Below are 72089 nucleotides of genomic sequence, written 5' to 3' on the forward strand. Positions count from 1 at the left end.
AGGAAAAATGCTTTAGTACCTAATAGAGAATGACACGGTGACAAAATTCATCACCGTCCTCGTCCCCGCGGATAACCGCGGGAAATAATCCCATGTCATTTTCTAGTGTCTATTTCAACCTCGGTCCTTCTACCCCAGCATTCTTCAAAGCAAAGCTTGCGGGTCAGTGGTTGTGGCCATTCATACTCTGATTCTTATGTGAGCCAAGGATAATGAAGACATTGTGACATCACTGATGTGATTGGCTCTTAGGCACTGGTGGAAGGAGGCATTATGACATCACAATATCTGCTCTGGATACCAGAGACTGTCATTCTGTAGTGTCTGTTTCAACCTCAATCCTTCTACACCAGCATTCTTCAAAGCAAAGCTTGTGGGTCAGTGGTTGTGGCCATTCATACTCTGATTCTTATGTGAGCCAAGGATAATGAAGCCATTGTGACATCACTGATGTGATTGGCTCTTAGGCACTGGTGGAATGAGGCATTATGACATCACAATATCTGCTCTAGATACCAGAGACTGTCATTCTGTAGTGTCTGTTTCAACCTCAGTCCTTCTACATCAGCATTCTTCAAAGCAAAGCTTGCGGGTCAGGGGTTGTGGCCATTAATACTCTGATTCTTATGGAGCCAAGTATAGAACAATCAAGCCATTGTGACATTACTGATGAGTTTGGCTCTTAGGCATTGGTGGAATGAGGCATTATGACATCACAATATCTGGATACCAGAGACTGTCATTCTGTAGTGTCTGTTTCAACCTCGGTCCTTCTACACCAGCATTCTTCAAAGCAAAACTTGAGGGTCAGTGGTTGTGGCCATTGATATTCTGATTCTTCCCTCTCTCCTTAAAGAATGACATGAAGATGGTTTCCCGCGGTTATCCGTGGGGACAGGGACGGTGATGAATTTTGTCACCGTGTCATTCTCTAGTACCTAATTTGTAACCCGTTCTAAGCTCATTTGGGAGGATGGGCTTAAAAGTCAAATAAATGAATAATTTATTGGAAGCTTCTATGCCGCTACTGATGACTGTGGGGTCAATTCATGAGCCTCGGTACAGGTGTTTACAATACATTAAAGAGACACTTAATAGTGAATGAGCAGAATAAAATGAGAGGTTTTAACACACTGCTTTCTAATATACCTCCCCTCCCCCAGTTACCATGGCACCATGATGCTGTAACAACCATGGCTAATGCAGGCGATTTAAACTTGAAGAAAAAAAATGTATATGGGGACAGTCCCCCAAATCAAATTCTTTCTTCATAAACAAACTTATACCCCTCTTTTTACTAAACCGTGACAATGGTTATTAGCGCAGGGTGCTGCTCCCGACGCTCATAGGAACTCTACGAGCGTCGGGAGCAGCGCAGAGCATTCAGCGCGGCTCCCTGCGCTAATAACCGCTGTCGCAGTTTAGTAAAAGCGAGGGTTAGAGATTAGCAGAGCTTTACCTGATGCAGCGATTAGCTCCACGCTCATTTTTACAGGAGGTTTACTCGTCAGATAGTCAATTATGATCTATTTTTGTCTCTCCAGAGGGGTTGGGTGGTAGGACATTAACCGCCCTACCCCTCTTTTCTAACGTTTACATCTCAGCCAAGAAGGGAGCATCCGCATATGACTCAGACCTAAGGCTTGTATTTGATTTGAGACTGACAAATGTCTTTATTTGTATTCTGTGTATGCGTAGGGCTGCCACTCCCTGGTCGTGCACCGGTCTCTTCTGCGTTGCTCCTGTGCTCTTGTTTGCCAAGTAGAGCTCATTTCAAATGTCGTGGCATCTTTCTTTTTCTGTCTTTCAGATGGAGTCGGTCATTTGGTAGATCTGAATAGCTTCTTGTTGGTTTGGGATTTTGAACTGGACAGAACAGGTGAACTGATGATAAAGTTGGCGAGAAGCTTGCATGTCCTAATAAGCTGTGCGCTATAGTTCTGCGTTAGCTCTGTGAATAAGCAAGCCATCCAGTGACATTGCAGTTTGTTGATCTTAGTTATACCCGATATATACTCTGTCTTTTAACGTTAGTGTACTTGAATAAACAACTTACCTTTTCGGACAGGCATAGTCCAGTTCCTTATCCTCACTTATCTTGTATCTCCCCGACTCTATATACGGTGCCCAGATTTGGATGTACTGTCAAGATCCGCATGCCACTTAATTGGCTAATGAGCTGTTAACTATGCATAACCAGATGCTAACTATCAATTATTCCAAATCACATCAATAATAGACTCAAAAGATAAATCTCATAAACGCTGGCATAGGAGGTATCTCCTCTTCTCATACACCAACGTTCATCAAAACTCTTTCAACACTGGAGCCATCAGAAGCGACCCTCCAAAGAACTGGTTTAATGGAGGTTTTCTGTCGCTGGGCTTCCTCATCATAAAAAGACACAGGCCACACTGATTGGCTACACCTAATTTTTGACGGAGTGAAAAATCGATTCACTTGTACCCGTTCTACTCCACTTGGGATTTTCTGGGCTTCAATCAATGGTGGTGACTGCCAGGGTGGGCTGCTACATTTTCAGTTGGGACAGGTGACAGAAGTACTCCTGAGTCAGTACGTCAAGCTCCGTCCTGGCAGTGTACAAATCCAGGCTAAAAGCCTAATTTTTCAAGTTTGCTTTTAACTCTTGAACTCCCATTCGCTTGTAAAGCACCCATGCTTGAGAAACTCTATGACCCCCTATTCAGTGGCATAGTAAGTAGGATGCAGACCACCCCAGGCACCAAGTTGGGGGGGGGCACCTTTACTATGTCACTGCCCCTACTTGTCCTGTGTGTCTGTTTGATAATAGATTGTAAGCTCTACTGAGTAGGGACTGACCCTTGAATGTTTTAATGTACAGTACTGCGTAAGTCTAGCAGCCGTAAGCCTGAAGTCATTATGCCATTGTATAGATCCATGGTGAGGTCCCACCTGGAATACTGTGTGCAATTCTGGAGGCCGCATTACCGTAAGGATGTGCTGAGACTGGAGTCGGTCCAGAGAATGGCCACCCGGATGGTCTCGGGACTCAAGGATCTCCCGTACGAGGAACGGCTGGATAAGTTGCAGCTGTACTCACTCGAGGAACGCAGAGAGAGGGGTGACATGATCGAGACATTCAAGTATCTCACGGGCCGCATCGAGGTGGAAGAAGATATCTTCTTTTTCAAAGGTCCCGCAGCAACAAGGGGGCATCCATGGAAAATCAGGGGCGGGAAACTGCACGGGGACACCAGGAAATTCTTTTTCACTGAAAGGGTGGTTGATCGCTGGAATAGTCTTCCACTTCAGGTGATTGAGGCCAGCAGCGTGCCTGATTTTAAGGCCAAATGGGATAGACACGTGGGATCTATTCACAGAGAAAGGTAAGGGAGGGTCATTGGGGTGGGCAGACTAGATGGGCCATGGCCCTTATCTGCCGTCTATTTCTATGTTTCTATGTTTCTATGTATAGAAATGATAAGTAATAGTAATAAGTAGGGACTAGTTGTGAGATTTCAAATGTCTGACTTCCTGGTCCTCAGCTCCCCCAAACCTGCAGCACACTGTCAAATTTTTGGCAACACACCTCCCAGCATCTAATGACACACCAATGTCCTGACAAACTGCTTGAGAACCACTACGCAAAAGTGAGCATTATCACACATCAGCTGGAAAAAAAAAATAACATGTGTGCATTTACCATCTCCTTTTGTAAAGTGTTAAGAGCTCCTGTGTTAAGCAAACGTAAACCAGTTAACATGCGGTAATGACAGAGTCCTAACTGGTTCACACTTCCGTGCCCATTCTCCACCATGACGCCCACCCGACCAAAAAAAAAGTCATAAAAAAGTAATTTATGCACCATTCCCATATACTAATGGAAAAACTAATAATGCAAGATGCTTTCCTGTGTTCTGCGTTAACCCATTTTTGCTGTTTAAACATTCAGTAGCACTTAATGCAGCTTAGTGAAAGGGCCCTTTAATCTTCCTCTGGGGCCAAATACTACCTACTTTCTGTTGAAAAGACATAGGATTCTATACTGAAGCTGTTGTCTCCTTTAGTCGCGACCTTTGCAGAAGGATGTCATTCACATCTTTCAACTCCTCCCCTTCACTACTGGAGAATAGCTCCCTCTTGAGTTTTTCCTACTGCAAGTGAACGGAGAAGGTGTGTTCTGATCTGCTCTGCTCTGCTTTCTTTTTACTATTTTCAGGTAATGGATTCGCATGGCAATTTCTTCTTCATAAGAACATAAGAACATAAGAAGTTGCCTCCACTGGGTCAGACCGAGGTCCATCTCGCCCAGCGGTCCGCTCCCGCGGCGGCCCATCAGGTCTGCGACCTGTGAAGTGGTTTCTGACCACTTCTATAACCTACCTCAAGTTCTATCTGTACCCCTCTATCCCCTTATCCTCCAGGAACCTATCCAATCCCTTCTTGAATCCTTGTACAGAGTTCTGGCCTATCACTTCCTCCGGAAGCGCGTTCCATGTGTCTACCACCCTCTGTGTAAAAAAGAATTTTCTAGCATTTGTTCTAAACCTGTCCCCTTTCAATTTCTCCGAGTGACCCCTAGTGCTTGTGGCTCCTCTCAGTTTGAAGAATCTGTCCTTATTTACTCTCTCTATGCCCCTAAGGATTTTGAAGGTTTCTATCATGTCCCCTCTAAGTCTCCTCTTCTCCAGGGAGAACATCCCCAGCATTTTTAACCTGTCAGCGTATGGAAAATTTTCCATACCTTTTATCAGCTTAGTCGCCCTCCTCTGCACTCCCTCGAGTACTGCCATGTCCTTCTTGAGGTACGGCGACCAGTATTGAACACAGTACTCCAGGTGCGGGCGCACCATTGCGCGATACAGCGGCATGATGACTTCCTTCGTCCGGGTCGTGATACCCTTTTTGATGATGCCCAGCATTCTGTTTGCTTTCTTTGAGGCTGTCGCACATTGCACCGATGGTTTCAGTGATGAGTCGACCATCACCCCCAGGTCCCTTTCCAGGTTACTCACCCCTAGCAGTGTTCCCCCCATTTTGTAGTTGAACATCGGGTTCTTTTTCCCTACATGCATGACCTTGCATTTCTCTATGTTAAAACTCATTTGCCACTTTTTTGCCCAGTCTTCCAGTCTCGTTAGGTCCCTTTGTAGGTCTTCGCAGTCTTCCGTGTTCTAGTTGCACATAGCAGGTTGGTTCCTGGATACTATTAAATTTGAATTCATGTTAATTATTGTTCTTTTGTCATGAGTTACAGAGCAGAACAGAAATGTAGCTTGTTTCTGGGGAAGTTCCCCATGCACCTCCTGTTTTCTTCTGTTTCAGTAGAGCTCAATTGCTTTAGTACTAACTGAAGAGAGAGCTATTCTTCACTGGTGAAGGGGAGGAGTTTAAAGATATGAGTGACTTCCTTCTGCAAAATTCAGGACTAAAGGAGGACAGAAAGATTACCAAGGTAAGACCTAATCTTCCAGTACCTGAATGTATACTGCTGGATAGCTTTTGGCCTTGCAGGTGCTGTATGAGAAAATAAAATAATGTTTATTTAGACTCAGCCATTACATGAACATGTGTATAAATATTTTGTTTTGATTAGGGCACCAGAGTGTTCTTTTATGAAGGGGTCATTTCAAGTATCGGGCTATTTAAATTTTAAGAAACTTCTATTGTGTATCAATTCAGCTATGGTTGCATTGGCGAGCATGTCGTGTCTTGTACAGATTAAAGAAAGGAAGGTGGAGATGATCCTGAAAGCGATACTGTGTGCTCAGCTTTGAGAACTGAATTCCATAGGCTTTAATATATAAACAAAAGCTATGGACCCAGTTCTGCCGCTGGGCACTAACTATTCAGCAATGCCTTGGTGGGCTGCACTTTCTGGGCTTCCAAGGATGACTGAAGTGTCCAGTACCTACAAAAAGTGCCTTCAATGAAGACGGCAGACTGCCATTTTTTATTTCTTCTTTTACTGCTAAGGGCCAGAATCAACCTACATAGATATGGTTTGTTTATTTATAATCCGCCTGTTATAAGGCGAAGTACAACAACGCACACGTAATAGAGCTTCACTAATATCATATTAAGAATTCGATTCTAACCAGGATGTCACCTCTTTGGCACACTTTGTCAACACTTTGGAAAAGTTGACCATTGCACCAATGATTTTATGGTGAGAATACTAAAAGGGAACTTTAAAAACAATCCAAGAATGTAAAACCTTTGAAATCAAAATGATAAGGTATTTTGACACGTTTCAAGTTTTATTAGGATTTTATATACCGCCTATCAAGGTTATCTAAGCGGTTTTTACAATCAGGTACTCAAGCATTTTCCCTCTCTGTCCCGGTGGGCTCACAATCTATCTAACGTACCTGGGGCTATGGAGGATTAAGTGACTTGCCCAGGGTCACAAGGAGCAGTGCGGGGTTTGAACCCACCTACCATTCAGGCCTTAACAGAGCTCTGGGCTTTTTTTTCCCCCCACCATAAAGACATTTAAAACTGCTCTGCTACCTCTCTGTCTCCTGCCCACTCACCCACTCCTCCCTCTTCCTATCCGCCAAATGCTTTCATGTTTTCCTTATATATACAGATATTTGTCAACAGTTGCTTTTTTTTTCTGATCTGAAGAAGAAGGGTTACCTTCGAAAGCTCATCATAAAATGCATCCAGTTAGTCCAATAAAGAAAGGTATCACTTTATTTCCTTTGTTTTATTTCTGTATACTACCTTGGAAAGTGGGCTAACACGGCCACCACACCATTTCATTCTTTTACTGACAAAGTAGTGTGGTTGCCATGTTCGAATAAAGTTATCTTTTGCTCATTCTCTTTGGATCAGTTGAAGTGTGTATTAGCTCTCAACAGCCAGTTAAGAGAAAAGAATGCAAGGTGGGCCCTCACCTGGAATACTGCGTCCAGCACTGGTCGCCGTACATGAAGAAGGACACGGTACTACTCGAAAGGGTCCAGAGAACAGCAACTAATATGGTTAAGGGACTGGAGAAGTTGCCATACAGTGAGAGATTAGAGAAACCAGGCCTCTTCTCCCTTGAAAAGAGGAGACTGAGAGGGGACATGATCGAAACATTCAAGATAATGAAGGGAATAGACTTAGTAGATGAAGACAGGTTGTTCACCCTCTCCAAGGTAGGGAGAACGATAGGGCACTCTCTAAAGTTAAAAGGGGATAGATTCCGTACAAACGTAAGGAAGTTCTTCTTCACCCAGAGAGTGGTAGAAAACTGGAACGCTCTTCCAAAGTCTGTTATAGGGGAAAACACCCTCCAGGGATTCAAGACAAAGTTGGACAAGTTCCTGTGAGGCTGGACTCATTAAGAGCACTGGTCTTTGACCTGGGGACCGCCGCAGGAGCGGACTGCTGGTACGATGGACCACTGGTCTGACCCAGCAGCGGCAAGTCTTATGTTCTTATGGCCCAATGGAGAGGAGAGCACAATGGATGCATGTTGTAGTTCTCCTCTCTCCAGTGGCATCTTACCTCTTTTTTTTTTTTTTTTTTTCTTGCTCCTTAAGGGAAGGAGAATTAGAGTGGTTCTCTTACCCTTCTGGATGAAGCTCTGGCAAAACTGCAGAGCCCCCACAGTAACAGAGCACTCTTAGCAAACTGGGTGGAACCATGTTAGACCTAGAGGTTTTGCAGAGGCTGATTGAGTCTTCCCTGGCTTTTGGAGTCTAAACATGGCAGCAGATCGCACTCTTGTATGTTGTTCTCATGGAGGCAGCCCTGGTGATTTCAGCAGTGTGTCTGTGATAAGAGTCCAGTCCGGATTTTCCTGGACTCGGTGCACACTCAAACACAAACAGCATAACCACTCGTGGAAAGTGTAACGGGAGCAGGGAGGCCTAAAGACAGAGAGGACCGCTTTTGTCTTCTGAGGGGTGATTATCCCCCAATCTGGAGTCCTTTTGCAATATTTTGCTTAAAGGTCTTTAATTTGAAGTACTGGTAGGCCACACACTCCCAATTTTCATATATATTTTTAAAATATTGTTGTATGCATAAATTTGTCATAATGCACACAGAGGAGCATTTCAGTAGTGCATTAAGTCCCGCATTAGACGTTTCCCGCAAGATGTCCATAAGTTGGGGTGGGGAAACATCTGCTAGATATCCAATTTTTTTTTTTTTTTAATGACCCATATGGACATCTTGGCTGTTAAGACATCTAGCTTTTTGGCCAATTTTTTAATACAAAAATGTCCATGTCCAGAACATCCAAGTCAAGTCCATTTGGATGTGGGTGAGACCAGCATCTTAATGGACTGGCCACACAGACATCCCAACAGGGCAGTGAGGCACCTTAGGGGACATAAAGTGTGCCAGGCACATATTTCACCAGAACCCCTTTTTAATGTATGGTGAGCCCTCCAAAACTCCCCCAAAACCTACTATACCCACCTATCTACCACCCCATTAGCTCTTATGGCTGCAGGTGTTACCTATAAGACAGTATAGTAGCTTTTGGTGGGCTCACACTTTCTTCCATAAATGTAGTGGTTAGTGTCTTATGGGCCTGGGGCTTCCTCTCTATGGTGCAATGGTCCATCAGGCTACCTAAGACACCTGTATGCTGCTGTACTTGGCTTTCCCATACCAGGTGCCGCTGTTCTAGAGACACAGGTATGTACTGTTTAATTTACATCTTTGAGGAGTGGGAAGGGGGACATTGACCACGGGGTGGGGGGGGGGGAGTGTGGGAGGGCAATCTGATCAGTATGGGTACCTTTTTCGCTTTTTATTTGCTTTTAAAACAGGTCTAACTCCGAACCTCAAAATGACATCCTGGATGTCTTGAAAAAGGTTTGATTATCCCGACAAGACGTCCAAGTGCTAAGCCCGCCCAAATCATGCCTCTCACGCACCACCTAAACATTTAGGTGCCTTGGAAGGGTGAAATGCCCTGCAAAACATCTAAAAAATGAGTTTCAAAAATTGGCACGTGGACATTTCGGTGATTAAAACGTCCATGGGCCGGTTAACACCATTTTTTGGACAGTACCCAATACAACCTACACTAAAATTTCTAGGAGTCACAATTGACAGAGGCTGCACCATACAACCCCAAATTAACAAAATAATAAAGGCATCGTTCATGACCATGAGAAATCTAAGAAAAATTTGAACATTCTTCGAAAAGAAGCAATTCCTACTATTGGTACAATCTCTTATCCTTGGGATGATAGACTACTGCAACATACTATACCTACCTTGTCCCGCGACCATGATGAAGCAATTGCAGACAATACAGAATACAGCCCTAAGACTTGTCTATTCACTAAAAAAATATGACCATATCACAGAGGCATACCATGACTCGCACTGGCTTCCAATAGAAGCGAGAGTGCACTTCAAATTCTACTGCTTACTTTACAAGGCTCTCAACGGAGAAAGCCCAACCTACTGGAATAACCGACTAAATCAATCCTCCTCAACCAGACACAGAAGATCCCACTCACTATTCACTCACCCATCATCCAAAGATGTCAAACGAAAAAAAACTTTATGACAACCTAATAGCCTCCAAAGCAGCTAAACTGGACAGACAAATCACCACTCTGTTATCTTCGACTACAAACTACAAAACCTTCAAGAGAGATATTAAAACACATAAAACCTATCCAGCACGACCAATCCCAACCCAACATCCAACACTCTATTTACCCTTAGAACTCTCTAATACTCTTTTATCTACCAAACGTTATCTAAAACCCCATAATTCACCTTATTCTTATCTCCTAAAGACCTCCACTTCCCTTTGGTAACTCTTTACCTAATGTTTATTACCTTCAAATTTTGAATGTAATTCTTGTTTTAGTTTGGATGTAATCTGCCTTGAACCGCAAGGTAATGGCGGAATAGAAATCACTAATGTAATGTAATCTATGCCTTTGTCAAGCGTCTAAATGGCTGATAGTTCTTTGCTTTGGACACCAGATATTTTCTTGTTCGCTTCTAAATTTGACCTGTATTGAATGCTCTATTTATGTGATAGAACTACCAGCCAGTTAAAAAAAAAAAAAATGGGAACACATAAGTCCCTGTTATCAAAAACTTTCTTGTCTCTGTTTCAAATCAATCTTTGGTTTGGCCCCTATGTACCTGGTTTCCCACTTTAATTTGGGTTGTGCTATTAGGCCCACACGTAGAATCCACGTTTACCCACCCAACAATAAAGGCCTGCCGTTACAAAAGATTCCTGGACAGGACTCTAGCTTTCCAGGCAGGTAAACTGAACGATTATCATGCACTCCTCATCCTATTTTAGTTTTAGAAAATTAGTAAAAACAAAACTGTTTAACCGATTTGTTCCCTAAGAATTTTTTGTTCATTATCTCTCCTATTCTGTATACTTGTGTTCGTTGATTCTACATTGTAACTATGTCACTGATGCCGAAACGCTGTCAGTGTCGAGTCTTCACGTCCTCGCAGTGCTACTATTAATAAAGTGAACTTTGAACTGCACACCCGTGGCTGAATTATTGACAATTCCTTCTCACGACTCCTTTGTTGTACCTTGATTGTCTCGTCATTGATGCCTCCTTTGGCTCCCTCTTTGGTATATTTGGGACATCTGCATTTTTTTGAAAATGAGTCCCATACTAATTTTTAAGTGCATAAAATTGACTTATGTGCATTAAAACTGAATATGTACATGGAAAAAATGTATGAACATACACAGACTGACAGAAGTGAAGGCACATCCCTAATGCTTGATATTTCTTTAACCAAGAGCATCTCCATTTTAGATGGAACATACATTAGAAATCGGAATTGAGATATTAGGATCAGGTTTCACTAGTATTTTAGAGCAGAATCTGCTCTGGTTGTAGCCAGTCTTACTTGCAAGGTAGTTCGGCCTCTGATGCATGAAAGGTTGTCGGTGGGGGGGGGGGGGGGGTGCTTTTACCAATCATGGTAGCAGCCACTGACATCCCTTTGCTAATGCCTTACAAGGAGCTCTTTATTATTAAAATGAGCATTCCTTGTAATGGACAGAAGGGAACACCCATCTCTTACTGGGTCAGATCTTCCAACAGGTCTGGAGCTGTGCGTCTATTGTGTGAGTGTATGCCCCATGCCTATACGCTTCTCCCTCTGTATTCGCGGTTTCGATTATTCACGGTTTTTAGCTTGCTGGCTCCTCCCCCCAAATTACATCAGCTTGCATAGAGAAATCGCTGATTCCAAACGGTTACAGAGAAAAATTGCTGATTACCAACACTTTCTTCACTCTGTTTTGCCAGACCACCATGTTATTCGCGGTTTCTAATCTAATCTAATCTAAATCTTGGGTTTATATACCGCATCATCTCCGCAGATGGGGCTCGACACGGTTTACATGGTTAGGGAAGGAACGGAACTCCAGTGGAATTATATAAGTATGAGAGAAGAGAGGTTGGTGTGAGAGTGCCAGGAGCGGGACGGGGTTACGTTCTGGAGAAGAGCCAGGTCTTCAGATGCTTACGGAATGGTAGAAGGGGGCTCAAATTGCGGAGAGGGGAAGAGAGACTGTTCCAGAGCTGAGTGATTCTGAAAGGGAGGGAAGAGCCAAGTTTACCAACATATTCACTATATTCACAATGGTTTTTAATAGAAAACAACGAATAACATAAAAAAAGTTATTTGCGGTTTTTCTGTATTTGCGGTTCTGTTAATCCCCTATCACAGTGAATACGGAGGGAGAAGTGTAGTCAGAATGCAGCTGTTAGTCACGGGACACACACTCACATAACAGATGCACAACAGCTGGGTCCATATTGTGTGTTTTAAAACAACAAAAACATTTCAGTAAACTGCTCATGAGCTCCAGCGATCAGGAGCTATACTGGGCCTGTGCAGAAAAGCTGTGCCTACAGCTCAAGAGTTCCTTCCCCTTTCACCGGGAGACTCAGCACAAATAGCGTGCATATACTTTGCACGTTCTTTGTGCTGAGCATAGCCCAGTAAATCAAAATTGCTCTCAACCTGGTGCTTTTAACTGGGTTGCCAGAGCTTTATGCGTCCTGCCTATAGAGCAGGGGTAGGGAACACCAGTCCTCGAGAGCCGTATTCCAGTCGGGTTTTCAGGATTTCCCCAATAAATATGCATTGAAAGCAGTGCATGCAAATAGATCTCATTAATATTCATTGAGGAAATCTTGAAAACCCGACTGGAATACGGCTCTCGAGGACCGGAGTTCCCTACCCCTGCTTTAGAGGCTAGTCTAAAATACTGGAGTGATGAATGTACACATCTCCCTCTGTATTCGCTGTGATAGGGGATTAACAGACCTGCGAATACAGAAAAACCGCAAATAACTTTTTCATATGTTATTCGCTATTTTCTATTAAAAACCATCGTGAATATGGTGAAACTGCAAATAACATGTCAGGAGACCTGGCCTGTTCCTGAAGGAGAGGCAAAACACGGTGAAGAAAGTGCTGGGAATCGGCTATTTTCTCTGTAAACGCTTGGAATCAGCGAATTCTCTAAGCAAGCTGATGTAATTTGGGGGGAGGAGTCAGCATTCTAAAAACCATGAATAATTGAAACCGCGATTGCTGAAACCGTGAATATGGAGGGAGAAGTGCATATGCACCAAGCGTGGGTAGCATAAGCATCCATTTTTTTTAAAAAAAGTAAAATTTTCAGGGGTTGAAAGCCAGACATAAACTTGTTTCTTCAGGCACATGCATATTTATGCTTGACATTTTAGAAATATAAACATGTATTTTCCTGAGGCTGTCACAGAGACCAGTTTCCCTTCTCAAGTTTGGCTTTTGGGAGGAATAAGTTCCAAGTTTATTTACATTTTAATATACCGACCATCAACGTGTATCTGGCCAGTTTACATAGCTAAAAATATTTAAAATAAATTTTAGAAGGAGAGTAGGGAAAGGAAAATACAAGTTTGAGGGTGAAGAGGGAGGGAAAGTTTGTACTTACATCGTCAAAACAAATTTAAAAATTAAGTGAGGGGAAGAGTGGGGGGGGGGTGCGAAGAAAAACCATCAGCGAGGGGGATCGCTTCATAAAAGCGGTTCATTTTATATAAAAGGAAATTATTAAATGCGTCTTGGAATAAGGTTTTTAGTTTAGTCTTGAATTTATCGAGTGAATTTTCTTGGTGGAGTTGAGGGAGAAAGGCTTTCTTAATCTCTCAAGTGCCGTGCAACAGGAGCACTTTGCCACAACTCAAATGTGTCTGGTAGGAAGTGTAACTGATTGTTAATCTTTTAGGACACAGACATTGAGGCCTAGATTCTCTATGCTGCGCTGACCACCTAAAAAGTGGCCGCCAATCGTGTGTCAGTCACGTGACGACACCAGATAGAGAATCGTGCCTCCAGGCAAGAGGCCAGGGTTTCCCAGGCCTTCATTTCCGATGCCTATCTTTGTCGTGAATCTTGCCTGCGTAGGCGTTTTAGGCTGGCTAACGCCTCTTCCAGTGTTAGCCACACCCACAGTGGAGGTTCATGTAGACTTGTGTTGGTCCAGATTTGATAAGCCAGATTGGCATGATTTTTTCCAAATTGTTTCAATGATACGCCCAAACTTATTGCTGACTTGATTCTTGTCCCCCCTGACTTGATGACAGTTGCACCTTTAAATTTTAAACTGAAGATATTTGAATGGATTACTGATTCCTTACATGTAGGAAAATTTCCATCAGAGGATGGCAATATAACTATCACTCCAATAATTAAAAATATGAAAGAATCTTATCTCATCCCCTTTTAATTACAGACCAATAGCGTCGATCCCTCTCTTTGTCAAAATTACTGAAGGTCTGGTCCATATTCAACTGACTAAATACCTTGAGCAATACTCATTACTTCACGATTCACAATCAGGATTTAGATCTCACTTTAGCACTGAAACAGTAATAGCTGCCTTGCTGGATTATTTGACAAGTTTATTAAGTAAGGGCAGTAATAATGCCCTGATACTTCAGTTCGATCTTAGTAGTGCTTTTGATCCTGTGGATCATACTAATTTACTAATCTGCCTGGATGCTCTGGGTCGCCAAGGAAAAGTTCATTCTTGATTTAAAGCAGGGGTGTCCAACTTGCGGCCCGGTGAAGTATTTTGTGTGGCCCTGTTCGAGGACGATGCAGTGTTTTCCTCTGCTGCCCCCGGGTGTTTATTGTCTTGCCGGCACCCTCCTCTGTCTTGCTGCAGCGTTTGCGCAGCCCCAGAAACATTTTTTTTCGACCAATGCGGCCCAGGGAAGCCAAAAGGTTGGACACCCCTGGTGTAAAGAATTTTTAGAAGCCAGACCCTACCAAGTTAGGTTCGGGACTCACCTTTCCCCTACTTGGAAGAACCCCTGTGGTGTCCCCCAGGATTCTCCTCTTTCGCCTACATTATTTAATATTTACCTTTCATCACTAGGTTCGTGCTTAAACAACAAGGACATAGAGATGTTTAGTTACGCCGATGATATTACAATTGCCATAGCCTTCAAGTCAGCTTTGTCTCAGATTACTGCTAAAATTGAAACTGTAAAGCATCAGATGAATGCTTGGGTGCAACAATTTAAGCTCAAACTTAACTCAGATAAAACAAAGTTCTTCGTGGCATTTTCTAGTAAAGTGCCTTTTGAATCTTCCATTAGTATAAATTCAATTTCTTATACAGTCCATCCAACGATTAAAATATTGGGAATCATCTTAGATCAGCATCTTACCATGAAAACCCAGATCGATGCAGTAGTACATAAAAGCTATTTTACTTTATGGAAGCTACGAACTATCAGAGCTTGCTTTGATTTCGCTGCCTTTAGATTATTGGTTCAGTCGTTATTACTAAGTCTACTTGACTATTGTAATATTATTTATTTGACAACTACCAAGAAAGAACTAGCGAGACTTGTATTAATACAAAACACAGCGGTTAGAATGATTTATGGCTTGAAGAAATATGATCATGTCACACCCTTTTATTTAAGGTCTTGTTACTTATATTTAAAAATTTGATATTCAATCAACCTCAGTGCATTTCAAAAATGTTAATTCCCCATAGTTCCACACGCGCACTTAGATCATCTTCCCAAAATCTATTAGTTGTTCCCTCCTTAAAAATAATAGGCACTCGAAGATTAGATATGTTCTCTGTAGTTGGCCCCCAATGGTGGAATTCATTGCCCCAATACATAAAAATTGAAAAAGACATTTCATCCTTCAAGAAATCCCTGAAAACATTTCTTTTTAAACAGGCTTTTAATATCTAAAATTTACTTTATTTTATTAATTTTTGCTTTTAAAATCCCCTTACTCCCCAATGTTTTTTTCCTTAAATGTATTTCTCAATATAATAGATGTAACTTTAACCCCCCTTCCCTCCCAATTGTTGTTGGTCATGTTGGATTTCTATTGTTTATATATACTGTATGTATTTTAACTTAACTTATTTTATTATTATGTACATCGCTTTGTATAAAGATATAGCAATTCATCAAATATTTAATAAACCTTGAACCTTGAAACCTATTGCGAGCTACATTGGCTGCCTATGGAGGCTCAGGTGTCGTTTAAGCTGGGCTGCTTCTGTTATAAGGCTCTCTATGGTACAGCCCCTCTTTACCCGGTTAACAGATTTTCTCTGGCTTCTTACAAACACAGTAGAAAAACTCATCCCTCGCTTAACGTTCCTTCTGTTCAGGGCTGCAAAAGCAAGAAATTTCTAAATCACACATTAGCATCTCAAGCAGCTCTTCATGATAAAGATGTGCTAGCCGAAAAATTACCGCCTGCTTAAAAGGAGGCGGTAGCGGCTAGCGTACGTTAAAACCGCTAGCGCACCTTTGTAAAAGGAGCCCTAAAAATTTCAAACCTTCCTGCTTACACCTTATTCCTATAAACACTTCAGAACCCAATTGAAGACCTATCTTTTTTCCTAAATATTTGACTATTTAATTCATTTTATTCCATGCATTGTGACTCTTATTTAGTAATCTTTGTAAACCGCGTTGAACTCCCGGTTATTCGGTCAATAAGTACAATGTAACGTAATTCTGATTTTTTTTTAGGCACCTCGACGAAATGCAAATGTTTAAACTGCGTCTTTTTTATTACTGCGCTTGGACGCCTGCCAGCATCTAAAAAAAATCGGTGCCAATTAGAGAATCTGGGCCCGAGTCCTTCTAAAATGGGGAACAAACATGTATTAACTTGTCACACTTGTCCACCTAAAACATGGCCCAGACCATGCCCCCTTGCCATTTGCAAGCACTCGAGTCTGAGATGCATACATCACGGCTTTGCAAAATGGGAACGTAGACCTTTCTGCAAGATAAATGTTTAAGTACGGTTTATGCACCTCTAAAATGTGACTAGCCCTTCTAAAATGACTGCCATAATAAACAAGCAGACTCAAGTTGCAAATGTAGTTGCTTTGAAGGGTGGACTAGACGCTGGACTTGGTGCATAACTTCCCAAGGGCAGTACTTCGAAGGTGACTATAGTGATATTCAGCAATGAAGTATGCAGCACTTTTTCTAGGATGAGTTCATGAGTCGAGTCGGTCCAGTGGATGGCCACTAGGATGGTCTCCGGACTCAAGGGTCTCTCATACGAAGAAAGACTGGGAAAACTGCAGCTCTATACTCTAGAGGAGCGCAGGGAAAGGGGTGACATGATTGAGACATTTAAGTACGTCACAGGTCGTGTCGAGGCGGAAAGCGATATATTCTTCCCCAGGGGACCCTCGGTCACAAGGGGGCATCCGCTCAAACTCAGAGGAGGGAAATTTAGTGGTGACACCAGGAAGTATTTCTTCACAGAAAGGGTGGTAAATCACTGGAACAAATTTCCGGTGCAGGTGATCAAGGCCACAAGCGTGCTCGACTTTAAGAATAAATGGGACATCCACGTGGGATCCCTACGTGGGTCGAGCAGCACTCAGACTTAATGGGGTGGGTCAGTAGAGTGGGCAGACTTGATGGGCTGTAGCCCTTTTCTGCCGTCATCTTTCTGTTTCTATGTTTCTATGACCTTGTACATAAGAAGCACCCCCCCCTTTCCCCAACTATTCCTGGGGGAATTTTGTGCAAACGTAAGGAAGTTCTTCACCCAGAATGGTAGAAAACTGGAACGCTCTTCCGGAGGCTGTTATAGGGGAAAACACCCTCCAGGGATTCAAAACAAAGTTCTGCTGAACCAGAACGTACGCAGGTAAGGGCACTGGTCTTTGACCTAAGGGCCACCGCAGGAGCGGACTGCTGGGCACGATGGACCACCGGTCTGACCCAGCAGTGGCAATTCTTATGTTCTTATGTTCCTACAGAGTTGGGATGTAGGCATATGTATTTTATTTTGTCTACACCCAACCATTTTTAATGTGTGTAAGAGGTAATTTCATTACATGGTTCATAAAATATTTAAGAACGGAGGTGTAGCGAGGGTGACCGGCACCTGCGGCGATGGCGCCCCTCTCCCGCCCTTGTCTCTGCCTCCCCTGCCGCACGCTCTCCCGGAAGTGACATCAGAGAAAGCGCTGAAGCTGATGCGGGCAGCATAAGGTCATCGCTGCTCGTGCCGAAGTAAAAAAGGTACAGGGAAGAGGTGCGGGCGCGTCCATGGAGCAGGGGGTGAAGAAGAAGAGGGGTGCCAGCACCATGAGGAAGGCTGCCCCCTCACCCCCCCCCCCCCCGTACTATGCCACTGCATATGAATAGCCATACTGGATCAGACTGATGGTCCATCTAGCCAAGTATCCTGCTTCTAACAGTTGCTGATCCAGGTTAGAGAATGACACGGTGACAAAATTCATCACCGTCCCCGTCCCCGCAGATAACCATGGGAAATAATCCCATGTCATTTTTCAGTGTCTATTTCAGCCCCAGTCCTTCTACACCAGCATTCTTCAAAGCAAAGCTTGTGGGTCAGTGGTTGTGGCCATTCATACTCTGATTCTTATGTGAGCCAAGGATAATGAAGCCATTGTGACATCACTGATGTGATTGGCTCTTAGGCACTGGTGGAATGAGGCATTATGACATCACAATATCTGCTCTGGATACCAGAGACTGTCATTCTGTAGTGTCTATCTCAACCTCAGTCATAAGAACATAAGCAGTGCCTCCGCCGGGTCAGACCATAGGTCCATCCTGCCCAGCAGTCCGCTCCCGCGGCGGCCCAAACAGGTCACGACCTGTCTGAATCACCAGAAGGGGCCCCCTTGCCACCTTGGTTTCCTATTGAGTCCTATCTTCCCATCGAAGTCCTAACCCTCAGGTCTTGCACATGCACGACCTGGTTGGGTTTCTATACTTATTTTCTGGTTAGCTTTTTCAGTATCCCACGATCCCTTTATCCCTCAGGAATCCATCCAGTCTCTGTTTGAATCCCTGTACCGTACTTTGCCTGATCACTTCCTCCGGTAGCGCATTCCAAGTGTCCACGACCCTTTGGGTGAAAAAAAACTTCCTTGCATTTGTTTTGAACCTATCTCCCTTCAGTTTCTCCGAATGCCCCCTCATACCTGTTGTCCCCTTCAGCCTGAAGAATCTGTCCCTATCCACCCTCTCTATGCCCCTCATGATCTTGAAGGTCTCTATCATATCTCCTCTGAGCCTCCTTTTTTCCAGAGAGAAGAGCCCCAGCCTATCTAACCTCTCGGCGTATGGGCAGTATTCCAGCCCTCTTACCAGTTTCGTTGCTCTCCTTTGGACTCTCTCAAGTACCGCCATGTCCTTCTTGAGGTACGGCGACCAATATTGAACGCAATATTCCAGATGTGGACGCACCATCGCTCGATACAATGGCATGATGACTTCCCGCGTCCTGGTTGTTATGCCCCTCTTTATGATGCCCAGCATCCTGTTGGCTTTTTTCGAGGCGGCTGCGCACTGTGCAGATGGCTTCAGTGATGCATCCACCAGCACACCCAAGTCTCTCTCAAGACTGCTGTCTCCCAACAATGCCCCCCCCCCCCAATTTGTAGTTGAACAACGGGTTCTTTTTCCCTATATGCATGACCTTGCATTTTTCCACGTTGAAGCGCATTTGCCATTTGTTTGCCCAGTCTTCCAGGTTGTCTAGGTCCTTTTGCAGGTCCTCACACTCCTCCCTGGAGCTAACTCTGCCGCACAGTTTGGTATCGTCTGCAAATTTTATAACCTCGCACTTTGCCTCCTTTTCCAGGTCATTGATAAATATGTTGAAGAGTAACGGCCCCAGCACCGATCCCTGTGGCACACCGCTCGTGACTCCCCGCCAGTCAGAATATTGGCCTTTTACTCTGACCCTCTGCAGTCTACCCGACAACCAGTGCTCGATCCATCTGTGCACATCCCCTCCCACCCCGTGGTTCCACAGCTTCCTAAGCAGCCTTTCATGTGGCACCTTGTCGAAAGCCTTTTGAAAATCGAGGTAAATGATGTCTATGGGTTCCCCATTGTCAACCCGACTGCTTATTCCCTCAAAGAAGTACAGAAGGTTCGTTAAGCACGACCTTCCCTTACAGAATCCGTGCTGGCTTGTCCTCAGTAGGCCATTTCTCTCGATGTGCTCGCAAATGCCGTCCTTGATCATAGCTTTCACCATCTTCCCTATAATTGAAGTCAGGCTCACCTGCATTATTCAAAGCAAAGCTTGCGGGTCAGTGGTTGTGGCCATTCATACTCTGATTCTTCCCTCTCTCCTTAAAGAATGACATGAAGATGGTTTCCCACGGTTATCCGCGGGGACGGGAACGGTGATGAATTTTGTCACTGTGTCATTCTCTAATCCAGGTCACAAGTACCTGGCAGAAACCCAGATAGTAACAACATTCCAGAAAGCTAAACATAAAAACATAAGAATAGCCTTATTGGGTCAGACTTCCCCCATGTCTTTCTCAATAACATACTGCGGACTTTTCCTCCAGGAACTTGTCCAAACCTTTCTTAAAACCAGCTCCGCTATCCGTTGCTAGATTCCATATAGAATCCCAAAGCGTAGCAACATTCTATGCTACTGATCCCAGGGCAAGCAGCGGCTTCTCCCAGCTCTGCCTCCATAAGGGTGCCTATTTTATACTTATATAGAAAGCCAACATAGGTGCCTTACAAAATAGGCTCCTACAATGACTCTTGAGCAGCACACAAATCTTCCTGCATAAATTTATGCCTGTTCCAAAGAAAACATACAGTCATTGCAGAGACTGTCTATTAAATGTCAAAATGTACAGTACTGCATACGCCTTTCGGCACTATAAAAGTGATAAGTAGTAGCAGTAGTAATTACATCCTTGCATTGTAAACATTGATAATAATAATAACTTTATTTTGTATACCGCCATACCCAGAGAGTTCTAGGCGGTTCACAACAATTAATTAAGATTACAAACGATGAAATCATTGGAGTTAACATTTTAGGAATGTACAGGTCATTGAAGTTGACAGGAATATACAAGAGTGTACAATAAGAAGGTAATATTTTATTTACAGGAAAATACCGGTCATTGAAGTTAATAGGTTGGGTGACTACAATAAGAGGAGAAGGTGGAGGTTCACGTGCATTGATGGGAGTTGAAGAAGTGAGAGGGTGTGTTAAGGGTTCTGTCTGTGGAATAAGTGTGTTTTGAGTTTTTTTCTGAAGTCAAGGTAGGTGGGGGCGTCGAGCACAATTTGGGCTAGCCATGGGTTCAGTTTAGCCGCCTGGAAGGAGAAGGTTTTGTCAAGGAACCTTTTGAGGTGACATAATTTTAGGGAGGGGAAGGCGAACACATGAATTCTGCGAGAGTTCTTATTGTTGTAATTTAGGTTGAAGTGAGGGTTGAGGTAGCTTGGGGATAGACCAAATACTATTTTGTAGCAGAGGCATGCGAACTTGAATAGGACTCTGGATTCAAATGGTAACCAGTGCAGTTTATGGTAGAAAGGGGTGGTGTGTTCCCATTTGTTTAAGCCAAATATAAGGCGGACGGCGGTGTTCTGAATCAGTTTTAGTCTCCTGGTGGTTTTCTTCATGGAACCTAGATAAATGATACTGCAGTAATCCAGAATGCTGAGAATGGAGGATTGTACTAACAGGCGAAATGAGTTGTCATCGAAGTATTTTTTTATGGTGCGAAGTTTCCAGAGCACCGTAACACACATATGCTCCTGGTGACTCGCATGCTTCTATGCATGTATAAACCTGAGCAATTTTATAAGGGCTATATCCCATGTCTAAGCTATGCTTTATATATGAACACACCTTTATTAAACAACTCAAATAAAGTTAGGGTTTTTTGGTTATAAAAAAATTAATTTAAATACTTAAAATCAAATTTGATGAGATGTTCATATCTGATTATCCTAAAGTGGCCAAAGAGGCAGAAAAGCCATCAGCAAAAGATAGAAGGCTGATTGGGTATATAGAAAAAAAAACAGCCAGAAGTAAAAAGGAAGTGAATGCCTTGTGACAGCCCGGCCTTAATTGTATAGGAAAAATTACAACGTAGAACAGTGGTCTCAAATTTGCGGCCCGCCAAATACCATTTTGAGGTCCTCAGTATGTTACCATTGTTCTGTAACGTTGCCCGCCTCACTGCTGTAAACTCACGCAAGTGCTTTCCTGCGTCTGTAAGCGATTGTGAGGTGGAGTGGAGAGGACAATTGTGTACCGATGCAGGAAAGCGCTTGCGTGAGGTTACAGCAGTGAGGCGGGCATCGTTCCAGAACATAAGGTAACCATTGGAGGCAGTGCAGCTTGTGCGTGTGGACGTAATCTCACGAACTCTCACAAAATTCGGCACCTCTTCTGACGGTGACTGCTTGATGTGTGATGGCGGTTGTGTCCGGTGCTGGAGGAGGTGAGAGCTGAAAGCAGTTGCGGATACGACCACTGGACACTTAAGGCACAAGTTTTCCAGGCACTAGTGGAGAAGGCTTCATCTAAGGCAAGGCAGATATTGGGTTGTATCAATAGAAGTTTCGTCAGCCGAAAGCCTGAAGTCATAATGCCGTTGTACAGGGCCATGGTGAGACTTCATCTGGAGTACTGTGTGCAATTCTGGAGGCAACATTACAGTAAAGATGTGCGCAGAATTGAATCGGTTCAGCGGACGGCCACCAGGATGATCTCGGGGCTCAAGGGTCTCTCGTACGAAGAGAGACTGAACAAATTGCAGCTCTACACTCTCGAGGAACGTAGGGAGAGGGGAGACATGATCGAAACATTTAAGTACCTCACGGGACGTGTCGAAGTGGAAGATGATATTTTCTTTCTCAAGGGACCCTCGGCCACAAAAGGGCACCCGCTCAAACTCAGGGTGGAAAATTTCATGGCGACACCAGAAAGTATTTCTTCACAGAGAGAGTGGTTGATCATTGGAACAAACTTCCAGTGCAGGTGATCGAGGCAGACAGCGTGCCAGACTTTAAGAATAAATGGGATACCCATGTGGGATCCCTACGAGGGTCAAGATAAGGAAATTGGGTCATTAGGGCATAGACAGGGGGGTGGGTAAGCAGAGTGGGCAGACTTGATGGGCTTTAGCCCTTTTCTGCCGTCATCTTCTATGTTTCTATGTTTCTATGTTAAGTCGGATATTGATTCTCCCCTCTACAAAAAAGCCTAGAGGACTACACCAAAATCTTGTCTCTTGCAGTTGATACTTTAGATTAGAGTCTAAATCACAATTTTGCATGAGGTAAAACTCTTTATAGTTTATAAATCTTTCCTTAATTGCTTCTGATAATTTCAGCTATGCACAGCTGAAAGCAGTGCAGCTGTGTATAGATGAAAAATCAGAAGCAATTAAGGAAATATTTATAAACTCTAACAAGTTGTACCTCATGCAAAGTTGTCATTTCTTTAATAAGACATTAACTATTTTTTCTGCGGCCCTCCGAGTACCTACAAATCCAAAATGTGGCCCTGCAAAGGGTTGGAGTTTGAGACCGCTGACATAGAACAACAAATTGGAGCAAAATTTTGTTTTATTACTTCTCTGTACATAATGGTCATTTTCTACCTGGGATTCAATGTTCCTCCTTTCAACATTGGAAGGAGCAGGGTTTACAATATATGTTTCAAGTGGTCACTGATGAGGGCACCATTTATTCTTTTGAGCAGTTGTGGTACAAATATTCTTTATTGCGAAATGATGTTTTTTCCTATCTTCAATTGAAGCATTATGTACAGTCTTTACCTATCTGTCAATTGTTGGAGTCTTGTAGAGAGCAAGTCTCTGAAATGTTTAGTTTATCAGCACAAACGCATATACCTCTACGTTTTCATAGATGGGAGTTTTGGAATGTCAACCGAGTATTAATTTGGAGATTTTAGCTAGGCTTTGGACTGATGAATTACAGAGCCCGATTTCTGAACTCCAATTACAACACTTTTTGAAGAAAGCTCTTGTGACTCCAACATAAATTCTTGTTTTGTTTATATATATATAAACTAGTATTTAAGCCCGTTACATTAACGGGTGCTAGAATAGATGTGTCTGTCTGTCTGTCTTTCTTTCTGTCTCTCTCCTTGGCTGCTATCTGTCTGTCTTTTTTTCTGTCTCTCTCTCTCCTTGGCCGCTGTCTGTCTGTCTTTATTTCTGTCTCTCTCCTTGGCCGCTGTCTGTCTGTCTTTTTTTCTCTCTCTCTCTCTCCTTGGCCGCTGTCTGTCTGTCTTTCTTTCTTTATTTTTGTCTCTCTGCTTGGCTGCTATCTGTCTGTCTGTCTTTTTTTCTGTCTGTCTCTCTCTCCTTGGCCACTGTCTGTCTGTCTTTATTTCTGTTTCTCTCCTTCGCCGCTGTCTGTCTGTCTTTATTTCTGTCTCTCTCCTTGGCCGCTGTCTGTCTGTTTCTCGTGCCCCTTCTCCCACCTACCTGTCTATCTGTGTATGAGTCTTTATTTCTGTCTGTCTATCTCCATGCCACCTGCCTGTCTTTTTATCATGGCCCTTCTCCCACATACCTTTTTTTTTTTTTTTGTTTAGAGTACAAAGGACAACCGGTGCACAGAAACCACTGCTGACTCAGCTGTAGGGAGTGTAGTAGGAAAGCACTGAAAACCGCCACCCGCCGCTACTACCATGTCTCTGCCTACTCTGTCACGGAGCTACAGATCACGGAGGCAGAGATCACGGAGGTAGGAGTGCGCATGCGCGCTTAGGGTTTTATTATTATTGATATCACCTACCAGAGCATATTGTATGACAATTACTGGTTCTCATTGTTGCTTGAAATATTAGGCCACTAATTTTGGTCATGCCCTATTGTCACAGCATTTTGGCAATGCTTGGGACATTGTATTTCGACTATGTGGCAACGGCGTTGGGCACCTACTCCACAAGCTCTTTTTGGGGCCTATGCTCTTTCGCTTCTGAAACGCAAAGGAATGTCAGCTTTTTTGGCTCACAGTTCTTCAGGGACTGAAAACAATATTGTCTACGTGGATTGTAGAAGATTCACCATCATATTCTCATTGGCGATCCCTTATGATTGGGCAAGCTGCTTTGGAGCGCAGTGACTTTGTGGACATTGATTCCCCTTGGGGAAAACGTTTTTGTTTCATATGGGAGCCTTTCTGGCAAACATTGACACCGCATGCTCACAGCAGACTGTTGAATGGTTAACCTTTAGCTTTCATAGATATTGGGACTGATGCATAAGAGATACTTCTGTTTTGGTTTGGGGGGGGGTAATATAGTGAAATAGAACTATTTATTAGTTCGTGATCTGCTCTCTGTTGTTTGTATGATTCTTCTGAAACTGAATAAAAAACATTTAAATATATTACTTCTCTGTACAATCCTGTTTCCTCACAGGTTTATGTTTAAACAATTTTTATTGATGACAACAGAACAGCAAAAACAAGAGTAACAGTGCCAACCAGGTAAAGTCTAATACAATTAAAGCACCATAAGTTGGGTTCCTACATCACTTGTTAAACAGTCCAAACAGAAGAGCATTTAGGAGAAAGAAACCCCTTTTCTCCAACAAAAGTCTCAACTGGCTTCAGTTCAGCTGCCACACCCCAAAAACAGGACAGTCACCTTTAAACATCCAGGTTCAGTTTACAGAGGTCTTGGATTAGAAGCTCACCTATTTACTGTTTTCCTGGATGGGTTCTCAGCTAGCTTTCTTGCCCCAGTCCACCCCAGGGCTTGAATGCATCTACAGATAGGGAAGGTCTCTCTCCTTCAGGATCCTTTCTCAGGGGACCTCCCTGAATTGATTCCACTCTGGAACAGATATTCTGATTCCTGCCTGAGTCCCACCCCCTCTGAGTCAAGCAGGCCAATTAGCACCACCTGAAGGATAGTCTAACTGCCATCTTAATGAACCAGCACCCTTTGCTGCCCATTGATATATTGGCATCATTACTGAGAGAGAATCCCTGACTCAGTGCCTCAGTGTAAGACTCTGGTGAGATCTCATTTAGAATATGAATAATTTTGGAGATCGTACCTTCAAAAGATATAAACAGGATGGAGTCTGTCCAGAGAGCAGCTACTAAATGGTTGATGGTCTTCATCATAAGGCTTATGGGAACAGACTTAAAGATCTCAATATGTATACTTTGGAGGAAAGGCGGGAGAGGGGAGATTATGATAGACATTTAAATATCTCCTTGGCATAAGAAAGTGAGTCTCTTTCAACTGAAAGAAAGCTCTGCAATGAAGCACAGAATGGAGGTTAAAGGAGACAAATTCTGGAGTAATCTAAGCAAAATGCTTCTTTTTGGAAGGAGAGGTGAATAAATGGAATGGTGTTTCAGTGGAGGTGGTGGAGATGAAGACCGTATCTGAATTCAAGAAAGCCAGGAACAAGCACATAGGATCTCATAGGGAGACGAAGGGATAGTAGATGGCATAGGTCAGACAGCATAAATCAGTGTTTCTCAACTCAGTCCTGTTGTACCCCATTGCCAGTCAGGTTTTCAGGATATCCACAATGACTATGCATGAAAGAAATTTTCATATCAGAGAAGCAGTATATGCAAATCAAGTTTATGCATATTCATGTTAGATGTCCTGAAAACCTGACTGGCAAGGGAGTACTCCAGCACCGAGTTGAGAAACACTGGCATAGGTCATGTGGTCTTTATCTTTTGTTATTTTCTATGATTCTACAATGAAATGAAGTGAAAACAAAATTAACTATAATAAACTAAGTAATATGTAGAAATAAAACAAAAACATACAAAGAATAATATCGTTTTTATTGGACTAACTTAACAAAGGTCCAGATTCACTAAAGATAGGGAGTCAATCGCTGTTGGCCAATTTTAAAACAGCGATTGATTCACTATCTTCTTTGCATGCAAATGATTTGCATGGAGGTGCTTGAGGCACCTGAGCCAATCAGAGACTTCCTTAGGAACCTCTGATTGGCTCAGGCACCTCAGGCCCTCCCAAGGGAGGAGCCCGAGGCGCCTGAGCCAATCAGGGCCTAAGTCCTCAGACATTTCACTGGAGTCATTGGAGCAGGAGGGACTGAGCACCCTCCTGCTCTGTTTCAGGTACGGGGAGGGGGGTGGGGAGGGGATCGGGAATGGGCCGTCCAGTGGCAGGAGGGAGTGGGCATCCCTCCTGCTGTTTGTTTGTTTTGTGGGGGGAGTCGGGAGTGGGAATCCCTCCTGCCATAATTTGGAGGCAGCGACGATGGCGGGCATTGGTGCTGGGGGACTTCAGTGTGAGGGGAAGGCATCAGCATGGGTTAAAACCACGGGCTCGCAATGCACCTTTTGTAGAATATATACAAAAAGGAAGAATTCCTTTTTTATATATATTCTGCAAAAAGCGCATTGCGAGCCCGTGGTTTTAAAGGGCGGAAGAGGGCAGGAGAGTCAGCAAGGAAGTGAAGCGACTTGTCCTCAGCAGTCGCTTCACTTCGGATCAGCAAACCCAATTGGTGTTTTAGTGAATCGATGGCATCCTACTTTTGCATGCCATTTCCCCTCATTTGCATGGGTGGATCGGATCGGGTAGGAGCAGTTTAGTGGATCAGGTTGGGGAACGATCGCAAAACCAGTAAAACCGATTTTGCAATCGTCGGGGACAGGATTGGAGAGGTTTAGTGAATCTAGCCCAAAGACCTTGGCTTTCATTCCCAATACAAGAAATTCAGACTGCTTTGGCACTTCTTTGTCTCCAGCTACCACTGGAATGCTTTCATGTTTCCCTTATATATCTGATTTGCCAATAAAAAACGGTTATTATCTTTTTTCCTTTTATGTTTTTGTTTTATTTCTACATATTACCTTGAAAAGTGGATTAACATGGCCACCACACCATTTCACTATAATAAAATGAAAGAATGTGGGGGGAAGGGGTATAATGGCCATACAATCCTATTTTTTTCTTTATAGAAGTTTAGACTTCTAGAATCCAGACTGGTGAAGCCTCATTTGAACTGTTAATTAATGATACATTAAACATTATGATAGGGCTCCCAACACGATGTCCTAGTAACCCACAGCCAATCAGGTTATGAACTTTCCTAACATAAATCTGTTTATTCTAGCCTCCCAATGTATGCCAAAATGCAAACTTATGCATTATTCATTGTGGATCTAATGCAGACTTGGGCAACTCCGGTCCTCGAGGCCAGAATCCAATCGGGGTTTTCAGGATTTCCCACAATGAATATGCATTAAAAGCAGTGCATGGAAAATAGATCTCATGCATATTCATTAGGGAAATCCTGAAAACCCGATTGGATTCCGGCCCTCGATGGACCAGAGTTGGCCCATGTCTGGATTAATGAAAATCTAGCTAGTGCTGGACATAATGTGGGCCACCGGGGATCTAGGCCCTCCTGCACTTTGTCTCAGTAGCCAATAAACCTCTGTTCAGTATATAATTTTCATTATTAATTTATTAGCGTTTGGATTTTTTCTTCTTCTTTTTGGTCTGGCTCTCTCTTTAACATGTGGTCGTCTTCGTCTGGAGTTGGTAGCTGTCGAACTCACTCTCTTTTCTACAGTGTATTCTTGTTCTCCCACAAAGGGATCGCCTTTCACTAGAAATTCTCCATTTTGGTAGGTTACAGTAAGGACTGTCTTGGGGTATGTCCCATAAACGCGCCGGAGGTCATCCTTCACAAATTCTGGAAGTTCTCTTTTGGGCCCAACAACTCGCCCCAGTTTGCCCCATTGAAGCTCTCCCTTCAAGGTGAAACCCTCTGGCCACACGTCCTGATTCCGCCTTTGGTTGTTATAATTCATGTAGGGATTGTACATAGGAAACTGATTGATCTGAGGAAAATACCAGGATGGGGGAGGGGAAAAGGTTGGGTTCATGCCATAATAATGATGATATTCTACGGAGCTGCCTTCATAATCCTGGAAACTATTCTGGTCTTCCACCATAAAGGTGAGGGGTCTACTGCTGAAACTGTGCATCTGGATAGGTGGAAACATCGGTGCATATGGTAATGTGGCTGCTCTTCCAGGTCCAAAGGGAGGATAGGCACTCTGCTGGAGAAACATACTTGGATAGTACAGTTGAGGCACAAAAACCATAATGGTACATTATACAAAGTCAAGAGGATGGCATCTTCTCGCATTACCGACAATCAGTTTCCATTCTCTTCTCATTCTTCACAAACAACCTCTCCAAAGACTAGGTGCTAAAAAATTAAAAAAAAATGAGATGCATTCAAAATCTTTAATTTGCTAAAACAAAAATCATTATGGGAACAATTATATAACAGGACACCTGGTAGGTATCTAATTTCCTTTACAGAACATGAGCGTAGCCAGGAATATATTTGCACGATCACTTATACCAGAGAAAACACAGTGGAATGACCAGAATGGAAAGCCGAGAATTCGTCCAAGAGCTGCACTAAAGTCAGGCCTTACCAATCAGGAGCTGCTTTGACACGCAGCTCCTGATTGGTAAGGCCCGACTTTAGTGCAGAAGAGGCGGTCGGGGCATACAGCGAGTGATTTCCTTCACTCACCGGCGCTCCGGCTGCTCTCTCCTGCCTCTCTGGCTGCCCTCTCCAGTCTCCCCCACGAAAAACCGTATTTGCGTTTTTTTTAAAATTCCTGGAATGGAACCCCTGTGAATAATCGGGGGAGTACTGTACAACCAACTCGAATACATTCATCTCATACATACAGTTCAATTTTTTCTTCCTTGCTTCAAAATCAGTCTAGAACTGGGACTGCGGACCACCAACCGCGAATGACCGGGGAACACTGTATACCATTTGTGTATTTTTATTATGACTGTTTTTCTGATTTTGTAATCTGCCTTGGATAACAACTGAATAGAAATGAATAAATACATAGAAACATAGAAACATAGAAGATAACGGCAGAAAAGGGCTACAGCCCATCAAGTCTGCCCACTCTGCTTACCCACCCCCTGTCTATGCCCTAATGACCCAATTTCCTTATCTTGACCCTCGTAGGGATCCCACATGGGTATCCCATTTATTCTTAAAGTCTGGCACGCTGTCTGCCTCAATCACCCGCACTGGAAGCTTGTTCCAATGATCAATAAATACATATGTATGCCTTAAGAGCAAAACAAAAACGAAACTGCAGAACAATTGTACAAGATGCAGGCAAGGTTTATTTCAAATAAACAATTTGTTGCGCGCAAATAGACTACCTTAAACAAGCACGGGACCTGACACGGTCTGTGTTTCGATCAACACGTCTTCATCAGGGGTCCCAAAAGTGGTAGTAAAAGATATAAACGCAGCAATTTTTGCCTGATCGATGGGCTGCGATGTGTAACAGGACGCGTTACTTAAGGTGGTCTATTTTGCGCGCAACAAATTGTTTATTTGACATAAACCTTGCCTGCATCTTGTACAATTGTTCTGCAGTTTCGTCTTTTGTTTTGTTCTCACTGTTCTATACTGCAGAGTTGTCGGATTTTTGTTCTTTTGTCCGGCATTCTGCCTTAAGGCCATGGCGGATTAGAAAATATGGGGAGTGTATAGTGCAGTGGTTAGAGCTACAAAAGCATCAACACCCTGAGGTTGTGGGTTCAAATCCCATGCTGCTCCTTGTGACCCTGGGCAAGTCACTTAATCCCCCATTAGATAGTGTGAGCCCACCAGGATAGTCAGGGAAAAATGCTTGAGTACCTGAATGTAAACCACTTAGGGCTCCTTTTACTAAGGTGCGCAAGGACTTTAGCGCCCGGAATAGCGCACGCTACATTGCTGCGCGTGCTAGACCTTAACACCAGCATTGAACTGGCGTTAGTTGTAGAAGCGTAACGTGCGGTAATTTCCTGCACGCGCTAAAAACGCTAGCGCACCTTAGTAAAAAGGAGCCCTTAGGCTATAAGTGGTATATAAATGCTAAAAATAATAATAATCAAACACATTCAAATAAACCACATAGCAAACACTGATTGAACGACAGCCACATCAGCAATATTTATTTTAAAATTTATTTTAAAATTTATATACCGCATACAACTATGCGGTCTCCATATCACATACATAAAATCTTGTTTCCCTACGATTATCACATTTAACATAGACATGTCTAAACAACATCATTAATCGTCCCTGTTGTAAACAGGGATAGAGCGTAAATTCAATCAATTCAGAAATACAAGCAAGCTTTAAATCATTCATTGCTGTCGAAAAAATTCTAAAAGGGGATTATCAACTGAAATATACCTTACGCAGACGATATTCAGCTTTTACATCCTGTAGATACTGATAATATATCAGAAATACACGAGATCAGTAAGAAACTCGATCAAATTCAACATTGGCTAAAGTCTAATAAACTGGCCCTTAATAAAAAAAAACAAATTTGATGATCTTTCCATGGAAGGAAAATCCCACACTTATCACCCCTATTACCATAAGAAATATTCCTTTACAGATAGTTAACAAAACGAAAATATTAGGAGTAATTATTGATTCTAAATTAAACTTTCATGACCATATAAGTCATATTGTTAAAACTTCATTCTATAGATTACGACAAATTAGATCCATCTCAAAATTTCTGAATGTACAATCTTTAAATATCCTTATCCACTCATTAGTCATATCAAAAATAGATTATTGTAATTCTCTTTTTAAAGGTATTGCATTAAATGAAATTAAACGTTTACAAATCATACAGAATGTCTCTATAAAACTTATTACTAAATCTAAAAAATTTGATCATCACTCCCTACTAGAAAAGGCACATTGGCTCCCTGTCATCCATAGAATAACTTATAAAATCTGTTTACTTACATTTAAAATACTACTATATAAGACACCTGCTTTTATTCATAAACTTTTAATACCTTACCATCCAATTAGAATATTAAGATCAATTGATCAAAACCTATTAACAGTACCTTCATTGAAATTGATTAATACTAGGCGGCAATTTATATTTTCCGTAACAGCCCCTCAAACCTGGAATGCTCTTCCAATTTTTATACGGAACGATCAAGACTTGGTAAAATTTAAATCATTATTAAAAACATTTCTTTTCAATGACGCTTTTAACTCTTGATTTTTATTTATTGTTTCTCTTAATGTGTTTTCCTATGTTTAATCTTTTATTTGACGAATGTATTTCTTAACCCTATTTTTACCCAATGTAGTATAATAAGTTTTATCCTTTGTAAGCATTGTGATTCCCAACAGTTTGTTTTGTATGTTTGTTTGTTTTCTTTTAACTAAATTTGATTTGTACATCGCTTTGAATTAGAGAAAGCGATTAATCAAGAACAAATAATAAACTTGAAACTTGAAACTTGAACTTAACATAAGAAGGCATTGGCAATCACTGAGTCTTCAGCATTTTCTTAAAATTCATTCTCCCCCATACAAAACCGCAGGATACCAGGCAAGGCATTCCATAGTTCTACGCCAGCCACAGATATCATTGATGCTCGGTTCCTAGCATGCCTAGTCGACATTCTACCCTCCAAACTTAATTTCATCCCATTTATGTCTCTAAGCTCTCTTCTCGGTTTATAAATCTCAAAAAATTCTTGTAAGATCTTTGGGGAAGCATGATACAATGTCTGATGTATAATCGCCATCAATTTACCCACGCAAGGCTGTCAGTCTCACTTTGAAATAGAAAACCCATTCAGGGAATGTGGTAGCTCCAAGGCTCCAGTGCACTAATCCTTCAACTTGATCTAAGCAGCGCCTTTGATTTAGTCGACCACACCATCCTAATTGACTGCTTGGAGACAATTGGTCTCTCAGGCAATGTACTAAAATGGTTCCAAGCCTTCTTGACCAAACGATCGTACCGAGTCTATGGCAACAATATCCAATCCTCCAGCTGGGTAAACCCATGCGGAGTACCACAGGGTTCCCCCCCCCTATCCCCCACTCTGTTCAACATTTACCTAGCCCCATTGGCAAATCTACTGGAAAAATTAAAAATCAAATTTTACATCTACGCCGATGATATCATCATAGTCCTGCCCCTAACAAGCCTGACTCCTGAGACGAAGAATCATCTAGCACTAATTCTAAAACAAATCAAAACATGGATGACAGGGTTCAAACTGAAACTCAACCCTGAAAAAACAAATTCTTCCTGGCAAGCCCAAATGACAAAATTAAAGATACTACAATAACCCTGAATGGAATGATCAGAACTTCCCCATTGTCGATACCATAAAAATCCTGGGAGTGACACTGGACCGCTATCTCACTCTAAATATGCACTCAGAGCTACTAATCAAAAAGGGCTTCGCGACACTTTGGAAACTAAGAACCATCAGAAAGCACTTCGACACATCATTCCGCTTAATGGGGCAATCCTCCATTTTAAACCTACTCGACTATTGCAATATCATTTACCTGGGGTCTCTCAAGAAAACCATTCAAAAACTCTGAATCATACAAAACTCAGCTGTGCGACTGATTTTCGGCATAAAGAAATGGGATCACATAACTGCCTACTACCAAAAACTCCACTGGTTGCCCCTGGAGGCAAGAGTATTGTTCAAATTCGCCTGCCTCTGTTTCAAATCCATTCTCGGTTTGGCCCCTCTATACCTGGTCTTCCACTTTAAACTAGACTGCTCCACCCAGGCCTACACGCAGAATACGTATGTTTAGCCACCCTACATTAAAAACCTGCCGATACAAAAGATTCCTTGACAGAACGGTTGCCTTCCAAGAAGAACGACTGGCTAAGCAGCAGCATCAAGCACTCCTCATCCTACCTCAACTTCAGAAAACTAGTTAAAACCAACCTGTTCAACCGATTTGTGACCAAGGATGCCTAAAGTCTTCACTGCTTACCCCATGACCAACCCTTCTTATTGTAAACCCGCCCCTACAATGTAACCGGTTCATAGACAATGGCGCGAAAGACAAAAGCGCGCGCCGACAATTGAGTGCAGCGCGCGCCGCCGCGCCACTCTAAATTACAGTTTTTAGGGGCTCCGACGGGGGGGTTTGTTGGGGAACCCCCCCCAGTTTACTTAATAGACATCGCGCCGGCGTTTTGGGGGGTTTGTAACCCTCCACATTTTACTGTAAACTGAACTTTTTTCCCTAAAAACAGGGAAAAAGTGAAGTTTTCAGTAAAATGTGGGGGGTTACAACCCCCCACCCCCCCCCACAACGCCCCCACAATGCGGCGCAATGTCTATTAAGTAAAGTGGGGGTTCCCCCACCCCACACCCCCCCGTCAGAGCACTAAAAACAGTAATTTAGAGTGGCGCGGCTGCAGCACGCTGCACTCAATTGTCTGGGCGCGCCTTTGTCCCGGCGCGCCTTTGTCCCGGCGCGCTTTTGACCTGACACCAATGTAACCTTATTCTGTACAAATATTCATGTACTCAAAGACTTCATTGTTTTTTCACTGAATGTCCAGCTCTTCTTTATTGTAAACCGCCTCGAACTACTTTGGCTTTGGCGGTATATAAACAATAAATTATTATTATTATTATATTACTAAGAGGGAAGGGCCTACTGCCAATCCTGTCAAGTGTACCCTAGCCAAAGGAGAAACCCAATATTTACGACTACAGTAATTATCATTTCTATAATGCCACTAGAATATGCAGCGTTGTACACACACATGTAAGAGCAAATCCCTGATAGATAGTACTTAAATCTGTTCAAGACAAACAGGACAAATAAGAGATTAAGGAGTTCATTTATTGTGGGTGTGATCAAAACAATATAGGTATTAAACAGGCAGATAAGAGATCAAGATTTAAAAGCAGCCTCAAAAAGGCAGGCTTTTAGCCTGGATTTGAATAGAGCTAGAGGCAAAGCACGATGCACTGAGGACTCAACAAGTCTAGTCCATGCCGTGGCGTAGCCACGGGTGAACCGAGGCCCACCCAAAATTTAATCTCCTTTAGAGTGGCTGGTGAGGATTCTAAAGCCCTGCCAGTCGAAAGAATTTACATGTTGATCGGCTGCTGGCAATGTTCTGTTCTTGGCCATAGGCCACTACCTCCCTCACGCATGCACAGTTTTCATACTGGGGTGATACTTAGCCTACGTGCACGGAAGATGGTGGCAGATGCTCCAGGACAGTGCCAGCAGCTGCCCATGTAAACCCTTTGGCGGGGTTGGGGGTTCTTTGGCTGACAGGGATTCCTGCCAGCACAGGTATGCCATTTACTTTGGGGGAATGGGGGGGGGGGAGGAGCAGAAATTAAATTTGGGTTTGCTTTTGTTGGGGGAGTAGAGATTACATTTATGGCCCACCCTCATTGCTCTTGGGCCAACCCTAAATCAGTTGACTATGCTACTGATTCCAACTAAGGAATACTCTTCCAACCTCCAGTAAAAGAAGAAAATAATCTAAACCACTTTAAAGGCCAATTTAAGGACTAGTCTTTAAGCCCATTACATTAACGGGTACTAGAATAGATGTGTCTGTCTGTCTTTCTTTCTGTCTCCTTAGCCGCTGTCTGTCTTTCTTTCTTTCTTTCTGTCTCTCTCTTTCTCTCTCCTTGGCCGCTTTCTGTCTGTCTGTCTTTCTTTCTGTCTCTCTCTCTCCTTGGCTGCTGCCTGTCTGTCTGTCTTTTTTTCTTTGTCTCTCTTTCTCTTTGGCCGCTGGCTGTCTGGCTGTCTTTCTGTCTGTCTCTCTGGCCCCCTGTCTGTCTGTCTTTCTTTCTTTCTCACTCCTTGGCCGCTAGCTGTCTGTCTGTCTCTCTGGCCCTCTGTCTGTTTGTCATTCATTCTGTCTGTGTCTCTCCCTGGCCCCTTGTCTGTCTGTCTTTATTTCTATCTGTCTCTCTGACTTTCTCCCTAGCCCCCTGCCTATTTCTCTCTGGCCCCCCGAGCAAACCAAGATTGCTGCCTGCCCCCCAGCACACCCCTCCCCCCAAAGCAGCCCCCTTTCCCTCTCCCCCTCCACTTCCCTGTGCAGCAGTAGCAGCCGGACACCTCGCAGCACCTCGAAGGACACCCTCCTGCCGTTGCTCTCACCACCGCACACGCTGCAAGCCGTTGCACGCTGCACACACTGTAAGCCGCCGCGCGCTGCAAATGGAACACGGCACAGAAGCAGAAATCACAGCGGCAGGGATCACACCGTGTCAACTGCGCATGCGCGAGTAAGGGTTTTATTATAGAGGATGCTTTCAGCATTTTAACTCAAAGTTCCTTTTTAGTTTCTCATTTAAAGAAGCATGTTTCAGCGACTCTACCTTTCATTCGTTCCTTATTTGTTTCCTATCCTATTTCAATTGTATTTCTTCCCCACTTCCCTTCTGTTTCTTCTAATGTCTTGTAGTTGATGTTCTTGTCTAGATACGCCATTTGATTAATATTGTTTTTTGCTCTTTTTTTTTAATTTTGGTAGTGGCCTTTTTTACAATTTTTATCTATTTCCCCCATATTTTACTCTGTATCTCGCTTAGAAGCTGGATAAGTGACATTATCAAATTTTAATAAAAACTTGAAACTTGAAATTGGTGGTGAAGAAGGGCACAGATAAGATGAATGGAGTTCCCATGGAGGGCTGTAGAGACAGATAAGAGAGTAGAGATAGTGAGGAGCTACAGAACAAATGCACTTGTAGGACAGCAAGAGAAGTTTGACTGTATGCAGAAGTGGATAAAGAACCTTGAAAAGGGGGGGTTATATAACAATAGCAGAATTTTGAATTAATTGAAGGTGGGAGAGATGGGTCAGTGGCAGACCATAAGACACAGTTGCTGTAGTCAGACTGGGAGGTGATTCGATGTGGATAAGGGTTATGGAAGGGATGAATTGTGATGATGTTATAGAGTCAGAAACGTCCAAAGAAAATAGGGAAAGTTTGCCTAACGAGAACTAAATATTAAATTTTAATAAGACTATTATATAAATAAATTTCATAAGACCATAAGAATAGCTAAGACTAAGAATGTCATAATGCCCCTGTATCGCTCCATGGTGTAACCTCATCTGGAGTATTGCGTTCAATTCTGGTCTCCTTATCTCAAGAAAGATATAGTGGCGCTAGAAAAGGTACAAAGAAGAACGACCAAGATGATAAAGGGGATGGAGCTCCTATCGTATGAGGAAAGACTAAAAATGTTAGGGCTCCTCAGCTTGGAAAAGAGACGATTAAGGGGAGATATGACTGAAGTCTACAAAATCCTGAATGGAGTAGAACAGGTACAAGTGGATCGATTTTTCACTCCGTCAAAAATTACAAAGACTAGGGGACACTCAATGAAGTTACAGGGAAATACTTTTAAAACCAATAGGACATTTTTTTTTCACTCAGAGAATAGTCTGGAATGCATTGCCAGAGGATTTGGTAAGAGCGGATAGCGGAGCTGGTTTTAAGAAAGGTTTGGACAAGTTCCTGGAGGAAAAGTCCATAGTCTGTTAGAGAAAGAAATGGGGGAAGTGGTAGCATGGAATATTGCTACTCCTTGGGTTTTGGCCAGATACTAGTGACCTGGATTGGCCACTGTGAGAACGGGCTACTGGGCTTGATGGACCATTGGTCTGACCCAGTAAGGCTATTTTTCCATGTAACTTCATTGAGTGTTCTCTAGTCTTTATAGTGTTTAAAAGAGTAAAAAGTCAGTGAACCTTGACTCATTCTACACCTCTCCCCTCAGCCATCTTTTTTCCAAGCTGAAGAGCCATAACCTCTCTAGCCTTTTCTTATATGAAAAGAGTTTCTTCCATCCTTTTATCATTTTGGTTGCTCATATTTCAATCTTTTTTAATTCCATCATATCTTTTTTGAGATATGGAGACCAGAATGGAATACAATACTCAAGTTGAGGTTGCACCATGGAGTAATACAGAAGCATTATAATATTCCATCCCTTTTCTAATAATTCCTAGCATCCTGTTTGCTTTTTTTGGCCACTGCCACACACTGGGCAGAGGATGTCAACATAATGACACCTAGAGGTTTTTTCTTCGGTACTGACTCTTAAGGTGGATCCTAGCATTTGGTAAGTATGATTTGGATTATTCTTCCCGATGTGCATCACTTTTCATTTGTCCACATTACATTTCATCTGCAGTTTGGATGCCCAGTCTTCCAATTTCCTGTGGTCTTCCTGTAATTTTGCACAGTCATCTTGTGTTTTGACAACTTTGAATAGTTTTGCGCCATCTGCACATTTAATCACCTCACTTGTTCCATTTGTAAATATGTTAAATCAGTGTTCTTCAACTGCCAGTACACAGACTGGTGCCAGTCCACAGAAATTTCCCGTCAGTCCACAGGGCCGGCATGTGCATCAGGCCTGAGGTAGTGTTCTTCAGCTTCTGGTCTGCGGAATGATCGATGCAGCGTTATCTTCGGGACGGCTCCCTTTTCCTCACTGCTCCTACGCCTGAACCAGAAGTGTTCTCTCTGACGTCGCAATATCAGAGGGAAGGCTTCCAGATGAGGCGCGGGACGCACTGCCCACGGCTTTGTGCGCTGCGGCACTGAGGAAGAGGGAGCCGGCACGAAGATAACACTGGGGGCGGCATAAAACAGCCAGGCGGGAGCAGGACAGAAGGTAAGGCACAGCATGGAGGGAGGGAAACAACAAAGGTAGTTTAGTGACTGAATTGTGTCAATTTTGAGAATTTACATCTCCTGTCTGTATTTTGTACTGTTCAGGAAGAAATGCATTTGTTTCTTTTTCTCTGGGGTTGTACTGCATGCAGAGCTTGAATCGTAGGGTTCCGTTTGTATATATTAGTACTTTTAGTTTTTGGTTCCATATTTGCATGGAGTTATCTGTTTTCTGGTAGGAATGAATATTGAGAAGCATACAGTGTGCTTTGTGTAGTTTAATTTTGTGGTTACCATTATGTGTTGTTAATAAGATTACAGTATATTGTGTGTATATATGAATGGAAGAAATAGTGTTACAATTAGTACTATTATGGGGTGGAGATGGGTGGGGTTTGGCCCATGACTTAGTCCAGTGTTCTTCAATCACCGGTCCACGGACTGGTGCCGGCCCACAAAATAATTCTTTTATTTCCACCGGTCCATAGGTGTCAAAAGGTTGAAGAACACTGTGTTAAATAGCACCTGACCTAGTACAGATCCCTGTGGCACTCCACTAGTTACCTTCCTCCATTAGGAAAAATGGCCATTTAACCCTACCCTCTGTTTTCTGTCCAATAACCAGTTTCTAATCTAATCTAGTATATGATTTATTAATCACACTAACGTACATAGTCAATTGGAAAGTACATGACAGACCAATCAGAATACATATTAAATCAAATTAAAACAAAATATCCTCAATCATATCATACACAAAAGTCTTCAACTTTTTACAAGAACTCATATAACTGCATTTAGTTCTTATTTTAAGGGCCAAATTGTTCCAAAGAGAGAGAGAGCACCATAAATAAATGAAGAATTACACTGATGTTTACATCGCATACATTTTAAATGCCAGATAGTACAATGAAAGCGTACCACTTAACCTAGTAGAAGAAGAATGCAACTGAGAGAAAACCAAAATAAGACATTCAGAAGAATCTGCTTGCAATATGTGGTGGATCAAAAAGGTAGATCTGAATTCTATTTGTTTCTTGATGGATAGCCAGTGAAGTCTATTAAATGCTGCAGAAATACTACGGGTTCCTTTTACTAAGCTGCGTTATGGCTTTAATGCGTGGAATAGCGCGTGCGCTAGACCTTAATGCCAGCATTTAGCTGGTGTTAGTTCTAGAAGCGTAGCGCGCGGTAATTTCCTGCATGCGCTAAAAACGCTAGCGCACCTTAGTAAAAGGAACCCTATGTCTGAACTTTAATTGTGAATGATTGATATGTGAACCGCCAGACTTTTATGATAGTGTGGTATATAAGTTTTGTAAATAACTAACCCCCTCCCCCCTTCTTACAAAACTGCAATAGCGGTTTTTAGTGCAGGCCAGCGCACTGAATGCTCTACATAGAGCTGTCTCATGATATATAGTCTTCCTCCATAAAGGCCCATGTCTATCTCAAAAGCAGACTATGGACTTTTCCTCCAGAAACTTGTCCAAACCATTTTTTAAACCAGCTACATTAACTGCTCTTACCACATCCTCTGGCGACGCGTTCCAGCGCTTAACTATTCTCTGAGCGAAAAAAATATTAACTCCTATTGATTTTAAAAGTATTGAAGTGTTATAGTTGGGGGAAGAAAAGATAACAAATTAAGGAACCGAAGGACCTTTGCCTTATTCATATTCAATTTCAATTTATGAAAGGAAGTCCAATTCACAATTTTGCTTATACGTTCAAAAATCCTAATACAAGTATCTGCCATATTCAAATTCACAAGGGTCAACAGGAAAATGTCATCAGCGTAAGATAACATATATTATTCTTCAGACAAAGACACCACCTGCAATAAACTTATAAAAATATTACAAAACATAAGAGTTGAGTGACTAAAATGGTTAAGGGGCTGGAGGAGTTGCCGTACAGTGAGAGGTTAGAGAAACTGGGCCTCTTCTCCCTTGAAAAGAGACTGAGAGGGGACATGATTGAAACGTTCAAGATAATGAAGGGAATAGACTTAGTAGATAAGGGCAGGTTGTTCACCCTCTCCAAGGTAGAGAGAACGAGAGGGCACTCTCTAAAGTTAAAAGGGGATAGATTCCGTACAAACGTAAGGAAGTTCTTCTTCACCTAGAGAGTGGTGGAAAACTGGAACGTTCTTCTGGAGGCTGTTATAGTGGAAAACACCCTCCAGGGATTCAAGAAAAAGTTGGATAAGTCCCTGTTAGACCAGAACATATGCAAGTAAGGCTAGACTCAAATAGGGCACTGGTCTTTGACCTTAGGGCCGCCGTGTGAGCGGACTGCTGGGAACGATGGACCACAGGTCTGACCCAGCAGCGGCAAATTCTTATGTTCTTATATTGGTACTCCACAAAAAGAATTCCAACACTAGGGATACTTTCAGTTGGTTAAAAATTCTTTAAACCTTCTATGCCCAGTTCACTCAACTTATTAATCAATAAAAAATGATCAACTGAAGCAAAAGCAGCACCGATATCAAACTGAAGTGCAGGATTGTTGACCTTGACACAACCATTATTTGGACTTAGAAGTTAATGTAAATAACAATAAGTCAGTGCTATGTTTGGGACGAAACCCAAATTTAAGTAGACTGCAAACATGAGTATTGTTCTATAAAATCAGATAACTGTTTACTCACTAAGGTCTCCAACAGTTTTGTCAACAAAGGTATATCTGCAATAGGTCTAAAGCTGAACAGCTGAGGCAGATCAGTATTTTGTTGCTTGGAAATAGGAGTAATAACAATATGAACCAAACTCTGATGGTAGAAAGCCCTTAACAAATGATTACAGATCATGAATAACCAGAATAAAATGAAGCCTGGGAGTTTGGAAAAAAAAAAAAAAAGAACATAAGCAGTGCCTCCACTGGGTCAGACCTGAGGTCCATCGTGCCCAGCAGTCCGCTCACGCGGCGGCCCAACAGGTCCTGGACCTGTGCAGTAATCCTCTATCTATACCCCTCTATCCCCTTTTCCAGCAGGAAATTGTCCAATCCTTTCTTGAACCCCAGTACCGTTCTCTGCCCTGTTACGTCCTCTGGAAGCGCATTCCAGGTGTCCACCACACGTTGGGTAAAAAAGAACTTCCTGGCATTCGTATTGAATCTGTCCCCTTTCAACTTTTCCAAATGCCCTCTTGTTCTTTTATTATTCGAAAGTTTGAAGAATCTGTCTACTCTCTCTATGCCCTTCATGATCTTGTAAGTCTCTATCATATTCCCTCTAAGTCTCCTCTTCTCCAGGGAAAAGAGCCCCAATTTCTCCAGTCTTTCTCTATCTATCTATCTCTATATCTGTCTCTCTCTCTTTCTATCTCTCTCTCTCTCTCTCTCTCTATATATATATATATATATATTTCTCTCTGTCTCCCTTTCTCTCTCCCTTTCTGTCCCTCTCTACTCTCTCTATGCCCTCATGATCTTGTAAGTTTCTATCATATCCCCTCTAAGTCTCCTCTTCTCAAGGGAAAAGAGACCTAGTTTCTCCAATCTCTCAGCGTTGAAAGGTTTTCCATCCCCTTTATCAGATGCGTCGCTCTCCTCTGAACCCTCTCGAGTAGCGCCATATCCTTCTTAAGGTACAGCGACCAATATTGGACGCAGTACTCCAGATGCGGACGCACCATCGCCTGATACAACGGCAGGATAACTTCTTTCATTCTGGTTGTAATACCCTTCTTGATTATACCTATTTGCTCTCTTAGCGGCCGCTGCGCACTGCGCCGTCGGTTTCATTGTCATGTCCACCATTACCCCCAAGTCCCTTTCTTGGGTACTCTCATTCAATAACATCCCTCCCATCGTATAGCTGTATGAAGGACATATGTCTAGTATACAGGTACATGAGGAAAAGCTCTTGATTAGGGTTAGCAGCCGTCCAGATTTTCCTGGATATGTCCTCCTTTTAAGGACATGTCTAAGGGTCTGGAAAACTTTTCAAAACCCGGCACTATGTCTGAAATCAAGTCAAGCAGGGAGGAAATCTGCACATGCGTGGACTTCCTCACTGCCCAACGCGATTTGCGGACAAAAGCGGGCAGAGGTGGACATGAGCAAGCAGTGGGGGTGGGGCTAGGGTGGGACTGGGGGCGGGATTAGGGTGGGGATGGGTAAAACTGGGCGTGCCTGGGTTAAGGGTCTAGGGGTCCGGATTTTCTGATTGGAAAATCTAGCAATCCTACATCTTCTAAAGATCCTACATCTTCTATAGATCTAATTGCAGTATGAGGAGTAACCGGAAAATAATCATCAAATTCTACTGAATTTAAAGAGTTTTAAAGATATTGTCATACAGTAACAATTTTGTTTAAGAAAAAGTTAGTGGTTTCCTAGGTTGAGAATTTGGCACAGAATCTCCAGAAATGGGGGGGGGGGGGGGAGAGGGGGTGCAGCCAAATTATGCAGAAGGTTGAAATCATTTTTTAGGGTTACACTTACCAAGGCCAATTTTGAGGCATAAAGGGGCTGATTCTGTAAGCGGTGCCATGTGTCAATCACAGACAGTCGCTGCTTACAGAATCACGACTAGCAAGGACCCTAGGCCAGGCTTTCACATGCCTATATTTCCAACGCCTAGGGTCCTTGCGGAATGGCGGCCAGCAGTGCCAAAGTCCAGTGCTGCCCCTAAACATGCCCACTGCTGGGCTTCGGTGTCACTAGACGCCGCTAGGTGAGATGGACACAGGCACCGGTCCCAGAGGTCGCCTGCCGACGCTTAATTTTTTTAATGAGTTTATAATTATATTTTTTAATGGTGCACCACTTAAAACCAATTAAAATGCTTAAGTTAGGCAACTGCCAGTGCCTAATTTTCGCCTCTAAAAGGATCCAGAGAACCAGAAACGTTATCCCCAAAAGGTTATAATCTATCTTCCCACTAGACTTAACGATTTTCCTATTAGCAGAAAGTGAAGCAGAGCCCATCTGCTATGGCCTTATCCTCCCTGAGTGCCCCTGTTGCTCCTTAATCATCCAACAGTCCCCACGGATTCCCTCACAGGTTCTCTGCTTCTGATGGACCTAAAAAAATTGTTACGATGAGTTTTTGCCTTTGTATAACATGCTGTGACGTTACAAGCATATGGTGAGCCCATAAGACCCGCCTGCTTACGTGATGTAAGAGGCTGTAAAATCTATAGGTTCCTTTTACTAAGCCGCGTTAGGGCTTTAACGTGCGGAATAGCGCACGCTAAATTGCCGCGTGCTAGACCTTAACGCCAGCATTGAGCTGGCGTTAGTTCTAGCCGCGTAGCGCGGGTTTAGCGCGTGCTAAAAACGTTAATGCAGCTTAGTAAAAGGAGCCCTATGTGAATCCCGGACCCCAGTATACAAATGTTTGATGGAGCTTGATATACCCCTTAACTTACACAATACATAGGGGTCCTTTTACTAAGGCGCGTTAGCCATTTTAACATTTGCTAAACGCTAACGCACACATTAGCGTTTAGCATGCGCTAAAACAGTTGTCATGCCTTAGTAAAAGAGGGGGACAGTGATTTACAATATAAACAAAATGTCATAAAAGAGCTCCCATAAATTTCTAGAGTCATTAATGTATCTTACCCTTCGTTTCCAATCCTATTTTAGAAGCCTGCCTTAAAAAAAGGATGTTTTCAGGAAAGATTTACACTTTTGAAAGCTTGCTTCTGCTCAAATTTCTTTGGGTGCTTTATAAGTAAAGCTGTGAGCAGAATGTGAAGACAGGGGCCTAACTTGTGGATACCCTGTTTGTCTAAGACTGGGAGAACAGAAACCCAAGCTCCAGTTTGCAAATGCCTACCTGGTAGGCGCGGATAGGAATGATTTGCACTTATATATGAGGAAGCAAAGCTACCTTGTATTTTGTTGCTGCAATACTGCTGAATGCAGACTTTTTGAGTTTTAAGAATGATTTGTTTTTCCAGGGTGCTATATAAAAGACCGTTTGAGGGAAGTTGGATAAGCTGGCAATACCACAGCTGCCCTGTAGAAGGTGCTGTGCCACAAACCTCAACATTTTCTTGGTTTTCTGCTTCCACATTCTATCTAATCTGTTACAAGATTCATTATATTGCCTTGTCATTTCAGTCTCTCCACCAGATCTTTAGAAGCAATTTCAAAGTTCTCATTAGCAGAGCAATTTTTCATACAACTGAGTGAATTGGTGCACTGCAATTTAAATCGAGCAATCTGAAATGCTGACTTTGGATGTATCATCTTTGCAAAATAGATTACCTCCTTGGTTAAACACAGAAACAGAGAAAAAGACAGCAGATGAAGACCATACAGCTTATCCATTCTGCCAATCCATATCACCTAATAACCTCTACAATCTTCTTCTGACACATCCTCTGTGCTCATCCCATACTTTCTTGAATTCAGATAACTGTGGGGAAACCATCTCCATGCCATTCTTTAAGGAGAGAGGGAAGAATCAGAGTATGAATGGACCCAGCCACTGACTTTCAAGCCTTGCATTGAAAAATGCAGGTATAGAAGGACAGAGGTTGAGATAGACACTAAGGAATGACACAGGATGGTTTCCCGCGGTTATCCATGGGGATGGGGACAGTGATGAAATTTGTCACCATGTCATTCTCTGCCTGGAATCAGTGTAGATGAGGGGTCTCAAAGTCCCTCCTCAAGGGCCGCAATCCAGTTGGGTTTTCAGGATTTCTCCAATGAATATGCATGAGATCTCTTTGCATGCACTACTTTCATTGTATGCTAATATATCTCATGCATATTCATTGGGGAAATCCTGAAAACCCGACTGGATTGCAGCCCTCGAGGAGGGACTTTGAGACCCCTGGTGTAGATGGTTGTTATTAAAAGAGATAGTAACTCCATGAGCTCTGACCAATCCCTTTGTACCACAGTGTTTACCAGCAAAGCTTTTGACCGTGTGGATTATGATAAACTATAGAGTACTCTAGAACAGAGGTCTCAAAGTCCCTCCTTGAGGGCCGCAATCCAGTCGGGTTTTCAGGATTTCCCCAATGAATATGCATGAGATCTATGTGCATGCACTGCTTTCAATGCATATTCATTGGGGAAATCCTGAAAACCCGACTGGATTGCGGCCCTCAAGGAGGGACTTTGAGACCCCTGCTCTAGAACAAATGGGAATACCCGAAAACACACAGCTCGGCTGATAAAGAGTCTCTTTGAAAATCAAGAAGCTGCAGTGAGAACTGAATATGGCAACGCTGATTGGTTTCCAATACAACGTGACAGCAGGCAAGGATGCATCATGTCACCTTACCTGTTCAACCTTTATGGCGAAAAGCCGTCTTCAGAAAAGCGAATTTGGAGGAAGAGAGCGTCGGTTTCAAAGTTGGTGGCCGAAATATAAGCAGCCTGCTCTATGCGGATGATACAACGCTCATCACCAGCAGCAAAGCAGACGTGCTGTATCTATTCAGAAAAGTCAAACCCGAAAGTCATAACATGGAATTAGAACTGGACATAAACAAAAAGGACATGTCCGGATTTTCTTGGACGTCTGGTGACCCTAAGAAGGAGCATCGATGGGTTCGGAGGTTGTCAGCCTGATGCTCTAACACTAACCACTAGGTTACTTATCTGCAAATATATAGTGCACAGCTGAGGGTCGCACTTTTTTTTTGTACAGTTAGGCACAAGCATTGGCACCAGCCATTGAGCTCATTTCGGTGCTCAGGCCCAGTATCCTGTTTCCAACATTGGTCAACCCAAGTCACAAGTACCTGGAAAGATCCCAAAGACTAAAACATGTTTTATGCTGCTTCCTAGGAATAAGCAGTGGGTTTCTTTTTTTGCTGCTCCTTTTCATTGGAATAAATGATCCTTACATTTCCGTCTAGAGGGTTCTATTAAAGATGTCAAGATTCTGTTGAAAACCTGGCTTTTCCCTTCTAAGGATTTGTGGCACTGTCTCCTGGCCCTCACCTATTTCTTTGACAGTCGGTCTTTTTTCTTTGATTGAAAGATTGTCCTTTGTATTGTGTTTTTAATTTTGTAAACTGCATAGTTCGGCATATGAGTTTATAGCAGTAGAGGCCCTCCTTTACAAAGCTGTGCTAGTGTGATTAGCATGGCAGTAAGAACCCCAACGCTCATAGGAATTCTGTGAGCGTCAGAGTTCTTACCGCCGTGGCCCGCGCTAAAAACACTAGCGCAGTTTTGTAAAGGAGGGGGCCCATCTTATTCAACATCTTCATAAATGACCTGGAAGAGGGAACAACAAGCAATATTATCAAGTTTGCAGATGACACAAAAGGACAGCGAAGAACCGCAGAAGGATTTGAACCAGCTGGAAAAATGGGCAGAAATCTGGCAGATGAAGTTTAATATAGAAAAATGCAAAGTGATGCACCTGGGCAGGAAAAACAAGGAGCAGAATATAAATTGTTAGGTGTAACTTTGAGCAAGAGCGAACAAGAAAGAGACCTGGGGGTACTGATAGACAGGACCCTGAAGCCGTCGGCTCAATGCGCAGCGGCGGCAATGAAAGCAAACAGGATGTTGGGCATGATAAAGAAGGAGATCACGAGCAGATCGGCGGACATCATAATGCCGCTTTACAGAGTGATGGTCAGACCACACTTGGAATTCTGTATCCAACACTGGTCTCCTTATCTAAAGAAGGATATAACCCGGCTGGAGAGGGTGCAGAGGAGGGCCACGAAACTAGTAAAAGGTATGGAGAATCTGAGCTATAAGGAACGACTCGGAAAACTGGGTTTGTTCACCCTCGAGAAGAGAAGACTGCGAGGGGATATGATAGAGACTTTTAAAATACTAAAAGGATTCGACAAAATAGAGCAAGAAACATCGTTATTCACATTGTCAAATGTGACTCGGACAAGAGGTCATGGACTGAAACTGAGGGGCATCAGGCCCAGGACAAATGTCAGGAAGTTCTGTTTCACGCAGCGAGTGGTGGACGCTTGGAATGCTCTCCCGGAGGAGGTTGTGACGGAGACCACCATTCTGGGATTCAAGGGCAAGTTGGATGCACACCTTCTTGCAAATCACATTGAGGGATACGGGGAAACAGGGTCTCCATCAGGGAACACCTGGATTGGCCTCCGCGTGTATGGGTCGCCGGACTAGATAGACCTAGGGTCTGATCCGGTGAAGGCATTTCTTATGTTCTTATGATGCAGCTGATGATGACTAGAGTCTGACAAGACTCCTTCAATATGCAATTCAAATCATTTGTGTAATTTTTCTTCTTTATTTCCTTGAGATTCATTAATAATTCTTGATTATTGTATAGAACGGTACACTGACAAAAGCGTGCAGGACATTGATGCATCAACAATTGTGTGCCGACACCTGCGCACAGGACAAATGCGAGCTGCCAGTTCTACCGCTTTTATGGCTTGCCGTTAGCATTCTGAGGGGGGTGGAAAACCTCCAGTACACATAACTGGTCGCGCTCCCATTGGGGGGGATTGGGAAGGGGAACACCCCCCCAGTACACTGAAAACTTCCATTCTCTCGCTGTTCGTGAGTTTTCAGTGTAGTGCAGGGGTTTCCCCCACTCTCCAGTGGGAGCAGTTAAGTGTGTTGGGGGGTAAAAGCGGCGGAACTGGTGTCAGTGCGCACAGCTGTCAGCGTGCCAATTTCCTGTGCACTTTTCATGTGCCACCGTATAGAACACTCATACACTCTCTGCCCTACATCATGTAGATATCTGTGATGTAAATTTGAAGGCAGATTTTTAGACTTGTATCAATAACTTGTAAAAGCACCCATATCTGTTGTCATTCCCTCTTTACTCCCCGGTGTCAGGTCAAAAGCGTGCCGGGACAAAGGCGCGCCCAGACAATTGAGCGCAGCGCGGAGGCGCGCACCACAGAAAATTACTGTTTTTAGGGCACCGACGGGAGGGGCGTGGGGGAACCCCCCACTTTACTTAATAGAGATCATGCCGTGTTGTGGGGGCGTTGTGGGGGGTTTGGGGGGTTGTAACCCCCCACATTTTACTGAAAACTTCACTTTTTCCCTGTTTTTAGGGAAAAAGTGAAGTTTACAGTAAAATGTGGGGGGTTACAACCCCCCAAAACCCCCCCAACGCCGGCGCGATCTCTATTAAGTAAACTGGGGGGGTGCTCCCCAACAAAAACCCCCATCGGAGCCCCTAAAAACAGTAATTTTCTTCGGTGCGCGCCTCCATCTTGCGCTCAGTTGTCGGCGCGCGCCTTTGTCTTTCGCGGTGTTGTCTATGAACCTTACTCCCCTACCTCTAAGTCCTTTGTGTTTTCCCACCTGAGTTTTATGTATAAAATCACTTTTGTCCTGTATGCCTGTCATACACACGTTGGGGTGAGCCTGAGCTGTCAAAGCTTACTTTCCTATCGGTGCCTGAGCCAATCAACGCTCAGGCACTGATCAGAAAGTAAGGCGACGACAGCTCAGACCTGTCGGTAAATTCTGGATGCAAATGTGGCACAACGAGGTTATAGAATCACTCAGAGTGGTCATTTCAATATTAATGACCTGGTTATACTACATTTGCATGGCAGTATCAGGGACTGCTAGAAAACTCAGAAAAAAAAACCCCTCCGTAAGCCGTTTTGATAATCCGCTGCTAAAATGTGTGCACGCTAAATCAGCTGGAACCTATTTAGCGAGCACGTTAAAAGCAGACTTTTGTTTTGAGAATCTGGCGCTGAGAGACAAGAGAAAATGAAGGGCTGGAGCAGGAAACAAAGGATAGTTCTCTGTTGACTGTATTAGATGTTTGGATCACTAGATTCACTGGCCCACAGTGCATCCCCAGAAGTTCTTTGCTCTAGGCAATTGCCTAATCATGGAAAGGTAAGAGGTTAGAATCCAGGGAACAAAAAACAGAACCACCCATCCAATAGTACACAGCAGTAGCGTAGCCAGACCCAGTATTTTAGATGGGCCCTTCCACTCACCCCTCCTCCTTTCTCTGAGTTCTTTTTTATATCCATCCATCCAACAGCTCTTTCCTCTCTGCTCTGTGGTGTCCCGGCATCTGCCCTCCTATCACTGAACCCCATCCCTCCCCAGCATTACATGTGTCCCCCCAGTGCCTACAGTGATTTAGTTTTGCTGTGTGTGCTGGCCCCACAGGCTTCTCTCTGCCACATCCCACCCTTGCTGACATCACTTCCTATTTCCTGTCTCATGGGACGCAGCAAAGGGAAGCCTGCATGGCCGGAGCCTGCAGCAAAATTGAATCACTACAGGCAGCGGGAATATGTGTAAGGTATACTGGGGAGGGATGAGGTTTAGCGATAGGAAGGCAGATGCCAGGACGCTGCAGAGAAGAGAGGATGGTGTGGTGCCACCGTTGGGTGGGCCTGCACCTACCCAGGTCCACCCATAGCTAAGCTACTTGTACATAGCAAGTTGTCCCCAGAGGTATTGCTGGTCTTAGCTTATAACAATGGCAGAGGTTTCTATTTATTCTCATTTTCAGCATTAATATAGAACCAAATTTTTTCCAGAGAAGAAAAAATGGTAAAACTAGAGGGCATAATTTGAGGTTACAGGGAGTAAGACTTAGCAGCAATGTTAGGAAATTCTTCTACACGGAGAGGGTGGTAGATGCCTGGAATGCCCTCCTGAGGGAAGTGGTGGAGAGGAAAACTGTGATGGGATTAAAAAAAAAAAAGCGTGGGATAAAAATAGAGGATCTTTAATTAGAAAATGAAGGATGTAAATTAAAGAACTAAGGCCGGTATTGGACAGACCTGCACGGTATGAGTTCCCTATATGGTGATTCAGTATAGGATGGGCTGGGGTGAGCATCTCTTAATGTGAACTCCACTAATATGGAACAGGAGGATGTTACTGACCAGACTTTACAGTAGATGTCCTGCAAACAATAGAATGGTTGGATAGGCTGGAGTGAGCTTGGACGGCAACTTCAGCATTTGAAACCTAGGACAATACAGTCTTTGGCCCAGAAATATCAAATATTTTAATGGTATAACTAATGGGCAGACTGGATGGACTGTTCAGGTCTTTATCTGCCATCATTTACTATGTTACTATGTTACCTGGCAGAAACTCAGAGTAGCGACATTCCAGAGCTTAGATTGTGATGTCATAATGCCTCATTCTACCAGTGCCTAAGAGCCAACCTCAGCAGTGATGTCACAATGGCTTGATTAGATGGCAACTTCTGCATTTGGAACCTAGGACAATACCAGACTTTACAGTCTACGGCCTAGAAATATCAAAGAAGAGACAAGTTAATCTAATCATGTATTTTTAATGGGTATAACTTATGGGCAGACTAGATGGATGTTCAGGTCTTTATTTGCCGTCATTTACTATGTTACTATGTAAAGAGTTGAACCATCGGAATATATTTAATGGCTGAAAATAGCTTGCAAGAAGAGGAGGAACATTTTGCTTTGAAAGGCAGCTGGGGGAAGAATGAGGAGAAGCGTGGAAGCAACCAAAGAGACTTCTTGAGTGCACCATGAAAGAGAAGGGAAAGGAATGACTAGTATACCCATTGGTCTATGCCACAGCTCGTGAGAAGTGGATGGCAGTGATGGAGGGGGAAAGGGAGATATTTTAGCTGAGGCAACAAAGGAAAGAACCTAAGGATTCTGCTGTAATAAGACTGTGGAATAAGACAGTCTAGGCTAGCATGATTAGTTTACTCAGAAATCCGAATCAGAGAGACATCCAGAAGAATATGAGTGATATAAAAATAAATCACTTTTAAACCTTTCTCCTGCCCAGTCTCTCAGGCACTTCATTACCAGTTTTCATCAACATCCCTACGACTTTGGAGGAATCCCTGGTTTATATATCATTAAAGTATACCGTATTTATGCATTAAGCCTCTGGATTCTAAAAAGGGTGCCCAAAAGAATTAGTTTAAAGCCCGATCTGGGCAGGTCCGATGAATTCTCCAAAGCCCAATATGCAGATGGGGACGATTGGAGGAACGTCCCCATCTGCCTGCCCGGATTGCTCTACAATGATCCCTGCGCACGCGCTGGACCTCCGGGCCCGGCACAGATTTTTTTTTCTCCCCCTCCCCCCCTTTTTTAATGGAGCCCATAGAACTGATCATAAAAGTAATTCATTACAAATATTTGTTCCATCCTCTATTCAGGGTTAAAAATGCTTTAGAATAAAAGAGGGAATCTTCACTTTCTCTCTCCTTCCTCCCTGCCGAAAATGAAGCACATGTTAATTAACAGCCGGTGTGATTTTATGTTGGTGCGGATTCTGTTCTCCCAGACAGATGTTGCGCCATCAAGGTCTCCTGAAGTGCCGAGGTCTTTCTGCTTGGGCGCCCCCCCTCCTGCTTCAGCTCTGCCCATGAACAAGTTTCAAGTTTATTAGATTTTAATATACCGACCATCAAGCAAATATCTGGACGGTTTACATTAGATTTAAAAATGAGAAATAGGAGTAAGAACAATTGAAGAAATATTAAAACAGTATGGCAATGCTTAAGGTTTTATGATCTAACCATCCGGTGTCATTCTTTAGTGTCTAACTCAGCCTCGGTCCTTCTACACCAGCATTCTTCAATGCAAGGCTTGAGGGTCAGTGGCTGTGTCCATTCATACTCTGATCTTATTTGAGTCAAGTATAAGATAATGAAGCCATAGTGACATCACTGATGTGGTTGGATCTTAGGCATTGGTGGAATGAGGCATTATGACATCACAATCTCAGCTCTGGAATGTTGCTACTCTTTGGGTTTCTGCCAGGTATTTGGGACCTGGAATAGTCTCTGTTGGAAACAGGATACTGGGCATGATGGACCTTCAGTCTGTCCCAGTATGGCAATGCTTATGGTCTTATGATCTAACCATCCGGTGTCATTCTTTAGTGAACAGCGGGGAATGCGACCCGAGCTACCCCCAGGTCGGTTTGGCGGCCAATAACAACACCCTGAGCGCACTGAGGTGGGCTTAATTATGATTTGGACGCTGAGCTGGCTACATGCTATTCTGCAACAATTGGATCATGCGCAACTCAAAAGGGGGTATGGCCACAGGAAGGTCAGGGGCATTAACTAGGGTGACCAGGTTACCCGTTCCAGAAGGGAGACTTTTTGTCCAGTTCTGGATTTCTGCCAACCTCATCCTGGTGCATTATGGAACCTGCAGTACTGATTTCAATTAACAGACCACAAATACTACACTGCTTTGGGGTGTACGGCCAAAAAGTCTCCCTTCTGGAATGGGTAACTTGGTCACCCTAGCATTAACAAAGAGGTGCATGGTGGTACAAAATAGCAAGGATCCACACCCAATTTGCACATCAGGTTTTCAGCCAGATTTCAGCTGGCATATGAGAATGGCACGGGGACAGAATTTGTCCCCGTCCTCATGGTTAACCATGGGAATACATCCCCATGCCATTCTTTAAGGAGAGAGGGAAAAATCAGAGTATGAATGGGCACAAACACTGACCGTCAAGCCTTGCATTGAAGAATGCTGGTGTAGAAGGACCGAGGCTGAGATAGACACTAAAGAATGACACCGGATGGTTAGATCATAAAACCTTAAGCATTGCCATACTGGGACAGACTGAAGGTCCATCATGCCCAGTATCCTGTTTTCAACATAGACCAACCCAGGTCCCAAGTACCTGGCAGAAACTCAAAGAGTAGCAACATTCCAGAGCTGAGATTGTGATGTCATAATGCCTCATTCCACCAATGCCTAAGATCCAACCTCATCAGTAATGTCACTATGGCTTCATTATCTTATACTTGACTCAAATAAGATCAGAGTATGAATGGACACAGCCACTGACCTTCAAGCCTTGCATTGAAGAATGCTGGTGTAGAAGGACCAAGGCTGAGATAGACACTAAAGAATGACACCGGATGGTTAGAACATAAGACCATAAGCATTACCATACTGGGACAGACCGAAGGTCCATCTAGCCCAGTATCCTGTTTCCAGCAGTGGCCAACCCAGGTCCCAAGTACCTGGCAGAAACCCTAAGAGTAGCAACATTCCAGAGCTGAGATTGTGATGTCATAATGCCTCATTTCACCAATGCCTAAGATCCAGCCTCATCAGTGATGTCACAATGGCTTCATTATCCTATACCCTGGCTCAAATAAGAATCAGAGTATGAATGGGCCCAGCCACTGATCCTCAAGCCTTGAAGAATTCTGGTGTAGAAAGACTGAGGTTGAGATAGACACTAAAGGATGACACGGGATGGTTTCCTGGGGTTACCCGTAGGGATGGGGACAAACTCTGTCCCTGTGTCATTCTCACGCCCAAAGATGTGTGTCGAATTTGCCACCCAAAGTTGAGCACCAAATTTAGTGCTCAGTGCTATTCAACAAAGCTGCTCATTCCAAAGCACCTAAATTTATTAACGCTGAACTTTCCCTGGCCCTATGGGCTCCATATTCAGCCAGCGCTGAGCAGCATGCTGTCCGTCTATACCGGGCCATTTCCGGCAACTAGCATTGAATATCGGGGAGGGGGGGAGGCCAGCTTTAACTTAACCAGCTAAGCGGATATTAAGCCCTGGCGGTTAACTCCCCCTTTTACTAAGCTGCGGTACAGGCTTCTACCCTGGCCCAGAGCAGTAGGTGCTCCAATGTTGCACCGACAGTCATAGAATTCCTTTGAGCATCGGAGCAGCGTCAGAGCATTTAGCGTCCTGGGCCACCGTAGAAACCTCTACCATGGCTTAGTAAAAGAGGGCTTAAGTTAGTAGCAGGTAAAAGTAGGACCACTATTTATGTGGTTCGACTTACCCGCTAAACATAGTTGTCCAGCTTTTGAATATCTGCAGCTAGCTGGTTAAGTCATGTGACACAGCCCGCTAGCAGCCAGCTGCCAACCGCAGATATTCAGCGGAGATCACTGGCTATCTCCCACTGAATAGTAGCGGTTTGCAGGCCAAACGCTGTTTAAACGACTAGGAGCCATTCCGGTGAAATAGTGCTGAAGATCAGGGGGGGGGGGGCCATTTATTTATTTATTGTCTGGTTTTGTTTGTAATATTTGTCTGGTTATATCTTGATGTTATTATTTAATGCTTTTGATCCACTAAGAACTGACGGTAGTTGGCGGAATAGAAGCATTTTTAAATGAAATAAAATACATAATCAAACAGTGGAAAAGAACATAGGATTGTCCAAGTCACTTTAGGGCTCCTTTACTAAATCTAGTTATGTTCTAACGGACATTAGAGTATGCTCAATGCCACGTTATCCATAAGTATGAAATAGAACATGTTGCTTTGTATACTAAGGGCTCCTTTTACAAAGGTGCGCTAGCGTTCATAGCGCACGCACCGGATTAGCGCAGGCTATAGCGCGCGCTAGCCGAATAACTACCGCCTGCTCAAGAGGAGGCCATAGCAGCTAGCGCGTGTGGCATTTTAGTGCACGCTGTTCCGTGCGTTAAAGCCCTAACGCACCTTCATAAAAGGAGCCCCAAGTTTTAGTAAAAGAGCCTCTTTAATAATAATATTTCTCCAGAATTCACTTTACTAGGATTTCAGCATATTTAATGGCCAATGATACTTATTTATTGTCAAATATGTTTTATGGAGCTCAGCAAAGAAAAACCAATGACACGGCAGTTCACAGCAAGAAACAAGCTCACAATCTGTGAATTAGAACCCCAACACAACCCCCCCTCCCAACCCCCCAAACCACCCCCCAGTCCTCCTTCAATCTTCAGACCACAATGTGAACCACAGGAGAAAGCATAGACATAGACTCAGACAGGCAATGAACAGAAGAAGATGCAAAAAAAAACATATATCAACAGTTCAGAAAGTGGCTACGAGCCAGGGGGGGGGGGGGGTCATAGTGTTCCAGAAAGGTTCCCAAGTATGCTGAAAACAGCGGCCCTGCAAAGAGGAAAAAACCAGGACATCTCTGCATTCCCACATCAGGAGCGTAATCAAGCGACACCGCCATAGGGAATAATCGGGAGCCTCCACCTCCAGCCATTTGAGTAGAAAGCATTTCAGAGCAACAAGGACCGTCCACTTGAGAAATGCAGCAGCCTCCCTTCTGCGGGAGAAACAATGTAGAGGAGCTCCAAATAAGAAAAGTGGGGTGCATTGTATTGTAATGTCCCAGAGGCGTTCCACAAAAAGAAATAAGGGGTCCCAATAGGACTGATTAGCAGAGCAGGTCCAAAACATATGTCCCAAACCAGCTTCAGGTGCCTGACAACGAGGGCAGGCAGCCGATGCTCGGAACCCAGAGAGGTACATTTCTCTTAGGAGAAATGTACACTCGGAAGACCAAATGATATTTATTTATAATAATAATTACTACAAATGTTTTATGTTTTATTAACATTTGATATACCACTCCAGCTTCTAATAGTTCCAAGTGGTTTACAAAATATATAAAATCACAATATGAAAAGAACTCCTTAAAAGATAGCCCTTAAAGAGAACCATTCATACAAAGCGCCTATTAAAAACAGTATCATGCAATTGTTCCAGGTAAAGTTCGTTATCTGCCGAAGTATGACAAATTAATAAATATACAGTATAGTCCAGGGGTGCCCAATACGTCGATCGTGATCAACCGGTAGATCGGGAAGGCAATACTGGGCTCCGTGATAGACTCGTGTTGCCATCCCGATCTACTGGGCCGATCAGCATTCCTCTCCCCAATGTTCCCCGCCGCCACCACAAGCTTGCCCTGCAGAAGCGTCAGACAGACCACCATTCCGCTCTCCGACGTCAATTTTGACGTCGGAGAGGAAGTTCTGGGCCAGCCAATCGCTGCCTGGCTGGCCTAGAACTTCCTCTTCGATGTCAGAATTGACATCAGGGAGCAGAATGCTGGTCAGCGCGACACTTCTGCAGGGAGAGCTTGGGGCGGTGGGCCTGATCCCGATGGTGGCGGCGGCAGCAAACCTAGTGGCTTGGGGGAGGGCAGAGAGAAGGAAAGAAAGGGGGCAGTCAGGGAGACAGAAAGAAGGGGGGCAGGAAAACAAAGAAAGAAGGGAAACAGAAAGAAAGGGGGCATGGAGAGAGAGAGAAAGAAAGAAAGGGAGGCAGGGAGACAGAAAGAAAGAAGGGGGCAGGGAGAAAGAAAGAAAAAGTTTGGGGAGAGAATGAAGTCTGGAGGAGAGGAAGCATACAGGAGGCTGAAAGAAGGGAAGAAATATTGGATGCACAGTCAGAAGAAGAAAATGCAACCAGAGACTGATGAAATTACCAGACAACAAAGGTAGGAAAAATGATTTTATTTTCAATTTAGTGATCAAAATGTGTCCGTTTTGAGAATTTATATCTGCTGTCTATATTTTGCACTATGGCCCCCTTTTACTAAATTGCAATTGCATTTTTTAGCGCAGAGAGCCTATGAGCATTGAGAGCAGCACGGGGCATTCAGCACAGCTCCCTGCGCTAAAAAACACTATCACGGTTTAGTAAAAAGGGAGGGGGTATATTTGTCTATTTTTGTATGGTTGTTACTGAGGTGACATTGCATAGAGTCATCTGCCTTGACCTCTTTGAAAAAACCCCGGAATATAAATGATAATTAACATTTTCTCTGCCTTTCAGTGCTTTGTGTTGTTGTGTTTTTTTTTTAATTTTATTGTTGGTAGATCATTTTGACTTGGTCATTTTAAAAGTAGCTCACAAGCCCAAAAAGTGTGGGCACCCCTGATATAGTCATTGCAAAGTATTTCTTTGCCAAAAGCTTGAGAAAAGAAATAATGTTTAAGTAGTTTTTGGGGGGGTTGTTTTTTGGGTTTTTTTAAAATTAGGTTCTAATCACAAATAATTGATTCCATAAACTAGGTGCTAGGCAAAAAAAAAAATGCTTTTTGCTCTGGGATTCTCTCATTGTCCTCTATCAGCAGATGATCTAAGCGGTGGAGAAGGAACATATGGTATAATCAATGAATTCAAATAAGTTGGTTCTTGAAGATATAATACTTAATGACCATGTGCTAGTAAATATATATATATATATATATATACACACACATATTGATCTTCTAGTCTACTCAAAACCAGTGCAGTCTTTCTAACACTGGTGTTTCCAATTGCAAGCACTTAGCTTTGCCTTCCTCTTTTCAAAAGACCTACCTTTCCATAGTGCTGAGGCCAGGGGCCCTAGTGTGTCTTCTGAGTCAGGTGCTGCTCTTGTTAATGACTCTGACTCCCGCTCCCTTCCTTCTGCCTTTGCAGAATCTCCAGCGTCAGTCCTCCCAAGTAGAGAATGACACGGGGACAAATAGTTCCCAGTACCCACAAGTTCTTTTCCTGTCCCTGCCCCATTCCTTCAAGCTCTGTCCTCATCTGCACAAACACTTTAAAATCATAAGTAGCAACATTCTAGAGCTCATATTGTGATGTCATAATGCCTCATTCCACCAATGCCTAAGCTCCGTCCTCATCTGCACAAGCCTCCAACACTTTAAAATCATAAGTTTTCAAGGCTTGTGTGTTTAAGGCAGAGCTTAAAGGAATGAGGCAGGGACAGTGACAAAACTCACGAGGACGGAATGGGGAAATTGAGTTCCTGCAGGGACGGTGACAAATCATAAGTAGGAACATTCAAGAGCTCAGATTGTGATGTCATAATGCTCATTCCACCAATGCCTAAGCTCCGTCCTCATCCGCACAAGCCTCAAACACTTTAAAATCATAAGTAGCAACATTCTAGAGCTCAGATTGTGATGTCATAATGCCTCATTCCACCAATGCCTAAGCTCCGTCCTCATCTGCACAAGCCTGGAACACTTTAAAATCATAAGTAGCAACATTCAAGAGCTCAGATTGTGATGTCATAATGCGCATTCCACCATTGCCTAAGCTCCGTCCTCATCCGCACAAGCCTCAAACACTTTAAAATCATAAGTAGCAACATTCTAGAGCTCAGATTGTGATGTCATAATGCCTCATTCCACCAATGCCTAAGCTCCGTCCTCATCTGCACAAGCCTGGAACACTTTAAAATCATAAGTAGCAACATTCAAGAGCTCAGATTGTGATGTCATAATGCTCATTCCACCATTGCCTAAGCTCCGTCCTCATCCGCACAAGCCTCAAACACTTTAAAATCATAAGTATCAACATTCTAGAGCTCATATTGTGATGTCATAATGCCTCATTCCACCAATGCCTAAGCTCCGTCCTCATCTGCACAAGCCTGGAACACTTTAAAATCATAAGTAGCAACATTCTAGAGCTCATATTGTGATGTCATAATGCCTCATTCCACCAATGCCTAAGCTCCGTCCTCATCTGCACAAGCCTGGAACACTTTAAAATCATAAGTTTTCAAGGCTTGTGTGTTTAAGGCAGAGCTTACAGGAATGGGGCAGGGACATTGACAAAACTCATGGGGACGGGATGGGGAATCTGAGTTCCTGCGGGGATGATGACAAATCTATCCCTGTGTCATTCTCTACTCCCCAGGTGAAGAAGAAACCCTATCGGGTTTTTCCTACTGTATTGTCTTTTGCACTGTCCAATGTAATCCAGCTTGTAACCTGTTCTGAGCTACTGGGAAGAAGGGATAGAAATTGAATTAAATAAATAAATAAATACATAGCCTAGCCACTGAGCTGCTGGAAGAACCCTGAAATCAAGAATTTAAACCAAAGTATTTCCCATAAAAGATAAAGGGAGTAGAAATAAATCACCAAGAAGCAATTACCTGTCTCTCCTTACGTTAAAGTCACTTGAGCTTTGCTCTCGGATCGGATTTCAAGCCTCGATGTCCTTTTCACCCCCCCCCCCCCCAGAAGACTGGCTCCCACTGTCTTGATGAAAGCTTTCTTGTACAAAGTTTTTGGGCTTGGGTGGGTTTCCTGGGTTTATTCTGAAGTTCTGCGATGTCACCAGCCTCCATAAAGCAAGTGCAGTGTCACATCCATTTCTTACCAAACCCCAACTCCTCCCCTAATCTGCTCTTATTTACCTGTCACTTGCAAGTACATCCAGGGCGATATGGTAACCAGGCAAAGAGAAACAGATAGGAAACGAAGCACTAGACAAAGGTCATGGAAGAAAGAAGGAAGGGTGTAATTAGCCTTACAACTGATCGGGGCTGATTCAAGTTGATAAGAGGAACTATTGTCTTCGTGCCTGTGATTAAGAGCAAAATGTTTTGTTCTGAACCCGAGAGGGTTTTTGCATAACACAAAATCGCTCAGCCAAGAGAGACAATGTCCTCCCCATCAGGTGTATATACAGGCAGAAAAGATGCCTGCTTGAATTCCATGCGGAAAGTTTGCGAACCCCTCACCCCACCCCCCAGAATGGCTATATTTTAGCACATTTTATACCTGTCGCTTCGATCTCTACATCACCAAAATTTGCCCCTTCCTCTCTGAGCACTCTACCCTTCTCCACACTCTCCTAACCTCACGTTTAGATTACTGCAATGTATTTCGAACTGGTCTCCCGCAATGCCGCCTCTCCCCCCTCCCCCGCAGTCTGTGCAAAACATAAGAATTGCCACTGCTGGATCGGACCAGTGGTCCATCGTGCCCAGCAGTCCACTCCCGCGGCGGCCCTTAGGTCAAAGACCAGTGCCCTAACTGAGTTTAGCCCTACCTGCGTACGTTCTGGTTCAGCAGGAACTTGTCTAACTTTGTCTTGAATCCCTGGAGGGTGTTTTTCCCTATAACAGCCTCCGGAAGAGCGTTCCAGATTTCTACCACTCTCTACCAACCGCGCTACACTCAAGTCACCTCTCTCCGCCTTGTCATACAGTTCAAGCTCCTATTGCTGACCTACAAGTGTGTTCATTTTGCTGCTCCTCAATATCTCTCCTCCCAAAGAACTCTGTTCCTCAGATAAGCCGCCCTTACCTGTACGCTCCACTGTCAATTCCAGACTTCGTTCCTTTCATCTAGCTGCCCCCTACGCCTGGAATAAATTACCCAAGTTTGTCCACCCTTCCCTTGTTTAAAAGCTGACTAAAAACCCACCTTTTTGATATAGCCTTCAATCCATAACCCTCCTCCCCACTGCCCACAAAATTAGCCAGCAGATTAAGCATTCCCCTTAACTGTATCTATGACATCATGTTTGTCTGTCTTCTCTGTTTAGATTGTAAGCTCCTTCGAGCGGGGACTCTCTCTGTGACTCTGTGCAGTGCTGCATATGTCTGGTAGCGCTCTAGAAATAATTCATAATAGTGTGAAGAGTTTCAGTCTTTGGGAAGCAGAGCTGAGATTGTGATGTCATAATGCCTCATTCCACCAATAAGAGCCAACCTCATCACTGATGTCACAATGGCTTGATTGTCCTGTACTCCCCTCTGCCCTCCAACCCAGCCAGCTGATTAACCCTTCCCCTTGACAGTATCCATGACATCCTGTTTGTCTGTCTTGTCTATTTAGATTGTAAGCTCCTTCGAGCAGGGACTGTCTTCTTTATGACTTTGTACAGCGCATGTCTGGTAGCGCTACAGAAGTAATTAATAGTAGTTGTAGTAGTAGTAGCAAAGAGAGAGAAAAAGAGAATTCCAGCGCTTTTAGAGGCCCTTTTACAAAACTACGGCCATAGTGTGCCTTTTCTCTCGCGCCAAGTCTACTTTTTGCCGCAGCCGGAAAATGGCTGCTTTTCCATTTTTTTATTTAATGATCATGAATCAGGGGTCTCAAAGTCCCTCCTTGAGGGCCGCAATCCAGTCGGGTTTTCAGGATTTCCCCAATGAATATGCAAGAGATCTATGTGCACACACTGCTTTCAATGCATATTCATTGGGGAAATCCTGAAAACCCGACTGGATTGCGGCCCTCAAGGAGGGACTTTGAGATCCTAAGTGTGTCCATTAACGGGCAGCCATTCACTTAGTGTGTGAGCTCTTATTGACACCTATTCTGTGGGTGGTAAGGGCACTAATCAGCGTTGGTAGTGCGGACGCGCTAATCGATTAGAACAGAAACACTCGCTATCTGCCCCAGATGGGCTCCCAAAAAAAAAATTTTTTTTTAGCATGTGCACATTTGCAACTTATTGTGGAATACCTCAACATGCCTCGCGCTGTTGTTAGGTGCCATCGACTTGGGTTCAAGTCCTAGCGACTTGATGATCTAAAAAAAAAAAAAATTGGTTTCGTGCCACTTCAGTAATGTCCTCCAGTGTCTGGGCTTCCATCAGCTGGAGGAAGTGGCGTTCCATTGCCTTTAGCCGCTCTGCTACCCACTTGATTGCTGCTTCAGATGCCATTCTGCGGGAAGAAAACACATCCAAGAAAAACAAATTGCCGACTAAATATCACCAAGCCTGCTGAAACCTCCCCTCAGCTGAATAACCCTTTACCTGACAGTGCTGGGTAAGAGTGCCTTCCCCAATGGGACACAAGGACACAAATGCAGCTTTGTCTGATGGTTTCTAGATCCCATCACTTCCACAAAAATGTTATCTAAATTGGTCCAGACAATCATGCTGGTCCCTCTGTTCAGGTTATTATAGTTACCTCCAGCCCTCTCTACTTCCTCTGGATTTCTTCAAGCTCAATTTATGGCTTACCAAGGGTTAGACCAAAGGCTTACTTTCCTCTCCACAAGGATCAGAACACTAAGAAAACTCAGAAATCAGTCAAAAAAAAAGCCCCCCAAAACTGACATCAACCCTCATGGGCCTCTTTACCTTCAGGGTGAGAAAATGAGCACTAAACAAAAATGTAATCTCTTGGTCATTTACATCAGGCTCAAGGCTACTTCAAGTCCAAAAGGACACAAAAATAGTCTTTCAACCAACAGTTCTCTCCTTATGCAAATCAGCATTCAAATCAGTCTATCTCCATTTGGCATATGAAAGAATCAGTTGTGTCTCAGGCTCAGGGAATTAACTCAAGTCAAACTTGTGAGATGGGATGCTTCTGCCACCTCCAATGTAGCCTTCCCTGACTAGTTACTTCCTCTTGCTGGCAGAGCGTCAAACCCCTCACCCTGATGATAAAAGGACCTATTCAAATCTATCCTTAGACCCAGGTTGCTTTGGCTTCTATGATAGGACATATAACCTCCAAAATACAGGACAAAAAAGTCACCTTTCTTTACAAAAAGGGAGAAAAGACCTCAGTGTCTAATAGAGGCTCTTTAAGCTTCCCATATAGACAGGCTAGTTTTAAACAGAATTTAATCCTAGCAGACACATCCTTGGTCAGAAAAACTCCTAATTAGTAAGTGAACCTCTATTCTAATTTTCTAATAGTTTTATATATTTTCTTATAGTTTTATATATTTTTTTAAACTTTTCTTCAAACAACAATTGTCAAAAATAGAAGTCACTTATCTGAGCACTTCGATATTCAGCACAATCTTGTATTGTTGTTTGAAGAAAAGTTTAAAAAAATATATAAAACTATAAGAAAATATATAAAACTATTAGAAAATTAGAATAGAGGTTCACTTACTAATTGGGAGTTTTTCTGACCAAGGATGTGTCTGCTAGGATTAAATTCTGTTTAAAACTTGTCTGTGGTCCTACCTTCATCTTTTCTTTGTCAATGCACTCCCTGGAGACACAATCTTCGTGTCTTTATCCCTCAAGATATCTTTTTAATTTGTTTGTTTATTTATTTATATACCGCCTATCAATGGAGGTTGTCTAGGCAGTTCCTATTCAGGTACTCAAGCATTTTTTTCCTGTTTGTCCCGGTGGGTTCACAATCCATCTAACATACCTGGGACAATGGAAGATTAGGTGACTTGCCCAGGGTCACAAGGAGCACCGTGGGGCTTGAACCCATCACCTTAGAGTGCTGAGGGTGTAGCTCTAACCACTAGGCCACAGAGAGGAGGTAGGACCACAGACAAGTTTGGCCCTACCTCCACTCTGAAAGGAAGTGGTGTGATAGACTTCTTGGCCCCTAACATCATAGTCTAGAGATGGAAGTCCCAGGGTAGTTGTGAAATAAAATTCATGGTGCCTTCACCCACAGAGGCCAATTTTAAAATATAAAAATATTATGTGGCCTTGTATTATGGACCGATGGCTGAAAAATGGAGCATAGTGAGTAGGTTGAGTATGAGTGGCTCATGATAACTTCTTATAATTGTTTTCTGATAGTCCTTTTATCCACTTTCTTTTTTTTAAAATGTTTTATTAACTTTCAATGCAAATAAAAAAGAGATACGAATGCCATACACGAAAATACAAGAAAGTACACAATCAAATAGTACCCAATATACCCACCCAACCATCCCTTCACCCAACCTCAGCAATCAATCATTAACCAAAATGTGATCCAGTTCCAGTGTGTCACAAACCAAGATGCTTTATACATTTAATAAATGACTTTGTGCCCTAGAAGTTAAAGTGGACCGAAATGTCTCCCACCAAAAGCAAAACACTCGTCCAGGTAGGGTTTTTATCCACTTTTTAATACTAGGGTTTTTACTTGTGTGAGCTAATTGTACAGTACAGAAGGGAAGTTATTTGCCTGAGACTAAAAGACAGGAAGCACTGTAGAGTAAAGGTATTTTACATGCTAACCAAGATCAAGAGTAATTAAAATATTATTAGTAACATTTTATTTATTGAGCATAACCATAATAAGTCAAAAATCTAGAGAAATTGCCAATACAGAGCAGTCTCTATACAGAGAGAAGCTGAACATGCAAATACACTTCTCCCTCCATATTCGTGGTTTCAGCAATCATGGTTTCGATTATTTGCAGTTTTTAGCTTGCTGGATCCTCCCCCTAAATTACGTCAGCTTGCATAGAGAAATCACTTTTACAGAAAAAATCGCTGATTCCCAGCACTTTCTTCACTGTGTTTTGCCTCTCCTTCAGGAACAGACCAGATCTCCTACCCTGTTATTCGCGGTTTCACCATATTTACAATGGTTTTTAATAGAAAAGAGCAAATAACATATGAAAAACATATTTGCGTTTTTTCTGTATTTGCGGTTCTGTTAATCCCCTATCACAGCGAATATGGAGGGATAAGTGTAGTCTTTGATAAGTCCACTAGAGGCTGCTCAAAGACAATACATTCCATACTTCCTGAAGTTTTAGTCTATTCTCCAAGGATAAGTAGGATATGTAGTCCTCACACATGGATGATCTCATTGGCTGGAGAAATGAATACAAATCTTGAAGAGATTTCTATATCGATGTATTGTGCATGCGTTGAGGCCACATAAATTCCACTTTTTTTCATCTATCAGTCATGAGACTTCTGTCTCACATTTTTCATCATTGTAAGTTTCAAAAGTCTTTTCCTTATGAGGTCAACTTAATTTAACCTCTTTGGTCTTAGAAACTCCTTATTTAGAATTTTGCAGGGTGCTGAAGGAACTTAGGGAAGTTCTGGTAGCTGCACTGACTGACCTTTTCAACGAGTCTCTAGAGTCGGGAGTGGTACTGAAGGAATGGAGAAGGGCAAATGTGGTCCCTCTCCACAAAAGTGGAAGCAAGGAAGAAGTAGGGAATTACAGGCTGGTAACTCTGATCTCTGTGGTAAGCAAATTAATGGAAACACTTTTAAAACCGAGAATGGTGAAGTTTCTGGAATCCTGTGGATTACAGGACTGGGAGGCAACATGGATTTACTAGAGGTAGGTCTTGTCAGACAAATCTGATCAGTTTCTTTTTTTAAAAAAATTCTTTATTTATAATTTTAACAATTGACAATCTTTACAAGTCAAACAAGAAAAATACAGTGTAAAATTAAATATATGACTCCAAATTATTTAAAGGTATCCTTATTACAAAGTATAGTTAGTCCTCTATAGATCTTGAGGACGTAGCTGAAGTATAACTGAAATAAAACATAGGAAATCAAATAAGAAGGAAATAAAGGGTCGCCAGTGCTGTTTAGCACTGTTTTCCACCGGGACAGGCAGTCCCGCTGCTGCCCGACTTTCACCAGCTGAGAGGGTCCTTCAAAGAGATCCTTTAAACAGCGGTCCAGCCGCCGAGGGAGCCTGTCGCCAGTGCTGTTTAGCACTGTTTTCCACCGGGACAGGCAGTCCCGCTGCTGCCCGACTTTCACCAGCTGAGAGGGTCCTTCAAAGAGATCCTTTAAACAGCGGTCCAGCCGCCGAGGGAGCCTGTCGCCAGTGCTGTTTAGCACTGTTTTCCACCGGGACAGGCAGTCCCGCTGCTGCCCGACTTTCACCAGCTGAGAGGGTCCTTCAAAGAGATCCTTTAAACAGCGGTCCAGCCGCCGAGGGAGCCTGTCGCCAGTGCTGTTTAGCACTGTTTTCCACCGGGACAGGCAGTCCCGCTGCTGCCCGACTTTCACCAGCTGAGAGGGTCCTTCAAAGAGATCCTTTAAACAGCGGTCCAGCCGCGGTACGCGGCCCGCGGTTGTGAGCCTCGGGTCGCGAGCTGAAGGGGCGTGGCTAAAGGGGCTTGCCCCTTTTGAGCCCCTTCGGAGCCCAAGAGGAGTAGGGAGTAGGGCTATCAATCCTCAATATGGGCAAGAGGAAGGCCAAAGCAACGCCACCTGCTGGAACAACGGGCCCGATGGATCGCCATCTTATGGCTCCCATCTTGCCACATGCTGAGGAACAGGTAACTCCTAATATTCAAGCTGTCTCTCTATCCTCTGGGGAACCAACACCACCTCCTCAACCATTATATACCTCACGGTTAGAAGAATCTCCTTCCCCTTTCAAGGAAGGAATAATTTCTTCTTCCCCTCAATTATCCTTATTGTCTGGACTGGAGGTTTCAGGTCAATCCTTGGGGCAAACTAAAGAACTAACTCCAGTACAGATGGTTACTGGGCAAGGTCCGGACGTTCTCCCCAGGGATAAAGTGATCACTTTAAATGATGTTTGGCTTAGCATTAATAGAATAGAGTCATCATTACAAAAAACCGTTTTGAATTTGTGTCAATTTTCATCTGATGTAACTGTGAAAATTAAAGAACAAGACATTAAAAATAGAGAAACAGATGTTAAGGTTGAAAAGTTAGAACAGGCAGTAGGTACTCTACAAGCCAGTGCTGTTTCCAATATAAAGGATAGTATGATGATACATGCTAAACTAGAAAAATTGGAAAATTCTATCAGAGTTAAAAATCTTCGCTTGTTAAATTTTCCAATCACACATTACCTTTCCCCGATGGAGCTCTTGAGAATGTATATGAAGGAGATATTACATTATACTAAAGTGGAGACCTTTGAGGTTGATAATTTATATTACATCTCAAGAGACCATAAGGAAAGGGTTAATGAAGGTGGAATGGATAGAATAGTGTTACCTGATAGTTTGAATGTATCACAGTTTTTGGAATCATCTAAAGACATAATTGATAAGCGAGCAACTCTCCTTGTGACCTTTAAGACAGAGCTTGAAAAACAAGATGTCTTAAAATTATATTTCTTAAAAAAACAAGAGATGTTTTGTGGTCAACGGGTGATAATTTTCCCAGATGTCTCTAGACAAACCCAATTTAAAAGGAAGCAGTTCCTTCAGCTAAAGCCTAAGGTTTTGGCAGTTGGAGCCACTTTCTTTTTGAAATTTCCATGCAAATGCCTGATTTCGTATGAAAGTGATAAATATGTGTTTTTTGATCCAGTCCAGTTGGAAGATTTTATTAAAGGAAAACCTTTGTTGAAAGTTTAATTTCAAATACTAATTTTACTTTTGGAGGTTGATGTGTAAAATATATAAAGGCCATTTGCCTGTTCTTAGAATGTGGATAGATAGATTTGATTTGATGTTTATAGTTTAAAACACTGGCGATCAGCGATAATGTGGACTAGGATATGGTTGACTGATTTCTTAATGTTATTTTGTAGTTCCTTGTATGGAATTTGCATTTGCATTTTTTTTTTGTATTCATGCATGAATGTTTGTTACTAAGATATTGTAATGAATAATCAAATAAATAAATAAATAAAAAAAAAAAAAAAAGAAGGAAATAAAGAATGAAGGCCTGACTGCTCATGAACAATTCTTTTCCTGAGCTATCTTGAAAAAAGGAAGACTCATGTGGTAGATACTGATTGTTCTCTAGCCGAAATAAATTTAGGCAACTGCTGCGGCTCATAAAAAAACGTATCTGTTATCTTTATATATCAACACGCACTTACAAGGGTATTTTAGAACAAAAGTTGGCCCTAACTGAACTCCCTGAGGCCTCAAAATGAGAAATTGTTTCCTTCTCTTCTGGGTAGAACGAGAAACATCTGGATACATTCTTATAATACTGTATTCGTCAGAAAAGGTACATCCTTATATTTAAAGAACATCTTAAGCATCCATTCCCTATCAGAGTCAATAGCAAACTGTACAATCAATGTGGCTGGAACCTGGACCTCAGTATTCGACATCTCCAGGAAATTAGTCAAATCCAAACTATCAGCAGACACATTCTGCTGGTTAGGATTTTGAGATTTGAGAGAGGTGGGTATGAGGTTTCGGGCACTTTCAGAATTTCACTCAAATACCTTTTAAACATTGCTAAGGCAGTTATAGGATGGACTTTAGGAAAATTAATAATCCAGAGATTACATCTCCTAATAGGGTTTTCCAACATTTCTTGCTTAAAGTGCAAACCAGCACTGTCCTTAGCCCAAGCTAGAGCTTGTACTTCCAAGGTTTTAATCTTGATCTCAAAGTCACTCGCTTTTACTCTCTAAACTTGTTACCTTGGTCTTAAGTTCCAAGTTTTCTGAAAGTACTGTAGTACATCGTGTGGAAAGTTGCTGAATTTGGTTCCCAAGAGAAGTTTGCATATTAGATATAGCATCCCATATCGATTCCATTGTGAAGACCTTAGGCCTCTGTAAGGGAACAACTTCTGCTCCAGAGCTCCCTGCAGCACCCAGTGTACTAAAAACCACCTCAGTTATGAAGGAAACTTCATGAGTTTGCTGTGTTCTCGTCACCAACTGGAGGGATGTTAATACCTCCTTTTGCCCCCTTTCAGAGTCGGACCTCCTGTTCCGTGGGGCCATCAAGAAAGGCTCCCGGGCTGGCACATCTAAAAAAAACTATCCCATTGCACCAGGACAACTGGGCGGACTACGCTCTACAGAGGATAGAGTGATGTCCTCGAGGGAGAGATCTCGCGCTTCAGTTCGCGTGGTCTCTCCAGCCGTGGATACCTCCGATCTCTGTGTTCCAGAGCTGCGCTCCACAAAGGCATCCATCGGGCCTGTTTGCAAAGCAGTTTTGTCCGGGAACACCTGGACTTTGGACTTTCTCTTTACCATCTGGTAAGCAGGAAAAGTTCTTGGAGAGACAGACCACTGACATCATCGGGTCCGTTTCTCCCAGCACATAAAAAAGATAGTGCAGCCGCAGCCGCAGCTGAGACCTTTCCTATTAATAATTACTATTATATTCCTCAGAAAAAACTTGAGTCTAACCAGGATGTTGACCAACTGGTATCACCTGAATTGAATTTGACAGAATTTTTAGAGGATAGTCAAGACACGATCCAGACTCGGTCTACCCTGGTAATAACCTGTATGAGTGAGATGGATAAGATATTACTAATGAAATTATATTTCAAAAATAGATTGACAAAGTTTTGTGGTGATTTTGTGAGAATTTTTCCTGATGTCTCCAGAGCCATCCAATTAAAAAGAAAATAATTTTTGAAATTAAAACTTAGGGTGATTGCTCTGGAGGCATCCTTTTACTTAAAATTCCCATGTAAATGCCTAGTTAAATTGCATGATATGGAATTTGTGTTCTGGGATCCAATTCAGTTGCAACAATTTCTGCTCGCTAGAGAAATGACATAATTACTGTTTACCTATAGCAGACATTTGAGGAATAAATGTAATTTTGTCCTAGATATGTTTGATTGAATCTGGGTCTATTGTATGGACTCATACTTCATTCAATTGTTTACCTATTATTTTTATTTTCTGTAAGTATTAGTGTGGTAGCTCATTGATGTGGGCTTGAAAGGAAATATTGGAATGATGTTTTTTTCCTTTATTTTATTATGATAACTTCCTTTTTTCTTTATTCATTATGTTTGTAATGTAATGATTGAAAAATTCATAAATAATAATAAAAAAAAGAAGTGATAGGCTCAGGAGTAATCTGAGGAAATACTTTTTTACAGAAAGGGTGGTAGATGCATGGAACAGTCTCCCAGAAGAGGTGGTGGAAACAGAGACTGTGTCTCAATTCAAGAGGGCCTGGGATAGGCAGGTGGAATCTCTCAGAGAGAGAAAGAGATAATGGTTACTGTGGATGGGCAGATTAGATGGGCCATTTGGCCTTTATCTGCCGCCATATTTCTATGATCTTTGAAGTTTCCTTTATTGTTGATGATGTTGCGACTTGCACCAGCACTGGTGCATTGAGTAGTACTGGTGGAGATTGTTACCATCCAGTCAGATTTTCAGGATATCCCCAATGAATATGCATAAATAATCCCAAAAATACACAAGTTCAACAATAAATGATGTGCTCAGACCCATAACCCTTAATGCCACACGACAGGCAAGGGTTACCAAGGGACCATCATTGCTACATCGATGTCCCAAAACTCCACTTCCAGGTCACACTGTTACAATGCTTTTATATCCAGCTTATATAAATATATAACAACAATACTTATGTCCTGGTGTGAACACTTTTTTTCTTTAAGAAGACATTATTGAAGTTTTTTCAAGAGTTGAACTTGTGGTTTTTGGGATACTTATAAGATAATACACAAGTATTAATCTTAACTTGTACTCCCAGTGGATGTTATTGCATTGAATATGCATGAGATAGATTTGCATATAGTGAAGGCAGCACATGCAAATCTCGCTCATGCGTATCCATTGGAGATAGCCTTTAAACCAGACTGGTTAGGTGGGTCTTGCGGACTGGGTTGAAAACCCTTTTGACTTTGTATCAGCTATTTTTCTACTGATGTCCCGGACACAGAAAACTTCCAGGAACTTCAAAAAAATGCAGGCCGTGCAACAGAATGATGTCAGCATTGACGCCCACAAATTATGCATAATGTGTCTTGGGCCCTAGTCATGGCACCAGTCGAACCTCATGAGAAGAAGGTTCATTTAAGTTTAGCCCAGATGAATCAGAGCCAAATGCATCAACCCTCAAGGGCTCTGGGGCTGCACCCAATACTTGGTATCCACAGATATCATCAAGGAAATATTGGTCTCTCTTAACATTTATTTATTTAAAAAATTTCTATACCAAGGACAACAGGCAGGCAGTCAGTCATTTTTGTTCCCAGTTTTGCACAGGTAGAACCAATGTTGCTGGCACTCCATCAGTGGTTTTGGGAGGGTGAGTGATGCCCGGAGCGGAGGCGCCCATCCTCTGCCCTCTTCTCTGCCCTCTGCTCCTTCCTGACCCCCCCCTGCAACATACGTGTCCCGCTTCCCCCATACCTTTTTTAATTTTCCAGGCCTGAGCAACATGAAGAACTTGCTGCCCGCATCATGTTGGCTATCCCTCTGACATCACTTCCTAGGCGCAGGGCCCGGAAGCGACGTCAAAGAGAGGCAACACTGACGCAGACAGCGAGTTCTTAATGCTGCTCGTGCAGGGAAAATGAACGAGGTAGAAGAGAAGGGGGCGCACGGGTGTGGCAAAGGGGAGTCAGAAAGGAGCCAGGGGGGAGCAGAGAGGACGGTGCCCCTACCTAGACCGTGCCCGGGGTGAACCGTCCCCATCGCCCTCCCCCCCTTACTGCGTCACTGCACTCCACGATCTGCTATGAGAATGTTCACAGTAGCTAATTTCTAGTTATGCACTGAGGAGCTATTTGATAATGTTCGCACCCAAATTCCAAAGCACATAACTGAGCAGGGTGTGGACACAGAAGGATAACTGAGAGGGGTGTGCCAAGCACTGCCGTGCTGAGGTTAGTTATGTACGCTACTGACATATTTGGGAGCGAGAACTTATGTCTGCCGTAGAGGTAGCACAAGTACTCACACCTGTGATGCAGGTAATTGCCAACTTACCCTTGTAGTCTATAACGGCAATGATGTGTATAATTACCCTTATACCAAACTCCTCAGGTGACCTATGTAGAATTACCCGCCATGTGTAACGAGGACTAGGGTCCACTGGCACCGTTTTGAACCTGGTAGGAGCAAGAGCCAGAGCGACTGCCCTGGAACCACTAGACCACAAGGAATCTTAAGAGATTTACCTAAAGGGGCTTACAGGAAGGGAAATATTTTCAGGGGGGGAGTCTCTTCAGAGGAAGGGGGAAGCACTCTTTATCTTCGAGAGGCTATGACTCCTTTTATTGGTTTTATATCCTTGTGAGTTAGTGGCCTAATGTTTCTGGACAAGAAGAATCAAAACAGCTAAGAAAATGGCATCATGTTTTCTGAAATAACATAGCAATATTTAGTTTACATAATAATGAGGCCTTTTGCCTGACCTCACTCAGCTCAGAGCTTGAATGGATGTCTTTATTTTAATAGGATAAGCCACCTATTGGTCTAATAAATGCCAATCAGTGATCAGTTTAGCTTTACCTTGTGATACTCGCAAAGTTTCTCATTAGAGACTGTTGAGAAAATCATGGTATAGTTGGTTATGTTCTGTTGTGGATTGGGAATTGGCTAATGGCTAGAAAACAGAGGGTAGAGTTATACAATCATTTCTCTCAGTGGAGAAGTGTGAATAGTGGAGTGCTCCAGAGATATGTACTGGGACTGGTGGTATTTTTATGTTTAAATCTTTCTTATTAAGAAGAAAGAACCACAATAACATTGGCAATGACACAATCAAGAAGTTTACAATCAGATCTACCTACCATGGAGAACCTACTCTGATATTCGCCATGGCCCCACCAAACTCCCCCTTCCCCCCATACCGGAAAACCCAACCCACCCTCCCCATCCTCATACAGCCAACAAATAGAGAAAGAGCCAAGGTTAGACAGATGGATTGGTAAACAGCTGAAGTCGATTTAGAATGCGACTACGACTCCCCGGAGTCAAAATGTTCAAATAAGGAGTCCAAATAGTGACAAAGTCTCTGCGTCTTCTGCGAGAGGAATAAGCCAACTTGGTCTCCCATCCCATCAGTTCATGCAGTTTGTTTCTCCAGTTCTAAAAGGAGCGGGGCTCTTCAACCAACCAATAGGGACCGGTGGTATTTAATATATTTATAAATGATCTAGAAATAGGAATGAAAAGCGAGGTGATTAAATTTGGAGATGACATAAAAATATTCAAATTTGTTAAAATATATGGATTGTTACTAAAAATCATGTTTTTCGTACAGATGGGGGGGGGGGTGCCAAAAAATGATGGGCCCCGGGTGTCACATATGCTAGGTACGCCACTGGTAGGGGCATCAGTGTCCAGCCATTTTAGAAATATACATTTCAGGGCACATAAAATGGACCACCGCAGAA

At 43.0% G+C, this 72089-nt stretch overlaps 1 protein-coding gene across 2 annotated transcripts; it reads right to left on the reverse strand.

The window, feature by feature from the left end:
• Positions 1 to 27664: 27664 nt before the first annotated feature.
• C4H10orf95 (chromosome 4 C10orf95 homolog) lies at positions 27665 to 58545 on the reverse strand. 2 transcript variants are annotated; one of them, XM_033940397.1, is made up of 2 exons: positions 58462 to 58545; positions 27665 to 28531 (listed from the first exon to the last, which is right to left on the reverse strand). In XM_033940397.1, exon 2 carries the CDS (start codon positions 28422 to 28424, stop codon positions 27753 to 27755), a length of 672 nt encoding a protein of 223 aa, XP_033796288.1. In that variant the 5' UTR covers positions 28425 to 28531; positions 58462 to 58545; the 3' UTR covers positions 27665 to 27752. The 2 variants fall into 2 exon arrangements, with proteins under 2 accessions (XP_033796288.1, XP_033796289.1); XM_033940398.1 differs by lacking the exon at positions 58462 to 58545 and adding an exon at positions 48752 to 48855.
• Positions 58546 to 72089: the final 13544 nt, after the last annotated feature.

The sequence above is a fragment of the Geotrypetes seraphini genome, chromosome 4, assembly GCF_902459505.1.
Source record: "Geotrypetes seraphini chromosome 4, aGeoSer1.1, whole genome shotgun sequence".
In the NCBI taxonomy this organism is placed as follows: domain Eukaryota; kingdom Metazoa; phylum Chordata; class Amphibia; order Gymnophiona; family Dermophiidae; genus Geotrypetes; species Geotrypetes seraphini.

Excerpts from the sequence above, each read along its gene's own strand:
- C4H10orf95 (XM_033940397.1), bottom strand. The coding sequence starts at position 28,424 with ATGGTTTTTGTGCCTCAACTGTACTATCCAAGTATGTTTCTCCAGCAG.